The sequence below is a fragment of the Lissotriton helveticus genome, chromosome 2_2 (genome assembly GCF_964261635.1).
Source record: "Lissotriton helveticus chromosome 2_2, aLisHel1.1, whole genome shotgun sequence".
In the NCBI taxonomy this organism is placed as follows: Eukaryota; Metazoa; Chordata; class Amphibia; order Caudata; family Salamandridae; genus Lissotriton; species Lissotriton helveticus.
Genome location: NC_136060.1, coordinates 275,345,672 through 275,417,760, shown reverse-complemented (window position 1 = coordinate 275,417,760; position 72,089 = coordinate 275,345,672).

Genomic DNA, 72,089 nt, shown 5'->3' with positions numbered 1-72,089 from the left:
TTCCGGAATGTCAGTATCTCTTGCCGGTCCCATGGCTGGTAGACCCAGTTGTACACTACCCTTCCCTTCGCATCTTGGTTGTTTGCATCATCATGAGTCCCTGTACCTCGGGTAGGAACCCAGTAAGGGGCAGCCTCTCGTATCGGCATCATGGTGTTAGATTGCTCGGTTGGTGATTTGGTCACTACGGAGGTCGCGGATTTAGCTCCCGGCTCTCGTTCAGTGAGGTGGCGGAAAACCTCAAGCGTACGCGTAAGGAGGTCCGACACATCACATTCGCCCTCATCCCCGATATCGACCTTCCGGTACAGAGTCGTTAGGCTCCCGGGACCGTTGTCTCGATATCGGTCCTCGTATGCATTCAAGACATGATAACACAGTCGTACGGTAAAATGTCGTCTGTGACTCCCTGTATACGAGCTGAACATATCTGTGATGTACTCTTCATCATCCTTCCTTTCTACCAGTGTCCTTGCTATTTTATCGATCCCCGCTCGCTCATCTTTGCTTAGTCTGCTTGTTCTTGCAGGGCCAGCCCCTCGAGTCTCATGGTCGTCTAACGTTGTTGTTGATGCGGTTTTTAATACAAGGGGTTCGGCTGGCACAGAGGCCATTGGGGCCGAAGCTGTGGCGGTACCTTCGTTTGTACCTGGGGGTGGCGCGTGCTGCGCCAAGGGTTGGGAAGGGGCATATGGAGGGGGCATGTAGATGATAGGAGGACCTAACAGCAGATCCTCGTTGGCTCGTTGTTTCGAGGGTAAATCAGGGTAGAGCATGGAGGGAGTTCTAACCGGACACTGGCTTGGTGTTTCCATTTCTAGTTTCTGTTTAGCTTTCTCTCTTTCCTTTATCTCTTTTTCTAGTTTCTGGGCAGCTAGGTGGGCTGCCTTTCGCAGCTCTTTTTCCAACCTACTCTCAGTTTTCTTTTTACGTTGTTCAGTTTCTTTTCGCCACATGCCGAAACTGTCAAGCATAGTGGGTGTTGTCTTGTTTTTACCCAGGGCAGTTTCTAGCGTTTTTATTTTATCATCATCGAAGGATCCTATCAGGGGCCACTGACTTCCTTGACCCTTTTTCGTATATTTATGCCATAGTTTACTATAGGCTATAGCGGTCAATCCATGCTTCATGAACATGTCCTTATTAGGGGTGCCTTCCAGCGGGGCTGGATGGTCCATCTCTAATAAGCGGTCCGGGCTAAACAGGCTACTAATCAGTGGGGAGAAGACAGACATGACTGCTCGTAACGAGGGGCTAAAAAGTCAGCACTGCCTATCTTATCACTAGGTGCAAAGACTGGACAGAATATTTCTATTCTACGTTGTTTGCAGGCAGTGAATACCTCATGGATCAAAATAACAAAAGACCAATAAATATTCAATGGGGAGAATGAGTAGGTCCGCAAAGATCTGCGTTACCTACCCTTTTCACTATCTGCAAAAAGGGTGGTCTCTTCCCTGTTTGCAGACAGTGAATCTCCAGAAAACAATAGTTTTGCGAACAACAGTTCAGTTTCAAGTAATTATTGAGTGGGGGAGAAAAAAACAAGCACGGCTGCTGCCCTACCTATCCTCCACTGCTTGCAAAGAGAGAGCCCGTTGTTTCTCCGTTTGCAGACAGTGAATCTCCAAAATAAATAAAAAGAGCAATACTAGTATTTTTTTTTTTTTTTTTAAACAATCAAGCAATCAAGCAATCATTTCGCAACTTGTCGTGATTACACGACCTTACCCGGACCGCATGGACAGTTTCTTGTCTTCCGAATCCAGCGCCTGGTCGTCCTCTCTTCTCCGTTATCCTCGCGGCACTCCTGATGGTTCCCAGTCAGGACCGTAGATCACTCGAGAGAGGTCTGTTCGGAACCAGTGAAGTTCGGATGATCGGCTGTCAGACGAGGGTCTATCGGACAGACGCGTTCCCGATCGTTGCAGTCGTTCACTCTGTCGTTAGGACCTCTCCCACTGGATCCACGGGTCGCTGATGGGCCCCACGCTTGGGACGCCAATTGTAAACGGGTGGCACTACCAACCAGAATATAAGATCCTTAAGTATTGCCCGGCGGTGTCGCCTCTTGAACCCACAAAGAAGTTAAACTATTTAAGAGGCAGGCGCTGGAGACTGGAAGGCAGGAAACAAGGTTTTTATTCTCTCCGGAGGAGAACACAGCAAAACGGACAGTAGGTATCGTTCTGAGGTGCTCTACCTACATTTCTGAGGCCTGGCCTCTTATACACAAGTTAATCACTTTATTGCATGAAACACATTCTCGTTAATACTTTGATGTACGGAAAGACATCCTCGGAACCTCCCCTTCAGGCCCGTTCCCACACGTAGTTACAGTTGAAGTTCCCACCCCGGTCACAACAGGTGATGATCATCGCGCAGCTGGATATTCCGCCGATTCACGGAATGTGTGGGGTTCGATCGGATCTCGTAGGGTGGGGGCTTTGATTGACCCGAGGGTCCTTTAATGGGAGGAAGCTTCCTACTGTACTGGGGGCAATAAACGGTATCCGCAGAGTCAGGTGGTGGCCTGGGAACGAGGAAGACAAACGGGCACACGGGGGAAAAGGGGGTTTGTATCAAAGGACCTGGGACCATGAAAGGAATGAAAGGAGGTGTCGTGCTGGGAACAGGGTGGGATTCCGAGGCAGAGCTGCGCTGAAGAGGGGTTTATGACCCGAGGCATGTGAGGGCGAGGGGGTGGGGGTGCCTGCGAGGCTAGGAGAGGGAGAGAGACGCGCTGGCTATCAGCAAAAGGGCAGGGAAGCCATGGTGTTCAAAATGGCGGCTGTTTATGTGCGTTAAAGGGTTCGAGAAGAGCAAGAGGGCGCCGATAATGTTGACGGTTTCAGCCTAACTTTCAACAACCCTGCACCTTCCACTGGTAATACTGCCAGAGTGGCATGACTCCCAGTGAGGGGAAAACCAGTTCGAGAACTGGTTAGCAGAGGGAGTTCCTAATTTCTCTAGCTACACCTCAAGGGTGTGCCCAAAGTTCTGACCAGCAGAAAAAGGTTCTGCCATGTTGGATTTTGGCAGAGCAGGGCACTGTGGGATTGTTTAGGGCCAAAATTCTAGGAAATGATGTCAAGGTGGATAGGGTTGCCACTGGAAACTTCTTTATTGGACAGTGAGCTTCCCCCAACCACAAGCAAGTGCCAGGCTTAAGCATAACAGTAGCACCTCTGGTTACCTTCTTCAGAACACTCCTGGTCCTGAGGAAGGCAGAAGAAGGAGTTCACCTGCAGTAGTATTTGGACTTCAGAAACAGAACTTCACATGCTGTAACCTGTGGAGAGAAACCACAAGAGCTGGATATGCACCCACTTAAACCCAGGACAGAGGAGTGAACTTCAAGGCCTAGTTCGATAGCCTTCTGTTAATCTACAGGGACACACAAGCTGCAAGAAGTCCACCTTCCTAAAGAGCCGATATGGACTTGCCCTGGTTCCTGCTTGTGGTTTCCCCTGGAGTGGGTCCTGAGCCTTATAGGTTGTCCCTAATTCCCTAGGGCCTTAGAGTGAACTCCTCCTATCTAACCCTAAACATTGGGAATTGGAATCTTTCTCAAAAGAATCAAGGGCTACCACCGGAACTCCAGCCGACGTACAATTGCGGTAAGACTCAACATGCTGGTTTACCCAGCTGACTTCCAAAAATGTTTCTAAGTCAGAGGCCTTCATCAAGACAAACTCTGAGCAGCAACTCTGATGATGACACCTCACTGGGCCGTTCTTCACACTTTGCCTGCTGTGATTTTTCAGGCCTTTGGCATCAAGAACCTCGACCTTACTGCCAACAGTGAGGATTCCACTGAGTTCCTAGACTGCAGCCAGCAGCCATCAAAAAACTCCTCTTCAGATCCAGCTAGCACCCAAATCCACAAACAGCCTCATAGGCGAGGATTTTCTCCCAAACAAATAGTAAGTCAGAAGGCAACCTTTCCAACAGACCAAACTAAACCTGGTTCCTGTATCCGACCCACTCACCACAGTATCCAGCCTTAACGTTTGGCCTTGACTCGGTCAAGTGCGACAAGATACTTCTGATTGGTGCTTTGTGCTTTTTGGCTCTAGAAATACCTAAAACTTTGAAAATGTATATCTCCAGTTCCTACAGCCAATTTTCATCAGTTTGGTGTCTATTTGCTCATTAAAATTTTAATTGTGGAGTGTTTTCCACTTTTCCACTGTTTTGGCACTCAAATGCTTTACACCTTTCGCCTACATTAAGCCCCTCTACTCAGTGCTACAACTACCAGGGGCTGCGCTTAGGTATAAATGATTAGGACTTAATTGGACCTAGGGATGGGATTGTGCCATTATTACATGAAGAGGGCCACAATACACTTCAATAATCCACTTTCTCACAATAGAAAATAAAGAGAAAAAGACTGTAATAGAATAGTAGCAAAGACAACACCAATCACAAAACAAATAATTTGCATGTTTAAATCATGAAAATGGGGGACCACAGTTAAAACTCTTTTGAACTCATGCCATGTGCTGTGTTAAATTACCTTCTCCTGTTCATTGCTCTTCTCTGGTACAGTGATATTAGGTTTATAGCTTTACAATAAAACCTAGAGAAAACTCAGAAGTGAAAGCTCAGGCTTTCACACCCTGGGCTAAATAAAGTGGTGCAATGGAGCACATGTGCTGTGGTTTACAAGGAGGGCTGCATATAAAGATGTGTGGGGCTACACTAGATGATTGGCCCTAAAAGGACCTTGAGCTTTGAAGGTCATTTTAGCCCGAGAAAGGGAAACTTGAAAATGTTACCTGCACTTCCTGTCACAACTTGACATGCATAAGTAGACAATTGCTAATTACGCAAGTACACCAGTCATCAATTTACAGAATAATATTTCATTCAAAAGCACCAGGACCAAAAGTCTCAGAAAATTCACTTTTAAAGACATCAGCAAGTACTACAGGTTTTACTTTACTTCCCACAATCAAAGGAGTTTTGGCAGCATCATCTTAGCTACATTATCTTCAAAATGTTTTATCAGCTGTGATGAATGGCAATGCAAACACAGAAACAACTACTGTGCTTTCACAATATAATTGGGCCTGTTTATACAATGGCTGCCAAACTAGAGATGACACAAGATTTTAAAAATCAGAATACTTAACACATTTACTGATCACAGACTTGAAAAGCTGAAAGTGCACATTGCACACTTTAGATTCAGTGACACATGAAACTGAGACAAGTGTTGTAGAAGCACAGTGAATGTGTGCTTTAAAATGCAAGAAGAAAACATTCATACAAAGTAATACTTATACATATAAATGATTTGCATTTAGAAATTTCTTATGAACATGTTTAAGAACGTTTCCTCATTACATTTTGCTGTGGCCTAGTGTTTCTATTGCCTTTTATTTGAATACACCATTTAGAAAAGTTGGTGCAAACACCTGTAAAAACTTGCTACAATCTTAACTTCTCCCATAATATTACTAGAGATTCTATAGTTGATGAAAAGTGAAAATCATATATGAATGTTGAAAAACATTGTGGTGGTAGGGTGTTTCTAGCGTTAGCTATTTCCATGTAATAATGTTTGGCAAAAGTTCTAATATGCCTTATTTGAAATGATTTATTGCATTATATTTGATATTGATTTAGAGTTTATTTCATTTAAAATAATGAATGCCAAGTTACAGACTCTTTCCAAAATGCTTTTTCTCAAATGCTGACCTTTCCCCTGACCTAATACAATGGTTCGATTACAACTAGTAAAATGTTGCTTTATTTGTTCAGTACATGTATAACTTTTGACATTAGCTAAATGTTTCTTCAACTTTCACAGTGAAATATTCCTGTTTGAACTGGATTTCAGCTGTTGCTATGGATGGTTACTCTGCATTTCTTTTTCTCCCCGTTAGACCTCTGTGGACTTACAATTCTCTAGTTTCTCAGAACTAGAATGGGAAAGGATCTTACTGTTGCATATGACAGCCTTTCCATGGTGGTGTGATGCTACATCACTGGAACTTTGTTAGAGACTTTATAGCAGAAGAAACCCCAAGAAGGGGCAACTACACCATTCTGATTTTTCCTACTCTGACAAATGCCACACTTTTTCTTTTCCCTTTGTGAGAGGATCATATGCTGATCAATATTTTTTACATTTGGACTGTTTTGCTGAGGCTATAGTCAGTTCCTCATGGACTAAAACCTTCTTAGTTGAACCATTTCAGTTTTGTTTTCCTTTATTTCTCTTGTTTTATGCCAATGGACTCACTCTTAATGGACTTTAAATCTGAAACCTTTCCCCTGCATAAAAGGATTGATCTGTTAGACAACAAACTATACTTCTGCCTTAATGTTAGTGGGACTTTGTAATTCGGTCAACTGGATTTTAGAAATACCATCAGATAAAGCCTCGCCTAAATGTTGGGCGCTTTAATGCAAGCTGTAATATTCCTAACTGAAATTCTCAATGATTGCTTATTGCTATGGATTTTTAATCCTAATACAATAACCAAATTAATCAAATATCTGACTTATTCAATTATTGAGTCCTGTTCTTCCTTTTAAACTGTGCTATTTCACTGATGATTTAAATGAGTTGTAGGGAGACTCAGCAGGCTCTGTCAGAAAATTAAGTATTACTTCTTTTGTTTTGTGTTGCTGTTACTGAGCTTTTAGTCTACATAATTCTAGTCTGACTTAACTTCTTCAGGAGGTTGAGTCGTCCCGGTGCTACTCTTTATATGTACGGCATAGTCACGAAAGTGGTGCTTACATCTGATTTTAAAATTGTGAGTTAGCTGTCAAATAAGGGTTCTCATTGGATAGCTAATGTGGTATTTGCCCACCCTAATTTCCACCCCTCCTATCAACGGAGAAAGATTCATCAGAGGATCATTATCTCTGTGGTAAATGGGAATGCTGCAGATTGTCTAATAGTAAAGGACCCAGTACGGTTAAAGTAGTACGAGAGTAGGTATATATCAACAAAGATGTCCATGCGTGCGCTGTAAAACTAGCTATACCTAGAACACAGCCACACTTCGTAGCGATGGTACCTCTGAGCCAGAGACCCACCCACATCCCAATGAAGGAGACCACACTTATTTGTTTTGAAGAGTAAAGGACGCAAATGATGTAATTCACAGTGCCTGCATTAAAAAGGGAGTTGTACGCAAAGTTCAGCTTTGCACTATAGCACAAATGGGAACCAGCGATGTCTAGTATAGGATTTTTATTCAAGATATACCCTTGGGTACAAACTTCTATGTGAAAACATATGTAGACGGGTGCACCATGGAAGATGTATGTGTGCTTTCGTGTAAAGCACACATGTAGAACATGATATATCAATAGGCCCATTGCCTGCGCCTGCTTCCAATTATGGTAAAGGTTTGACACAATGCGACTGTTCCACCAATAACTTCATCCCATTGCATATAATGACTGGGGTTGGGCGCATCAGGGTACAAAATGACTTTGGCACTGCTCAAGGGTCAAATTTCTGCTCTAAAAATCATAAGTTCTAGAAAGGTAAATAGCCCTGTTATTTGTGAGATTTTTTATTGCACCAGTGTCTACGCAAGCCCACAACATCCGGACCCTAATATACTATTCAACACACACGAAAATAACAAATAAAAGACCTGTGTGTAATTTTAAATTACGATTGAGATTTAAGCAACTAAGGGTTCAACAAAGGTTTCCTAGTTCCTCAGTTGATAGAAGGCAAAAATGAAATCAGTGGCTTGGAAGATAAATGTCATATGTGAGCTGCAGTATCTCCTTACACCACTCAAATATAAGACAGCAATCTATGGCGGCCAGGAGCACCATTGTACTCTGACTGAGGTGTACATTAAAAGCACAGCAGTGGCACATGGTAGGGCAAATTCCTTTGTGTTTGAAATCGGTTTGTTGGTTGACTGGGGTGTGAGCTTTGGTCAAGCAATAGCCACAGTCCCTTGTTATGTAATGTTATGTAAAACAATTTATACCGCGCACGTACACTGAGACAGTTTCTTGGCGCTCAAAACAGACATAACAAACTGAGGCAGGGAGCTTTACTCAAAGGCCAGCTTAAAAAGGTGAGTTTTCAGGGTTTTACGAAACAAATCATAAGTGGGGCAGTGACGAAAGAACACAGGAAGGGAATTCCAAAGGGTGGAGCCAAGAAAGGAGAACCGGAGGCCACCGTGTTTTTTTCGGCGAATCGGTGGAATGCAAAGAAGATTGTCAGCAGATGATCGAAGGTTACGGGATGGAAGGTATCGCCTGAGTTTGGAGGAAATGAACTCGGGGGCGTGACTGTGAAGGGACTTGAATACGGTGCAGCCAAGTTTAAAGGAGCACCGTTTGGCCACAGGGAGCCAGTGAAGATTCATCAAGAGAGGGGAAACATGCTGGTGTTTAGGTTGACGATACACCAGGCGGGCCGCCTGGTTCTGGATAAGCTGAAGTTTTTGAAGCTGGTAGGCGGGGATACCCGCATACAAGATGTTAGAAAAGTCTAACCGGGAAATAACCAGGGCCAAGATGGTGAGAATGAGTGCCTCTCTGGTTAAGAATCTACAGATCTTGCGAATCCTGCGCAGCTGGAAAAAGCAGGATGATGTGACTGCAGAGATCTGAGATTTCATGGATAGATCCTCCGAGATTATCACTCCGAGACTTTTCACGGTACTGACTGGACGGGGGGGGGCGCCAAGGGAAGAAGGCCAAAAGCTGTCATTCCAGGGGTTAGTGGAGCCGCCCACCAGAACGAGTTCCGTTTTGGACGGATTCAGCTTAAGTTGGCTGTGAGCCATCCAATCAGAAATATGTAACATTGTAGTTTGAATGTTAAGACCGGAGGTAGGGGAAGTGTCCAGGGGAAAGATCAATTGCAGATCATCTGCATAATTGTAAATGGTGGCGGGGAGTGACGGAGGGACGCCAGAAGTGGTTGCATATATAAATTAAAGAGAAGCGGGGAGAGGGCTGAACCTTGGGGGACACCACAGGTGAGGGGAGAGAAAGGGGCGGAAAAAGTAGAAAGGTGAACAGCCTGGGAGCGGCCGTGTAAGAAAGAGCGAACCCACTCAAGGGCAGTCCCACGAATGCCGGCGTTGTTGACACGGTCGATCAAGATGGTGTGATCGACCGTGTCAAAAGCCGCCGACAGATCTAACAAGACAAGAGCCTGGGGGATGTTATTGTCGGCGCCAGTTCTAAGAGTGTCCATCACTGCGGCAATCACCATCTCTGTGGAATGTAGTGGGCGAAAGCCAGCCTGATGAGGATCCAAGAAAGAGGAAGTTTCCATAAAGGAGCTGAGGCACTTGGTAACATATGTCTCCAAGATCTTTCCCAAAAAGGGGAGGAGAGAGATGGGTCGGTAGTTACTCAGCACAAGAGGGTCTGCGCTAGGCTTCTTCAAGATGGGTAACACAATGGCCTGCTTAAAAGCCTCAGGAACAACCCCTGATGTCAGCGAAGAGTTGAGGAGAGCCCTTGCAAGGTGAACCCCAAAAAGTGACTTTAATAACCTGTGCTTAATCCTGGATAATTTGGTACAAAAAGCAGCCAGGCTTAACTTTAGAGGCAATGCGTAAAGTACTTATGCAACACACAAACAGTAATAAAGTGAAAATGTAACCCAAGAAAAATCCCAAAACAATTTAGAAAACTAGAGTTAATTGTAATAAAGTATTCGACACCAAAACGACAAAACTCCAATCAGTCCAACCAGAGTGATATATTTTTAAAGCTTTTAGTGAAAACTAGCGCCTAAAAGATCAAAGTGCCAACCACAGATATTTAGTCAAGCGAGACTGGGTCAAAGCCAAAAGTGAAGGCCAACAGCGATGGAGCGTGGTTCAGATGCAAGGAGTAGATTAGGCACGATCAGAGTGTACCCTCGGACTTGGAAACATTCTTAAACAAAATGCTCTTACAAGGTAAAGTTCAGTGGGGCAAAGCTGCAGGAGGTGTCCAAAAAGGGAGCGTCGCTGTCCAAAAGCCTTGGGCTGTAGTGGCGGTGAATATTTCCATGCCCGGGCTTATGCTCTTAAATGGAAGTCATAAATCCCCAGTAGGATAAGGTAGTGGGCTGTAGCCAAAGACAATTCCAAGAGGTCAAATACCCCTTTGGCGAAGGACCACTGAAACGGATTTGCTGCGGCACAGAAGAATGTAACCGGAGTAGTAATGAAGTAAATCCAACTGGTGATACACCTCGGGCAGATAGGCGAGCAGGTTAGTCTGGGTCTCCTCCTGGTTCTCGGAGCAGTTTTCAGCTAAACATTTTTGGACTTTGGCTATCTGAACACATTTAGCACCACCCACTTCCAAATGTCCAGGACCAGAGGTGCACCCCAGGACTGGAGGACTCACTCAGGCTGGGTCCAAGTGTGGGTTCAAGATGGAGGAAGCGTTTTGTGTCCCTACGGCTCTGAACAGGAGGTCAGCAAACTAGCACTTGTGAGTCACTCTGGGGGTCCTGGGACAGTTGAGGATCCTGTCCCTGTTCACAGACAGTAGGTGGTAGAGCAGTAGTACACACGGAGAGGTGTGGCGCCGCGGCCAGGGCGACTGACGCTGGAATCTGGGGACCACGGTTCGATCCCTGGCTCCGGCGGCAGGTTAGCCCAGCACCATGTGACTCTGGGCAATAGCTCGCTTAATCTTCCCAACGGTCCCCAGCGCCTAGAGACCCTTACGGGTGATTGTGCGCTTTACAAATGTGGACTTTACACAGGGCAGCAATCCAGCAGGTCAACGGTCTTATAGAGCAGCAGTCCAGCAGAGTGGCAGTCCTTCTAGCAGTACATCTGTCTTTCTTCCTGGCAAAGTATCCACATGTCTAGAAGTGTACTGTAGAGTTGCCATCCCATTTCTATAGCCTTGTGCCCTGGGTCTGGAATGTGGCAGAAGCTTCTAGACGGTGACTTTGAAATGCATGGAAATTCCTGCCTCCCCTGCCCTGGCTCCAAGGTGGCTGAAGTGAAACTGCAGGGTTGTTTGGCCCATTGTGTGAAGGCAGAGCACAGGCTATTCAATTGTATGTGGAACTGTGCTTAGCTGCATCCCCCACCCTGCCAGCAGATGAACCACAGAGGCACACCTAATCCCTCTACTGTGTGACTGACAGGGAGGAATTCACAAAGGCTAACTGACAGTTACACCTAGTAATGTGACCCAGGCCATGTTACAGGCACAAAAGGGATGAGGGCAGAAAAAGTTGCTAAATGTGGTGTGGCAACAAATGATGGACGGAATGCTAAATGAACTAAACAGTCACCCCCGGTGCCACTGGATTCCAGCTAGCTTGGCTGATGTGGCATGCTACCATGAAACTGGTTGCAGGAAGCTTGTTTCCAGCTCAGGAAGGACTCATCTTTGCAGTCGGGCTGGACTGTTCCGATGAGGATCAGGGTCAAGAATGATTTGCATATGACTAGGTCCATACTGGGGTGGAGTAGTGAGCAAAAGAGTTAAGGATTTAACCCCAGTCTCTTGACTGGAGGTGAATGATTGAATCATTCAGCATTCCGTCCATCATTTGTTGCTGCAGCACATTTTACCTTAAGTGGGATGGGTGCGCCCAGACGTTGGTCCCTTGCTCAATGTGCAACTGGATTCAAGCTAATCTGGCTGATGAGGGGTGGTACCCCAAAATCTGTCACAGGATGCTTGTTTCCAGTCCAGGGAGGACCCAGGATGGCAGTTCGGGCTGGACTGTTACCATGAGGAGCAGAGTTAAGACTGATTTGCATATGGATAGGTCCAAACTGGGGTGGTGTAGTGAGCAAAAGAATGATGGATTTAACCCAGATCTCTTGACTCGGGGTGAATGTTTGATTTATTCCGCATTCTGCCCATCATTTGTTGCTACAGCAACTTTCTAAATATGGCATTTTGAAACTGTGATACAAAAACAGACTTTGCCACTAAATAGGGCTTTTCATCACAATTCCAAAGATATCAAACATGAAATAGCCATCAGCTCCCATTTTGAAACGACAGCTCATTAAATGTAAAAAGGAATCTCCAATGTTATCCTACGGGAGGGGTAGGCCTCACACTAGTGAAAAATTAATTTGGGAGATTTTCACTACCAGGACATGTAAAATGTTAAAGTACATGTCCAGCCTTTTAATTACACAGCACCCTGCCCTAAGGGCTTCCTCTGGTCTACCTTAGGGGTGACTTACATATAATAAGAGGAGTTAAAGGCTTGATAATGGGATTTTAATGCCAAGTCGACATAGCAGTTTAAACCTGCCGTCTGGCTGCAGTGGCAGATATGGGACATGTTTTAAGGTGCTACTTAAGTAGGTGGCATAATAATTGCTGCATACCCACTAGCATCATTTAATTTACAGGCCTTGTGTATATATTATACTACTCTACAAGGGACTTACGTATAAATATAATATGCCAATTGGGTATGAGTCAATGTAACCAGGTCTTAGAGACGAAGCACAAGCACTTTAGCACTGGTTAGCAGTGGCTAAGTGCACAGAGTCCTAAGGACAACAAAAATAATTACACAAAAAATGGAGGAGGTGAGGCAAAGAGTTTGGGGAAAGACCACCCTAAGGCTGACAGGTCCAACACTTTGCAATGAAGGAAACCCTATTTTCCAATATATTACATATGTCACCACTAAAGTGTGCCTTGTAAGCCCATATGCATGGGTTCCTAATATATAAAAATATGTCACAGCATTATTGGGACTATTATGCCATCACAGTGAACAATTGCTTGAAAGCTGCTTTCACTGAGAAGGTAAAGCTGCACTTTATAAGAAATGGGATAAGATATCATTAAAATTATTATTTTATATCTTCACCTGTCAAAATGATACTGAAATGATTCAACATTTTTTTTTACTTACTCTAAAAATAAATCTAGTTAAATAGTAAAAATATATTTTTGATAACTTTAGTGAATTAAATTTGAGAAGGTGTAATTTGTTCTGCCTAAGAGAAAAAATGGTTTAGAACCAGTTTGAATTTCAACTCTACTCTAGAAATTCAACACACATTCCTGGCAGGGAGTTAATAACCTCCTTGAGGACAGTGGCTTATCCATTGGACCCAGAAAGGGCAGAGTATGGTTGGTCAACAGCTGGTCACTTAGCAGTCTGGGAAGGGGATAGAAGCAGGTGGCAGAGCAAAGGAAAGCATTGCCACTTCTTTTTTTGACTTAGCAATGCTTAATAAGACTGACATGAACTGCTCTCATTCACTTCCAGAGCCACCCTAAACTTTCCGGCTACAACCCCAGTAGGAGAAAAAACGAATTTAGGCCTTGACAGAGGGGTTACGCCTCAACAGTAAAGGGGAGTGGCTAGGAGCTAGAGCACCTCCAGATAGATGAAGGGGGACAATCATGTCTGATTTAGGACTCCTGAGAATATTTTCAGTGAGTTAAAGAAGAAATACTGAAAAACGAGGTAGATATACTGCAAGAGATTATTTAGATTTGGGTGTAGAAAATTCTCCAGTGTCAGGCTATAAGCAATTGGTAATTGGTTAAGGAGGGTGAGAGTTCCACTCAGGCAATAACCAGAATCCTTATCAGGGTGAATCACAAACATCATTAAATTTACTTTGCTTAACTCTCTGGTGGCTGGGCACAAAGCAGTCAAGCTTAACTTAGAGGCAATATGTAAAGTATTTATGCAGCACAAAAACAGAAATAAACGGAATACACAACACAATAAAATTCCCAAACCAATTTAGAGAAATGGATTGAATTTCAATCAATCATACCAGAATGGCAAAATTGCAATCAGTAGAACCGGAGATAATAAATGTTAGAGTTTAAGGTTCATATAGAGTCTGAAAAAAACAAAAGCACCACTCGCTGTTATCTTGTCATGTAGATGGGGAGGGAGGGGAGTCACAAGTTTAGGCCAACTGCGATGGAGCATGGCTCACATAAAAGGGCTAGGTTAGTCAAGCTGAAAAATGACCTTCTCAAAGTCCAGACTCGAAGAGTTGAGTTCCTAGTGGAGGAGACCGCAAGAGGCAGGGATATTGTTGTGAATGGTCATCACTGTAGTATAAAGTGGACTCCAGGTGGCGGTTCATATCCTCCTTGCTGGATTCCAGGTTCTCCTGAGTGAGTTTCTGGAAGCAGGCTGTTTGGTTGTGAATAGCCTAGCTGTAGCTGCTCCTAGCCCTCCTTCACGAAATTGACAGGCCCTCCAACAGGGTGCTCATACAGAAGTTCAAAGTGGGTGAAGATAACCTCTTTCTGCAGTACTTCCCTTTATGCAAACAAAAGACATGGCAGGAGGACGTCTCACTTACGCCTCATGAGTTCAGTTAGACCCATAATAATGCCGCTTAGGGATCAAATTAAAGTCTCAACCAACCGATTGGTTTGAGGGGTGGTAAGAAGTGGAGAACTTGTAGGTTACCCCACACTCCTTCCACATGGCCTTCATGTACCCTGACATGAAGTTGGCACCCTGGTCAGATACCACATCCTTGGGGAAACCCACACAGGCAAAGATCCCTATCAGTGCTCTGGCCATGGTGGGCGCCGTCACCGCCCTTAAAAAGATTACTTCCGGGAACCCCCAAAGAAACTGAGACCCTCCCCATTCAAAGAAAATCAGAGCCACTGGGTAGTGACTCTCACAATTGTCACCAGCAACAACTTGGTGGAACACATTATGAACTACCTGCTCAGACGACACCAGATGACAACTGACGGTTGTCATGCTGGATCCCATGTATCTGAGAGCCTCTGCACATTGATGGAAAATATCTCACTGTACTTCACCCGGGATTTCTACAGCACAACTTATCACCCGTAAGGTCTCCAGGCTCTGTGGGTGGGGGATTCCTGGCTAGCTGCTTCTGAGCTATTTGTAGAAGAGCCAGGTCTTCTGTCTCCTTATGAACTCCAGTAGAATAGGATCTGATAGCAGGGGAGGTCATTCCAGAGTTTGGGTGCAAGGTAGGAGAAGGGGCGACCCCCACTTGTGTGGATATGGAGGTAGTGGGCCAGGTGGAGGGATCAGGAGCGGAGTTGTCTCATGGGCTGGAGGAGGTTTGCTCTCTAGTTGAGGTAAACTGGGCCCTTGTTGTAGAGGGCTTTGTTGGTGTTGGTGAGGAGTTTGAAGTGGTCATGTGGGTTTGTCTTGGGAGGTCGTGGACGAGCCTTGTGACCACATTCTGCCTTGTTTGGAGCCTGGTATGGAGATGTGTGTTGATCCTACTTATAGGGCATATCAATGGTCCATGCGGCTGGTGATAAGAGCCTGGTGGATGGAGTTTCTGGTGCCTGTGGAGAGCTATTTGAAGATTTACTTCAGAATGCAGATGATGTGGTAGTACACTGAGACAACAGCATTCATCTGTCTTTTGTGGATAGGTTGCTGTCGAGAATAATGCCTACTTTTCTGAATGCTCTATGGGTTCGGGTGTGGGCCTAGTTTGGTGGGCCGCCAGGTCTGATTCCAGGGGGAGGCGGAGCTACCAAAGAGGAGCACCTCAGTTTTGTTGGTGTTCAGTTTAAGACACTTGCTCTGCCTCCAGCTTGTGACCTTGGTCATGCACCTGTGAAGGTATTTTTGTATTGGCGGGGGCTGAGAGGGACAGGATGAGTTGGGTGTCATTTGCGTAGGATAATGTTGTGGGATTTGACTAGGGTGGCAAGGAGGGCCTTGTAGTAGGTGAAGAGGGTAGGGCTGAGGGAGGAATCCTTGGGGGACTCCTCAGATTATGTTTTTGGATCTGAGGCGAAGGGTAGGAGGTACATGTTTTGGATTCTGCCTGTGAGAAAGGAGCAATCTATTTGAGGGATCCTCCTTGTATTCCCATCTGGAGGAGGCCTTGGAGGAGTGTGTGATGTGATAGAGTTGAAAGCCACTGAAAGGCCTTGGAGGATGTCGGCAGAAGTTTCACCTTTGTCCATCGGGGCTCTGATGTCATCCGTAGCTGCTATGAGGGCTGTTTCTGTGCTGTGTTTGGCACGGATGTTTGATTTTGAAGGGTCCAGGAGTTTGTTGGATTTGAAGTGGTTTGTCAATTGGATTTTAATCGCTTTTTCCATGACTTTCACTGGGAAGGCAAGAAACGCAATAGGTCAGGATTTTTTTAGGTCTGTTGGGTCTGCAGAAGGTCTTTTTAGATAATGTTTGACTTATTGGTTTTTCCATGTGGTGGGGAAGCAGCCCTCTGAGATGGGGGCAGTTAAAAATGTGTTCCTTGCTGATGGTGCTGGTTCCATTGTTGAATAATGGGTGAGGGCTGGGGTCCATTGGGGCTCCGGAGTGGATGGAGCTTATGAAGGTGGCAGGGGTATGCGTAGTGAGGGGGTCCAAAGTGGGGATGGTGTCTGGGGTATTGCCGTTGCTGGTGTATATTGTGCTGAGGGTGCCAAAAGGTAGTTGGCGGTCGAAGTGTTTGTTTATTGCTGCTATTTTATTGTGAAAAAAATCTGCAAGGGTGTAAGGGAAGTCCTGGGGAGGGGCTTATGGCATTTTCTGTTGCTATTGAGTTGGTAAAGTCTCTGACAATGCTGAAGGGTTCTTTGCTGTGACTGGAGCTGGCATTTAGGCATTTGTCGAGGGCCTCTTGCTTGGCATTCTTTAGTTGGGAGTGGTATTTGTTTGGGCATTTTTAAGTATTTCCATGTTGGAGGGGGTCTTGTTGGTGTTTCCAGTTTCTTACATTTGTGTTTGGGGTTGATGATTTCATCTGTGAACCAAGTTGCCCTGTGGGGTGGGTTGGGGGCTGGAGGGTTTGAGGTGAGTCTATTTTGGAGCAATGAGAGATTGTCAGGGCTTTGTCAGGGTTCAGAGAGGGGATGGTGGTGATGCATCTAGGGTGTGTGACTGATACCTTGCTATATCTCCTGTGGGGGGGTGCTGGGGAGGCTATTCCAGGGATTGGTGGTGGTGGAGATGTGGTAGTGAACTATGGATTGCTCAGACAAGGTTATTTGACTAGCATGCTGTAAGTGATTATTTTGCCACTGGTGAAAATTGGATCCAGTGTGGTTGCTACTATGTGTGTGTGGGGTATGATACAAGTTGGGAGAGGTCGAGATTCTTTAGGGTCTCAAGTAGGTTGGTGGTTTTGGGGTGAGGTGAAAAATGAGGTCTCCTAGGAAGAAGAAGTCTTCCGAATGGATGGCTCAAGGGCGATGAAGTCTGAGATGTCTTTGTAGAAAGAGGGGTGGGGCCAGGTGGTTGGTAGCCAAGGATGTGTTGTAGCGTGGATTTGTTGTAGGTGTTGATCTGAAAGTTAATGTGTTCCATGTTTGGAAAGGGAGTATCTGTGGTGGAAAAGCAGTTGATGTCTTCTTTTGAACGATGGCTAGTGTACCACCATGTTTGTTGGATTATTTTTTATCCACAGAGGAGAGCATTGCCAGTGACCTGCTCAATGGGACTGCGCTGCAGCCTCTATTAAGTAGGTTACCTCAGAGGAGGCGGGTGCTGGGCGTGGTGTGAGTGAGGCATGACGGGGGGAAGGGCTGCATGAGGGAGCGGGTAGCAGGGAAAAGAGTAAGAAACTGTGGAGGAAAAAGACCAATATAATATGGGGAATCTGAAAGGCAAACTGAAAATTTGAGGCAGGTGCACAGCTGTTTTTTTTTAGAACGATTTTTAGTCCATTGGAGGTGCTCCACAAGAGGCGTATGGCGTCCCTGGACGCCAGAATATGTCAGTAACACGTGTCTCTAACATGAATCTGAAAGGCAAGCATAAATTAAGGGAATCTGAAATTAAAAATACATGAATAGGGAATCTGAAAGAGAAAAATGTTAGGTGATCTGAGATGGAGAGTGGAAGTTTAGGAAATCTGAAATCTGAAATGGAAGTGAAAAACATTAGGGAATCTGAAAGACAAACCAGAAAGATTAGGGAATCTGAAAAGATATCACACAATTGTAGAGAAGCTGAGAGGAGAGAGCAGGGTAAGGGTAGACCAGAGCAAGTGGAGACTGAGTGGAGAGGGAGAGGAGCAAGAGAGTGACAGAAAGGTGAGAAGAGAGGGTGGGGAGAGAAGAAGGAAGGTCAGGAGGCAGAAATATGGACCAAATCCTAACAGGTAGCACAAGAGAGAGAGTGCTTGGACAGGGCAGAGCTGGCCTGGGACCGTGCTGTGGCCTCCATTAAGTAGGTTACCTGGTAGGGGGTGGGCGCTGGGTGTGGTGTGAGGGAGACATGAGAGGTGATCGGGCTACAGTGGAGGACTGGCTGGCAGGGGAAAGTGTGAGAATCTGTGTTAAAACACCAAAACAATAAAGGAAATCTGAAAAGCAAGCAGGAATTAAGGGAATCTGAAATGAAAAAGTACACAATTAGGGAATCTGAAAGAGAAAACCGTAAGGGAGTCTGAGATGAAGAGTAACAGTTTAGGGAATCTGAAATAGAAGTGAAACCATTAGGCAATCTGAAAGACGAAACCATGAGATTAGGGAATCTGAAAAGATAAAACATGATTGTCGAGAAGGTGAGGGGAGAGTGTGGGGTATGGGGAGAACAGAGCGAGTGGAGAGGGAGAGGAGCGAGAGTGGCAAAAAGGCGAGCTGAGAGGCCAAAGAGAGAAGAAGGTGGGTCAGGAGGCAGAAAAATGACACAAAATCACAACAGATGGCATGAGAGAGAGAGAGCTCAAAGGGAGAGAGATGGCCAGGGACCTGCACAATGGTAAGGTGCTGCGGTCTCCATTAAGTAGGTTAGCTGGCAGAGGAGGGGGTGCTGGGCGTGGTGTGAGGGAGGCAGGAGAGGGTATCGGCCTGCAAGGGGGACTGGGTGGCAGGGTAAAGTGTGCGCATCTGTGGAGGAAAAAGACAAAAACAATAAAGGGATTCTGAAAAGCAAGCAGGAATTAAGGGAATATGAAATGAAAAAGTACACAATTAGGGAATCTGAAAGAGCAAACCGTTAGGCAATCTGGGATGATGAGTAGAAGTTTAGGTAATCTGAAATGGAAGTGAAAACGTTAGGGAATCTGAAAGACAAAACCAATAGATTGGTGAATCTAACAAGAAAAAAATGATTGTAGAGAAGCTGAAGGGAGAGAGCGGGGTAAGACGAGAACAGAGCAAGAGAAAGTGGAGAGGAGCAAGATAGCAGCAGAAAGGGGAGCCAAGAGGGAGGAGAGAGAAGAAGGGAGGTCAGGAGGCAGAAAAATTGCTCTAAATCACAACAGGTGGCACAAGAGAGAGAGAGAGAGAGAGAGAGAGAGAGAGAGAGAGAGAGAGAGAGAGAGAGAGAGAGAGAGAGAGAGAGAGAGAGAGAACGCACAGGGGAGAATTGGACAGGAACCTGCTCCTAGTGTTGTCAAAGCAAAATCAAAGGGGATGATGGACGGAGTGTTGAACATTGCAAGCACTCAACACCAGTCAACTGATCTGGGTTTAATCCATCAGCATTCTTTAGCTCACCCCGCCACCCCAGTTCAGACATGGCCATATGCAAATCCGTCTGGCCCTGTGCCTCATTGGAACAGTCCAGCCCGAACTGCCAAGCCATGTCTTCCCTGGACTGGAAACAAGCATCCTGGGACCGGTTTCTGGCTAATCAGCCATCATCAGTCAGGCTAGCTTGAATCCAGTGGCAAAGTGAGCAAGGGACCTGGGCATACCCTGGGCCCTGTGCATACCTGGGCATACCCTGCCAACTGAGGGTGAACAAAGTAAAACCAAAGGGGATGATGGATGGAGTGTTGAACATTGCAAGCACTCACCCCCAGTCAACTGATTCTCTGCACTATCTCTCCGTCACCCAGAAACACAAAGGATAACCTCTATGCTCTCCCCCAAACTATCTGGAGAAATCTCCTCCCACAGTGATACACTAGCTATCCACAGTGACTGCCCACCGGTGGTCGGCTGTGTCCACATGGTACCCTTGGCATCTCCCAGGAAGTGCAGTTCCTGCTGACAATCAAAGCACTTCAGGGGTGCCTTCCCTACAGACCTACTGTCAGGGGACCATTTAATCTTCTCAGTAGGGCAGTGGGAGCCCTGACCTACAGAACTAGTTTTGGGCTCTTTAGAGAACTCTTTGCTTTTGTTTTTGTCCCCACCTTCTATGGATAAGGACCACGCCCACCCTTGTGATGATCCCCCCAGATACCTTCTTGTGGACCCTGGTGCTGACATAATGGTCCGCCTCCTTAGCATGTTTCCTAGGGTCAGGAAGCCTACTATTAACAAGGTGTTCACTGGAAAGTAAAGACTGAACATGTGCTCTTGAGTAATCAAATTATACAGCACCTAGTAATCCTTTCCCTCACTGCCCTTCACCCAACCATCCAATGCCTTGCACAAGCAATCAACACAATCCACCCAGATCTGTTGGGATAGCTTCTGACTGTCCCTGAACCTCTGTCTGTTCTTCTCCGCGGTTAAACCATTCTCCTTTATGGAGTGATACCTCATCCTGTCACTCACCTCTAGGGACGGTAGTCTGTCCCTTCCCTCACTAGGATATGCCTCCACAAACTAGCTTCCCAATCTTACCTTGAACATCTGTAAGGCAATGTCATAGCCTTAAACCACCTGTCTATGTCATCTCCCACCACAAAATCAGTCACCAGACCTTTGGACATGTGGACCCACCTGTCAAAGGGCACTGAAGAATTGCTGCCACCATCCCTGCTGAACTCAGCACACCTGGCCTCTCCATCTGCTTCAGACTCAGTTCATGAGCTAACATCAGTTTCCTCTCCTCCATGGCCACTCTTTTCTCCTCTAAGGCTGTCTCAGCCTTCATTATTTCCAATTTGAGCTTCGCCAGCTCCAACTTTCTCTTGTCCCTCCTGTCCTCCAGCTCCACTGGGGACAGGCCTCTGGATGATATACTGCTCCCTGCCCTGGGGTGGGGGGCACTACTCCTTGGAGGGTGATGACCTCCTGTCCCACAGACAGTCCAGATTCTCCAGTGACTACTGATCTATCTCCATTGTCTCCTCTTCCTCCTCTAGGGTACAGCTGCTGCATCATGAGCTTCTACCCAGGCCATCAACACCTTTTTCAGCTCCACCTTCCTGGAGAAGGCTTTGGTAGAAAGCTCAAATCCCCATTGCAGAAATCCTTGAGCTGGGCCACAGTGTCACTGGCCAGCTCATATCCATTTTTTGAAGGTGCATATGTAGCACCTCCAATCAAAGACATGGGTTTAGGAAAGAAGCAAAAATGACAATCAGGTAGAATAGAAAAATGATAAATGCCAATTAGGAACGGTAGGAAAAACAATGTCGAACAAGATGAATTGATTCGAATTGGTCTTAAGTATGGATTGGTAGTGTACACTAAGTTACTGTAAAGAGCTACACAAACACAAGTCCTATCCACACTGCTGATCACCAATGTTGGAAATTGGGTCTCTATTTGGCAGAGGTATGCACCCTGTCAAGCAGGGATTACAATCATAGTCAGGGTAAGTGAGATACACACCCTACGGTAACCTGTGCTCCCTCTCTGGTAGCTTATCAAAGAGCTGGCAGGCTCAACTTAAAAGGCAATGTGTAAAGTATTTGTGCAACACTTAACCCCATGCATGTGGGGCTGATTCCCCCGCTGTGCTGGGGTGGGGGGGCGCGTACAATGCCCAGGTGCTCATGACGAGCTCAGCTCGTCATGAGCCACGGTGCTTGTGTGCTTATGACGAGCTGAGCTCGTCATAACCACACCCGTTCCTGTAGAACGCTCGCACAGCAGAGAAATTAGCCTAGCATGCGAGTGTTCCAACGGTCATGACGAGCTCAGCTCGTCATGAGCACACGAGCACCGTGGCTCATGACGAGCTGAGTTTTGTCATGAGCGTCGAAGGTGTTAAAACAGTAAAATAGTAAAACACAACACAAAAATAATCCACAGTAGGTTAGCAAAAGAGAGCTCAATTAAAGAAGAAAAGAAGAACACAATGACAAAAATCCAATAAGTAGAACTGGAGTCATGATTTTACAAATATAGGGGCAGATTTACAAGAAAGTGACGCATCTTTCCCTGCGCCAACCTGAGAAACCCTTGTGACACCATGTAAATATGGCACACCATGGCGCAAGGGTTTACAGATGTGTCCGAAAGTCTGACGCATCTGCTGACGTAAAAGTCAAGCATTGCTGGAGTTGTGTCGCAAGTTGTGTGGCAAGCACGACGCAACTCCAGCAATGCAGAGGGAGGCCTATCCTCATTGTGCTGCATCACTCCTTACGCCTGCTTTAAACAGGCGTAAGAATTTAATGCAGGAATATCCTAGAAGTAGCACAGTGAAATCTTGTAGATTTCACTGCTTCACTTCTATGAGGCTTTTTTGCGCTGGAAAGCCCACCCTGCATACATTATACATGAAGCAGGTATAATGTGATGCAGAGCTTTACAACGTGACGCATCTCCCTAGATGGGTCATGTTGTAAATGGGCCGCATTTTTACGCTGCTGCTGCATCACAAAAAGTTACGCAACTGTGGCGCAAAAATGGCGCAATGGGCTTGTAAATCTCCCCATAGTGCTTAAAAGCATAAATCGCCAGTCTCAGACATCTGGTCATGCTTGATCAGGGGAAATCCAAACATTCAGGCTAACCACAGTGGAGCGCAGGTCGGATACAGGGACCAACCTTGTCCCACTGAAAAATCAACTTTGGATGGAGGATGTGTTGACGCCGAAGACCCCTTGCCAGGAGCAGAGGAGTCAATGCACTGTCGTTGATCCCTTTGAATTCAGGCAGTGTGTTAGGTCCAATCCGCGCAATTGGATATGCATAGTTGATGAACCCTTTACGATGAAGGCAATGAGTAACCATCGTGCGGCGCAGTCACCGATGCAATGTCTTTGTCCTCAGCGGCATTGGCAATGCATCGGCATTGATGGGAAAATGTGTTTCTTCTGACAAGTGTAACTGCATGGATTCTGCAGAAAACAGCCAGAAAACCAACTTCCGAGAGCCCAGGACTGGATTGGCATCACTTGGCAGAGCAAGACTCCTCACAGTTGGCAGACTCTAGAGGATGTAGCAGGGTTGTTGGAAGTCATTGATGTCAATGAGTTTTCAGAGCAGGAGGCAAGAAGCGAGAAATCCCTTGTAGTAACTTTGGTTCAGGGAATGTGAAGATGCAGGTTAATTTCTTCTCACTCCGAGGCAAGGAGGGCAGCAGGGCAGGCACAGCAGAGTAGGAGTCCAGCAAAGTCCAGAAGAGTCCAGAAGAGTGACAGTCCTTTCAGCAGCCCAGCAGTCTTTCTTCCTGGCAGAATGTCCTCAGGTTGAGAAGTGTACTGAGTTAGTGGTGTCTTGGGCCCTGAACTTAATCCTAGTTCTGCCTTTAAAGTAGGGGAGACTCGAAAGCGAGGACTTTAAAGTGCAGAAATTCCCTGCTCTTCCTGCCATGGCCTTAGACTCACTACAGGAGGATATGCAGCTCCTTGTATGGGGGCAAGCGCAGCCCATTCAGGCCCAATTGCCAGGTCCTCCCACCCATCCTGCCCAGGATGATTCATCAGGATTTTACTGGCACATCAGGATGTGGATGAACCATCAGGCACACCTAACCTACCTTAGTGTGCAACTGTTTAGAGGGAATGCACAAAGCCCAGCTGCAACCCACCCCAGAAGACAGGCAGAGGCACAAAATGGTTAAAGTAAGAAAATGCAAACTTTCTAAAAGTGGCATTTTCTGACTTGTAACTTAAAATCCAACTTTACCAGAGTACTAAAGCCAGCTAAAATGTAGTCAGCAAAACAGGAGGTGAGAAGGCAAAAAATCAGGGGGAACCAAGCCAAGATGCCAGGTCCATCATATTTAATTTTTGTCTCACAATGAGAAAAACCGACACATAGATAGCAGACCCACTCGGGTCTCCCAGTCCCAACTACCAAGTAAAGAATGCATTTATGGGGGGGCAGGGGGTGCTACACTCGAACACTCCCGGACGCTACACCCTTGATTACTTCAGTTGAGACAACCTTCCCTGCTGAGCGACCGGATCCCTTGGCCGTTTCCCTTGTCGATGCGGAAATCTATACCAAATTCGAACTCATAGGACGTGCCAACATCTAGGACAGGTAGTGGTGCAGACCCGGTAGGAACTTAGGTGCTCACCGACTAGACCGGTCTCTTTAGTTTAAGAAAGCATTCTCGTAAGAACGACAGACAAAGATTCTATTCCAATGCTTTATATAAGAATTGATAGCAGCAAATCATATAAATCCTAAGTACAAAGAACTCTGTACATTTCTAAATGAAATCTGGCACAGATTTGGGCTCTAATATACGGAATAAGGGGGGGCGGGGGGGGTCACTTTTACAAGCAAAATTGAGATGATACATTGTTAACATTGCCTGGGATAGTAAGAACGGTCCTTGATTCCGCGGAAATTTCACTGAGAAAATGTTCTGCTTCCTTAAGTAAAAGTAGATGAGTTTTGCTTAGTAACATGGGGACGGTGTAAGCACAAGCTAATGCTAGCACAAGCTCAAATCGTAGAGCTAGTTTTATTAACAGAAACTCAAAGCTCAAACCCTTCAGGTTCATTGTCACTGTGACATGAAGGAAGTTACAATTTAACTATTAGTTTAGATCTATGCGGTACAGGGAAAATTATTTTATGACCTTTTGTTGACACGTATACGATCAGAACAGTAGGAGATGTTGGTTTTGCCCCATTTAATCTTGGATAAGAAATAGCACCTGCACTGCTTTATAATGAATATTGAAGAATTGTAGCGATTTTTTATGATGAAAGTTTATGTGGACTCTAAAGTCGAGCAAATGTGATTTCAGTATTGAGTTATTATTGATGTTTGCCTGAGAGACAGGCTACGGATTTAACTTTCTGTCTCCTGTGTAATCGAGTTGCCTCCAGACAGCACTAGCTTTAACTGTCTGCATGAGTAGTGTGCTTGCGTTCATAATAAAAGTATCTGTTAATAGGTTCAGGCGAGTAATTAAACATGCTTGAATGCATGGCTTGCATTCTACATTTTAATTCTGGAATACACTCTGCAAACTGCTAAATAAAATGTTTCGTACACCTTCTCATAAATACTGTTTTTTTTATTTCTCAGCCTAATCATGTGCCGTTGCTGCCACCTACTGGAACCTGTAGGCTGGTAAAAAGTTACAAGAACTGCCAAAAACAAACCAGGTAACATTTTGAAGAGCATGATGGCGGAGAATGGACTGGATAGCTGCTTGTCACAAGAGTGGCGGGCGAGGGTCCCAGTGCGAAAATGGCATAGACAGTTGTGGTCCAGAACAATGTCCGTCTCATGAGCACTCATAAATGTCTCTAATCTATTGTCGTTTCTTATGCTCTAAAACAATGTCATCCGAATGTACATATTCTCGTGTGCCCTAAAGGGTTCCAGTGATCACTGGGCTCCTAAAATTCTATACACTTTCTCCCACTGGAAGATGTCAACCATTTTAATATACTGCCCTGGACGTACCCGTTGACCTTGTATGTTTGTTCCTTATTTGTATGGGATAGAGCGCGATTGTGCTCTTTCATTTCTAGGGGTGCATTATAATCATGGGTAGTTCGACCCACACATATTCTTTTGCCGTGTTAACATTTGGTTATTAGATCGTGTAATGTAATAACGTGTATAGCGAGGTGATAGGAATTGTATAACGATAAAGAATTTGACATTGTAATCATGTTCTATTTCATGACGGTCTTAATGTGATAAGTTTAATGTGTGACTAACGAGAGATAATATGTGTGCTATGTAAAGCATTAATTTAAATGTGCACAGTAATCATGTGTACGTGTGCTTAATGAAATTATTTGTGGTTTTTATGTTAGCTGAATTTTGTAGGCCTCATGTGTATTTCATTCTCCCCGTCGCTCTCTAGATGAGTTTGCTAGTAGATTTCATGTGTATGCAGAATATTTTCTTTCTCACGTTTCTGTTACAGGTGGGAAAATTCATCTTGTTGGTTAGAATAACGCTTTTGTTTAAGGAGCAAGGCTTAGAGAGGAGAAGATACATTTGAACAAACTATACTGATAGTGTGGGACAGTGTTTTTCTCACTGGAGAAGGCCTGGGATTCAAGGTTATTGAGCAAGAGCCTGGGAGCACCATTGCTGCATGGAAAGTTACCTACGAGGTGGTGTCTAGCTGGATGGGGTGACCGTGATGTGATAATGAGTGTGACCTATGATTGTGTTGGGATTAGGGACAGAGTCCGGGGACTTCGTCTGTGCCTTGAGAAAAGTGAGCATCTTAGAACGAGTTCTGTAGCTTTATGCTACTTGACCCATTCAACGTGAGTGTACTTCTTAGGAAGACTTCACATGCTGACACCTTTTCTGGAACTTACCTGGAAAATGCTTAGTAGGGATGTCACAATAGTGGTAGTGTAGGTACTAATGCTTTTTACTTATGAACCTCCAATGAAGAGAGCTATTGATGTTTGCATAGTTATCTTCTGCGTGCTGATTTTGGAATTGGTTGTTTTGTGCATGTTGCACCGCCTAAATTTCACTCGTAGATTTGGTTTTGTATTAGTGCCCATGCATTTTTACGCCCTTGTTTTGAGGTGTTTGTATGTTCAACTCTTTTTGGCTTTGTAATAAACTCACTTAATTTTGGATCCAGAGTCTGTGTGCCTTTAGTAACATGGGCGATTGTAATGGTAATGTATAATTGGCTAATGTTTTCTCTCCCCTCCACACTTTCAAGCAGGCAACAAAGAGTCATCAACCGGGGTTTCCAGAGTAAGTCTAGAACGTGGAACCCGGCTCCTTCAGTTGGTAGGAGAGTAGGATGGTTGCCTCTTAAAGTGAGGGGAGAATCTAGAAAATTCTAGAAAGATTTAGACCCATAGTACCTCAAAGAAAGAGAGCCCAATGATTGAGAATGGAGAACGATGGACTTTTCCAGAGACTGACAGAGATTGACAATGAGGCGAGAACAGCGGTGAACGGGGGAGTGAGTATGAATAGGGATGTGTTGTGGGATAGATTGCATGAATGATTTGATTGTGCGATGTCTTGCTGAGTTGGGATGAGAGTCGAGTGAATGTGGGTTCGGACCGTACACATGCGGTCGATAAGTTTTGTTTTGTTTTGATTATCGGGCTCAAGAGTAGCCTAAGATCCTGGGATATATTTGTGGTGTAGAAAACACTGATTTGTTGTAATTGTCTGGCCGTTTGCTTGTTGGAAAGTCGTGAGGCGCCATCTACAACCCACCTGAGACAGGGAACTTTGTGTTAGTGGATTTTCTAGAATCAGGTGGAAAGCCTTGTGCGCAGAGGTGGACTACAGCGATTCGCTTGGGCAGCGCAGGTTGAGGATCACGGTACATGAATGTTCTTGAGTGATTGGATTCTATCGATCTTTTAGTAAGCCAGACAATTACTTGTTTCTATGATTGCCAGAGTAAATTCGTAAGGTGAGATTGTTAAGGAGGGTGAACCACTGAGAGGGGAAAAAAGTGACATTCGAGTTTACCGCACTGCGATAGGTTGGTTGGTGTATCACCACGCTAGTATTGACTGGTTGTCATCAGGAAGTTGAAGCGAGGAAATATTGTTTTCTAAAGAATTCGGTTAAATCATGCGATGCTTTAAAGTATTATGAGATCTTTGCAGGGGAGATAGAGGAGTGATAACTTGAGTGGCTGAGGAAGCACCTCCCAAGGATACCCCCGCACATTACATGGCAAAGAATGTAGGTCTCTATACTATAGTCTGGTATCCCAATTGGCTCAAGATTACTGAAGAAGAGGGAAATTTTGTTTTTCCATGTTATGGTTCACTTCAATTGGAGCTGCTATATCAATTGAGGGGAGTGATGTCTTCATTACAGCCCCAACCACCTAGACCAACACAGTTTGAGGCTTAGATGCTTGGATGCAAATAGCTCAGGCGAAGAACAGGGAAAGATGTAAGGGCAGGATGAAAAAAGTGATGAAGGCATATCAGGATGCACGATGGGATGCACAGTTGAAGAGGTGGAGAGTAGACACCATTGAGGGAGAGAGATTGTACCGGCTATTAGTGAAGGAAGGAGACTCTCGGAACAGAAATGGAGATGATGAGAGTGACACCGATGACAGCTTGTTAGATAGATTGTTAGCAGAGCGTCCACCACCATATAATCCAAATTCAGAAGAAGGGAGACAAGAATTGGCAAATGCAGCAAGCACGGAAAGAATGGTAGTGCCACAGACAGGCTCTAGTGCGAGAGTAGTGGGAAAGATTTCAACAAGGAAAGAAGGAATAGGGATGCCGGCTCTTTGAAGTGAAGAGACGAGTGGAGTCCATACTGCTATACGGTTACCAAAAGTTCTTACGGTACTGGTCACCATTGGACATGTAGCTTCAGTATATGACCCAAATTTAGGGGAAAGCGGTTGTCAGCCCCAGACAGGGCTCGGAGAGAGGCTAAAGTCAGGAGGAAATGCAATGATTGATGGAAATGGGCCATTTTTGGTGCCTGTGGATGCTAGTGCTCCATTACCAGCAACCGTGGACCCTTTCTAGGGTGTGTTTTGGGTCTAGTACAATATGATAATTTTCACTGGCAGATTCACATTTAGGTTTGAGGATGAGGGAAGCTCCAGTTAGATGATCCATGGGAAGGATAGCAGAAGTAGGTACAGATCAGGGAGTTCCAGGAAATCAGCATGTCGCGCAGACTACAGAAGCAGGAAACCGCAAGAGGAATCAGAGTAGTGAAAGAGAAGGACAGAGTAGCATGTCGAGTCAGGGAACGATCAAGGCTGCAGTAAAGGCAAAATAGTTAGACGGGGTGAGGCTGAAAGCAGAGGCAGATGAGATAATTAGTGGGAGCTTACCTTTGGAAAGGATAGAACTTTATGAGCAGGATGAGCTGCTATTCGTGGTGAAGGATGTTACTCGTAAGGCAAGCAGAGACATGAGAAATTGACCCAGAAATATGATGTGGATCTGTCCAAAATAGAAATGTTGCAGGGAAGTCATAGGTTAAATTACAGTGACCTGGAATTTGAAGCTAAAAGGATCACAGGTTTGAAAACACATATACGAGAAGTGGTTATAGGGATACGTGCATGGAGCATGTGTGACAAGTGGCAAGAAAGATGGTCAAAGAAAAAGAGTGTCAGGAATGGGATAGGAGATACGCCACCTAGGGGAGGAGGGACAACAGGAGTAGAGGCTTACCATTGCAAGAGGTAATGAGCGGAGGGTATGTGCCTTGGAGCAGGGGTGATTTGGCAGCATTAACAAATGATTTTCTTCGGCTGAGGTAGAAACCTGACAAATGGTACAAACAAGTTGATCGCTTTGTAAAGATCTCAGAAGTATTGTGGATTGATTTGAACATGCTATTTGATATTGTGGTTCCTGGTGATTTGTGGTCTGCTTGCAATATCATTGTTGATTGGCCATCTGTTGAACCAGATAGAGATCCTACAACACATGGTCCTTCAACTTTGGTCATGAACACGTTTGAGCAGGTAATCGCATGGTTATAGTTTAAGATTGCCCTAAAAGATATTGATTGGGTTAAGATAGATCGAGTCACCAAGCAGACCAAATAGTCGGTACATGCTTATTATGAAAGGCTCCTGTAATCCTTTAAGCAGTACAGTGGGTTGGATACTCTAGAACCTAAGGATATGGGACAGTTTGTTTCCAAGCTTGTGTTGGGACTTTTTGTTAGAAATGGGGGCCTCTAGTTGGCAGAGGTAGGTACTTTAGTTCAAATAGGGACCCTTGCTTCTAGTCAAGGTAAGGGGGATACACTTCTAAAATAACCCCTGCTCATTCCCTTGGTAGCTTGGCGTGAGCAGACAGGCTTATCTCAGAGGCAGTGTGTATGGCATTTGTGAACACATAAAATAATACAGTGAAAACACTACAAATGGACGCCACACCAGTTTAGAAAAATAAGTAATCTTTATCTAAACCAAAACACGACCAAACAACAAAAATCCACAATACAGTAATAAAAATATGAATTTCAGATGGTAGAAGTTCAGTTCAAAGCAAATTGCAGATGCATCACCTTTCACACAAAGTACCTGGGATGCGTCATGCAAACAAGCAAAATGGGCTGCAGGGAGGGTGATACATTGGTTTCTTACACTCAGGAAGGTGATGCGTCACTTCCTTGCTCCGGGGGTGGTGATGCATCGGTTCCTTACTGCTGCGCAGGGGAGGTGAAGCATCGGTTCCTTACTGGAGAGGAGGTGATGCATCGGTTTCTTACTGCATGGGGAGGTGATGCATCAGTTTCTTACTGCGTCCCCCAAAGATGCAACAAACTTGGCACCTCGATGCGATGCGACGATCCGGGATGATGCGTGGGTTCTTCCAGCTTCCAGTGGAAAACAGTTTCTAGAAGTCCAAAACAACAGCAGGCACCTCTTTGCAAGTCAGAACTCCCAGCAAGGAAGTTCAGGGGAGCTGGTGGTGAAGTCTTTGTGTCCCTGAGACTTCAGAACTGGAGGCAAGCAAGTAGCCACTGCAAGCCAACCCCAGAGCGCAAACAGCACAAGGGCAGTATTCCTCCTCAGCTTCTCTGGCTCTGCTCCTTGGCAAATGTTCCTCTTGATTTCCCAGAAGTGTACTAAAGGTCTGGGGTCTGGACCCCTCTTTTTATACCCAAAATGCCTTTGTTCTCTGAAGGCAGAGAGTGTCTGTACCCAGCCAAAACCAGTTATGTGGGGCACTTTGCCAATGCACAACAACCTCCATTGTCAGTGTGAGCCCTGGCTCCAGACTCACCACAGGGGGCAGAGCCATCATTGTGGAAGGCAGGCACGGCCCTATTCAGGTGCTACTCCTCCCACCACTCCAAATGCAGACCAGGCCTATTCAGCCCAGCCCTGACTCATCAGGCTCTCTTGAGCCACTGCTTCTTCCCAGCCCCTGACACTCCAAAGCCAGACATGCAATACAGAAACCTACCAGAGGCATACTGGATTGCTAAGCAAGAAAATACCTACATTCTAAAAGTAGTATTTTCAAACACAGAATGTAAAAATCACCCTCACTAAAAGATGCATTTTAACATTCTGAGTTCAGGCATATCAAACTTTATTTTTCTACTTTGGGCCATATGTATCATACTTCCGTTTAGCGAATTCCAAATAGCGAATTTTAACGAATCGCTATTTGGAATTTGCAAAACGGTATGTATGTACAAAATCGCTTTTCAATAGCGATTCCTTAGCATTCCTAATTTGCGATTAGAAAATTGCTAATCGCAAATTACCCATTCATTTCCATGGGCCAGGAGGCCCATAGGAATGAAAGTGCAATTTGCGATTAGCAATTTGCTAATAGCAAATTAGGAATTTTTTCAAGGGTGCAGGGGTGTCTCAAGAACACCCTGCTGCACCCCTGAAAAAGACATTTGGGGGCATATGGCGCACATACATGCCCTAAGGGCATGTATGGGCGTCATATGGCACCTTTGTTTTTTTGTAAAAAAGCTTTTTGAAAAGAATTCGCAACTTACCACCAACTAGAAGTTGGTAGTAATTTGCGAATCCTTAATGGCAATTTTTGAATATTTTTTGTTTGATACATTGCATTTAAGGAATCGCAAAATTTGCGATTCCTTAAGTGCAATCGCAATTCCTTATTTTGCATCAAACATGTTTGATACATACCATTTATCTAATTAGCATTCGCAAAGGCCGCAATTCGCAGAATTTCAGCCTTTGCGAATGCTAATTAGCTTGATACATATGGCCCCTAGTTCCCAGGGGCAGATATGTTTATAAGATGTTATAAACAAACTCCCCATTCTATCCTATGGGAGCTGGTAGCCTTGATATAGTGAAAAACTAAATTTGCAGTAATTCACTATCAGGACATGCTACACACATCAGAGCATGTCCTACCTTCCACATACAATGCACCCTGCCCACAGAAGTACGTTGGGCCTACCTTAGGGGTGACTAACATGTAAGAGAAGGGAACGTTATGGACTGGCAAATGTGTGCACTTGCCAAGTCGACATGGCAGTCCCAGACTGCACACAGACTCTGCAATAGCAGACCAGAGTTACATTTTACAGGCTGCTTCTGTGGGTGGCATAATCAGTGCTGCAGCCCACTAGCAGTATTTAATTTAGCGGCCCTGGGAAAACACTGTGCATGGTACTAGGGGCTGACTAGTAAATCAAATATGCCAATCATGGAATCACTAATCCATAACCTCAATTTACACAGAGAGCATATGCACTTTAGCACTAATCAGCAGTGGTAGAGTGCCCAGAGTCATAAAACCAACAAAAACAGGTCTGAAACAATACAGGAAGAAGGCCAGCAGTTCAGGGATGACCCTGCAAAAAGTACCTAGTCCACCACTCTTGCTGGTCCAGATGAAGAATGTAGATATGGTAGATCAAGCACAGATGAGCGGAGGAACTTTGGGTCGAAACCAGGGAAATAGTCAAGGAGGAACCCAGAATGTGTCAACCCACACAGGACAGGGAAGAGGGAGAGGAATAGATCCCAAGACAGGAGTGGATGATGGTACGCTAAAGAAGACCACTGCTTGTCATTATTGTCCAAAATCAGGCATTGGAAGCGCGAGTGTCGCGCAAACCCAGCAAATCAGTTCCAGGATGAAGAGATAGTACAAACACCTGATGTTTTAAATATGGTGACAATACCTAGACCTGTCAATGGGGGGGGGTTTGAGTCAGCAAATAGGGGTACCCCAACCACCATGATTTTCACAGGGTTACCAAGCATATCATCAGATGCCCTTCATCGAAACTCTAGATGAGTTTGATCCAGACCCACAACAATGACGGTGCCTGAGGGGGGAGATAGAGTGTACCCTTGGAGCAGTCTTGCATGTAGACCGGAGGGGACTGTATGTGGATGCAGATGTAGACGGTCATCCCATTACATTCTTGATTGATACTGGTGCTACCTGTTCTACTGTGAGGTCCCCAGTAGTCCCAAACCTACCCCTCTTGGAACAATCGAACCAAGTTATAGGAGTCACTAATAGGAGGATGACAAATCCATTAGCAGATGAGATACCTGTGAGAATGAGAACATTTCAGGACTGACACCAGTTTGTGGGTGCGATTCGAGTCCAGTCTATTTGCTAGGACGTGATCTTTTGTTGAAGCTGAATTACACCATCTATTGCATGCCCAAAGGAGTAGAATTGCAGACTAATGATGATTACATTGCATTCAAACTAGCGAACCAGAATCTCTGCGTAGAGATGTTCCCTGTGCTAATGGTGGATGATCTGCCACATGACCTGAGAGACGCTGTCTTTCCAGTGATTTCGGAATTCATGGGAGAAGAGAAAGGACTGATTCAAAGAGTTGAGCCAGTTAAGATACAAATCAAGTCAAATGCCGAATTTCCAAGAACGCCAAAGTACAGTCTGAACCCGGAAACTGCAGCAGGAATTACACCTGTGATTGAGTTAATGATGGTGCAAGGTATTCTGAAAGAGATTATACAACCCCTGTGCAATTCACCTATAATGGGGTTGCAGAAACCGAGTGGCAAGTACAGGATTGTTCAGGATCTACGAAAGGCAAACTCAATTGTGATTCTATGTTGTCCTGTGGTACCGAATCCATCTGTGATCCTATTTCAAATCCTTTGTGAAGCAGAATGGTTTACTGTGATTGATCGGTGGCAAGCATTCTTTTCGATACCCTTACAAGAGGAAAGCCAATTTTTATTTGCTTTCTGGTTAGAGAAACATTTGTCAACATGGTGTTGTATCCCACAAGGGTATACTGAGAGTCCATCGATCTTTAATCAGATCCTGAAGAAGAACCTTGAGAGTCTAGTACTGCAGAAGACTTCAGTACTCGTGCCGTACATTGATAACCTTCAGATTGCCTTAGATACTGAGGAAGCCTGTAGAGTTGATACTGTTGCTCGGTCAAACCACCTGGCAGAAAATGGACTCAAGGTGTCCCCAAGCAAATTTCAATACTGCTTGCCTGAACCCAGTATTTAGGTCATCACATTGAGAAATGCAAGAGAAAGGTGTCACCAGACCGTACTGAGGCCATCATGAAAATGAATACACCTTCCACACAAAAGGAAGTCCGAATGTTCATGGGAATGGTTAGTTACTGCCGATAATGAATTTTTATTGAAGGTGAAGCCCTTACAGAGATTGACGTGAGTGATCCGGTACCATGGGATAACAGCTGTTTGGTCACCTTCTTGGAGCTGAGAGAAAGCCTATGCCACGCTCCGGCTACAGGAATGCCTGATAACAACAACGTTTTTTTGCTATTTTGCTGCAAGAAGGATTGTTATGCACTGTCTGTACTCACCCAGTCACATGGGAGTGACTGTTGACCAGTGGCCTATTTCTCAGCTACATTAAACCCTGTAGCTTCAGCATTGCCCAGATGTATCCGATTCGTTGCTGCAACTGGTGTCAGCATTGAAAGATGTGAAAGCATTTTGATGGGTCATCCTCTTATTGTCTATTTTCCGCACAAAGTTGATCTCCTGATGACAAGAACCAAAACACATTATAAAACAACAAGGGCACCCAAGTAAAGTCAACCAGGGACCTTGGGGATTAATTATTTTAAACAGCAGTGGTCCCTGGAGAAGTATGAGATAGGAAACCAGAAAAATGAATATAGACTCAATCAGTGCTATATTAGGTCGACATGTCCAGTCGGACAGAGGTCTAATATTTACTTATAAGTAGATAAGCAGTAGTTAAACATTAGTACATAAAATGGGACACAAGCCTGTGTCCTACTTAACCAATAAATTACAAAACAACACAACAGGGGGCTCAGACAAAGCTCGTTGTGTGTTACATATCAGTGTCAGAGAACAAAGCGCGAAGAACACCTTTAAAATATTAAATGCAACATTTTATACGTATAAGGTGTTTTAAAGTGTCGTCCGTGTTTCGATCCATTGGAGTGATGTATGGATCATCATCAGGACATGGAATATTTAAGCCTGGTTGAGTAGAGCCTTATTAACCGGTAATTCCGGGGGAGGGGATAGAACGGGGGTGGGGTCAATGGCGGCTTCGGGGATTAAAGGGTGAGTCGGTCACGATAAACTTGTGGGAGCCATGTGTGCGTGCTCTGGCGGCACGGTGGACAAATTACGGATGCAGCAGGCTGAATAGCGGGGTTCAGTGTCCGGCAGTAACACCGCTGAAAGGTCACCTGAAATGTGGTAATTGTACAGTGTGTCCCCTAACAATTGATTGTAAATAATTTGTGTTTGAGAATATTAAGAATGAACTGAAAACATTTACAGACTGTAATACAACCAATGGTGTACATGCAATTTTCTGTCCTTGCAACAAAATTTACATTGGGCAGACCACCCAGAAAATCAGTTTGCGAATCTCCCAATATCGCAGCAGAATCAGATGCAAGACACCTAATGCCCCCCTGGTGGAACATTTTTTAGAGAACGGACACTCTGAAGATGACTTCCGCTGGACAATTGTCACTGTGGTCAAACTACTGCCCAGAGGTGGTGATATTTCAAAATTACTAAACAAAGAAGAGTTAAAATGGATCCTGAAAACCAACAGCCTTAATACAGGACTGAACTGTCTCAAAGACTGGACTACACTCATCTGGAATGTTTCATTTTGTATATATGTAATTAACCGCAATGTCCTTTTAAGCTTGGTTCTTTTCTGGGTTCCTAGTCTTCTCCAATCTATATGCTGAATCACTGTTTCTTTTCATCTAATTTTTCCTATTCCAAGATGGCTCCCACTATCTAGGGCTCTTCCTGCCAAGAGAGTTGTGAGTCCCCTTTCTATTTCCCTTAACTAACCATCTGACCTCCTAGATCCAATCACATCAACCCCATGGCCCCACTTATACCTTGCTCAAACATGCTGGGTTCTCCCGCACTGCCGGACCCTGAACCCCGCTATTCAGCCTGCTGCCTCCGTAATTCGGTAAGTCTCAGCCCTCACTATAGGGATACAACGTGGCACTGCCCCTATTAGTGTCTAATTCTTGCCCCTTCTTCATTTCAGGCCACCATGCAGCCGGAGCACGAACACACGGCTCCCACAAGTCCATCGTGACCGACTCACCCTTTAATCCTCAGTGAGTTATATACTTTGGCCCTGAGCCGCCCGCCCCACATATCAGCAAAACCTAACCCTGTATTCCCTCTCCATTAGAAGCCGCCATTGACGCTGCCCCCGGTTCTATTCCCTCACCCGGAATTACCAGTAAGCTCGAACTTGCCATCCCCTTAGCGCTGCCACGACCCCTTCCTCTCTCCCCCCCGTGCCCATTGCACGCTGCATAATTGAACTACGCCGTTCGGCTCTCGAACAGTAATTGTCACAAACACGGCGTAACTATCGGACTAATTGATCGCAACCTTGCCGTAGTTGTATTTTTCCCTATGTTTCTGATAAAATGCTCAATTCATGTGTACAGCCAAGGGCAAGTTTATTAGGTGCAACATTCAACAGGAACATCCCCCTTACATAGTAATTAATAAAACATAAACAAGGCTTAATAACAAAGGAAAGCAAACCGATAAACAATAGAAGTGTCAATACATGACATAATCCCTGAACTTTCCAGGCAGATGTTTACGTCTTTTCTCTCCAAAATTAGTACTCAAGTTCAAGCTTGGAGAAGTAACCGTGGAATCACTTTTAGGTTCAGTGCACTTTGCCAACCTAGACATGTTCCAGGTACAGCCATTATCTAATGTTACAACATTCTTCCTTATTGAAACAATGATGAAAGGACCACTGAAATTGGAAGTACCTTTGTGACCATGCTTAGGTTTTTTCACCAACACACAATCACCTACATTCCACTTCCTTACTTTAACTGCCATCCTAGCATCATACCGTTGTTTGTACTTTTGCTGATACCTGGTTAATACATCCCTTCTCATCAAATCACCTTCCACACCATCTGCACTGTTCTTCTCTGGAAGCCAAGCCCGGTTGAGTTTGGAACTAGCCACTCTACCTCTCAAGGCCTCAAACTTCTGCATGATAGCATTAGGAACCGTGCGATGTGCCCACCACGTTTCTCTCAGCACACTGCCAAACGAAACTCTAGATTCCAAAGCTCGTTGGGCACAACTCCTCACAACCCTGTTCATCCTCTCTGTAAGACCATTGGCCTGGGGAGAGTATAGAGCTGTCTTTTGATGAACGATTCCAAGACCTTTAAGAAAAACGTCCATCTCATTGGAGGTAAATTGTACCCCGTTATCTGTAACTAAGTACTTGGGAACCCCCTCTGAAACAAACACATCTTTAAGAAACTCAGTCACAGCCTTAGAGTTAACCACACACATGCACTTTGAGACCACCCATTTTGAGGTATAATCCACCAAAATTATTACAAATCTCTCACGTGAAGGCATCAACTCAAAAGGACCAGCTATGTCAAGTCCCACTTTAGACCAAACTGCAGCAGGAACTTCCACAGGTGAAAGAGGAGATTGATTAGTGGTGCGTGATTTGTCATTGACAGCACATAAATGACAATCTTTAACAACTGACTCAACCATTCGGTCCATCCCAGGCCACCAATATCTTTCTCTGACGCGTTCTTTAGTGAGACTTCTTCCCAAATGACCCTCATGAGCCAAATTGACGATCCTTTCTCTCAAATCACCAGGTGGAACTACCACGTCACCTCTCATTAGGTTGTCTTGCCAAAAAGTAAGATCATCCCTTACCGTCCAGTACAACTTTAAATTACTATCAAGTTCTTCATAAGCAGGCCAACCTCTCGTTATGACACCCTTGAGAGATAAAACGACCTTGTCATTCTTGACATACGTCAACCATTCATCTCTAGACACAGACAATTCAATTACCCAATTCACACTCTCAACAACTTCCAAGGTATGCTCTCTTTCAATGGGTAAGCGCGACAAACAATCAGCAGGTTTATTGTTCTACCCAGGAATATATTGCACAACAAAATTAAATTCTTGTAACCCTTCACTCCATCTCTTCAACCTGGGAGTCATATGATCAATTTGATGACATGAAAATATCTGCACAAGAGGACGATGATCAGACTTCACAACAAACAGAATCCCTCACAGATAAAATATAAAATGATGAATTTCCCAAAATGCCCCCAAGGCTTCCCTTTCAATACAAGAATAATTCACTTCCCTAAGAGCCCTTAAAGCAAAAGCCACAACCATTTCCTCCCCATTCACCACTTGGGAGAGGACCGCCCAAGTCCCTTAAGACTGGCATCAGTTGTCAAAATGATTTTTAATTTAGAATCAAAGTGGCCCAAAGTTGACATTTTTCCAATTTCCAACTTTATAGTGTCAAAAGCCTTCTCACAATCCTTTGACCATGTAAAACGTACACCTTTTTTCAAAAGAGCTCTTATGGGTTCAACAATACTCGCAAAACCTCTGACAAACTTAGAGTAAAACTCTGCCATCCCCAAAAATGATTTAACTTGCTCCTTACATTCTAGAGCGGGGGCTTTCACAATACTCTCAGCAAGTTCCAACTTCGGTTGTATCCCACTCCCAGATATCACATGTCCAAGATAAGTAACCGATTCTAAACCAATATGACATTTCTCTTTTTTAACTGTCCCCTCTCTCCCAACTTATCCAACACAGACCTCAACACCCTTTCATGCTCACACGCATCCTTCCCATAAATCAAGATATCATCTTGGAAAAACATTACATTGCGTAGACTCCCAAGAACCATCTTCATCACCCTTTGAAAACAAGCCGCTGCTGAGGCTAACCCAAAAGGCATCCTTAAGAACTGGTAAGCTCCCAGAGGGGTAACAAAGGATGTTAGATGCCTTGAGTCTTTATGGAGCACAATTTGGTGATACGCCGATGAAAGGTCAAGCACACTGAAGATTTTTGCTCCCTTCAAAACGCTGATAGATTCCGAAATGTTAGGAAGCGGCTGGCAATCAACCCAGATCCATTCATTCAATCTGCATAAGTCCACACACATTCTCACCGACTTACCACCATCCTTGGGTGCCAAAACCACCAGAGCCAACCACTCAGAAGATTCGATCTCCTCAATCACCCCCAACTTCAACAACCTTTCAATCTCCAACTTCAAGGGTTCAACCATCATATTAGGTACCTTCCTGACCTTATGATTAATGGTTTGGCAGATTTCTTAAGAAACCCTTTTAAACATCCGAGTGTGTCTGAAAACACATTGGGATAATCATTAAAATATCTATTTGAGTCACACACCGTATCAATCGATGCAGAGCCAAGACCACCAACCAACTCTTCCATTAACATCACTTGATTTTGGGGATTCTTAGCACCTGGGTTGAGAACTATCCCCAAGTCATGTTGATGTCTCCAGCCAAGGAGCTACATAGAACTTTCCAGTAGTCTCCTTCCCTTTGAAAGTGATCTTAGCTACCACATAACCCAGGATGTCAATTTTTGACCCACCATAACTTACTGGAGCAATGTCTGGAGGTAAAAGTGACACATTCTCCAACCCCATGACCTCATCCCAAATTTTGTTACCTATCAGGGTAAATGGAGACCCTGAATCTGCCATGAGTTTAAAAACATTGTTATTCACGCCAACGTCACAGAAAGGCATACTGATCTGCTCCGAATCAATTCTTTCCTCACTCACTTCCACATTTGACACCACTACCGCACGAATAACATCAGAAACATCATCATTCACATCCTTTTTCCTAGATGACTTGCAAACACTAGCATAATGCCCCTTAACCCCACAATTATTACAAATGCTATCTCTTGCATAACAGTTCGGGAAGGGTGTGCAAAACTACCACATCTATAACAACGTATCCTCTGCTGAACAGACGAGCGCTGCTGGCGAACATCACGTTCTTTAGCTGGAGGAACCTCTCTACTAGAAGGAGGACGAGATTGACTGTCTGAAGCATTTTTCTGAGAGTGAGAGCTTTTCTGCACAAGTTCATTCTTAGCACTAACAGTCACCTTGGCAACCCCTTCGGGAAACTCTTCAATTATATCACTGTCCTCTAGCATGTGCACATTATCTTGGCTTTTCTTCTTGACTTCACTACTACTTTGATTACCATCCTCCCTAATTTTTCCTTATTTCCTTAACCCAAGAGGTGGTATTCTCCATGCCCTTCACAATGGCTAATGCTTCTGACAATGTGGGGCTTTTAGACAACAGTTTTTCCTGGACTCTTGAACTGTTCGTGCACCTCACTAGTTGGTCTCTCACTAGTGATTCAGATTAATCTCCAAAGTCGCATGTGCGTGCCAAAGTCTCAAGAGAAGCGATATACGTCCCAACAAGCTCAGTAGAACCTTTTACACATGTAAAGAACCTGTGTCGATCAAGGACAACATTGATCCTGGACCAAAGTAATGCTCCAACATGGTCATGGACATTTCATAGATGTCCACAGGTTCTCCTTCACCTCCACCAATCAGTATAAGGTCCATACTGTCATTTGTATTTCGACTTTCTACACCCAAATTGTGCAGCATGATCGCTTGTTTCCTAAATGCAGAACATTTTTCTCCCCCAATGGCCACCAAATAAGAATCGAATAAATTCCTCCATCTTTTCCAAGGAAGAATTGGTTCTCCTTCTTCTGAGAGAAATGGTGGGGGTTGCGACATACTAGAAGCTGAGGTAATTGTGTGCAAAAACAATAACAATAAAGAGAAAGAAAATCTAATTCAAAGTAATCAATTGTTCCTATCCTTGACGTGCAATCACCAACTCTTCTTTAATCAGGTTCCAAGAATAAAAAAAATAATCCTCACCGTGAGATTGTCCGAAGTTGATAAGTGCAAGGTATTGATGAGTCTGTCCGTCACTTGTAACGATAAACAAATGACAGGAAAAGTCTTCCAACCTAACCAAAATGGGCGCTACGTAATTCGGACGCTGCGTGCATAAGCGTCAGGTCAAAGTTAATACACGTTGTGCGCTGCGTGCGCACGCGTCAGGATATGACGTTCCAGCAAGCCTCGACAGGCAAGGACAGAACACTCCTGACGAAACCTTCTACAATGACCGGTACACACGCGGCTGAAGTTAAAACATGTAAAGACACGAGCGACACTGGCCAAACAAGTAAGTTTTGAAAGTTTTTGAAAACAAAGTTAAATGAGAGAAAATACATACACCGGTACTCTCATGTAGGTCTTCTCCAGTATTTCACGAGCAAATGTTTAAGTGCCTCATAAAGTTTGTTGTACTCGCTACAAAGTCCTTCCACATAGTAAAGTCGAAAATGCATATGAAACCAGTCCGAATAAATCTTGCCAAGATTATAGTCTCCTTGTTCCGAAATCGGTAGACTTCTAATTTTGAAAGTTTCAGTTAAAAAATTATTAAAATCAAATGTATTCCAAAATATCCACAATAAGATAGATACAATCCCCAGAAGAATTGATGGTTGAAAATGCTTGTCCCCAATCAAGCCTTTTACTTCGTCGCCAGTGATAAAATGCTCAATTCATCTGTATAGCCAAGAGCAAGTTTATTAGATGCAACCATCAACAGGAACAGCTCTGCAACTGACAGTCTTTGCATTGGAATGTTACATCTCATATTATGATGTAATGCACTCAATATTCTACAAAGGAGATAGCTAATCAAAACCGTTTCTACTGTGCTACCTCACTGTTCGTAACAACGTAGCTAGCATGCATAAGTTGGAAATATCTTGTTTTGTTAAGAATGTACGTCTCATTGCGGGCTCCTTCTAATTATACCACGCCGCTCGGCCTCCTATTACTGTATGTCACCTTATCATGTCATACCTATGTTTCAACTCGACCACAATCGTGACGTGCTTATAATCACTACCATTGTTCTGATCTAATGGTTATGCTTGATCACTTTGCATAAGTTCAAGTTGATAACGTATGTTTAGACTGTACTGGTCCTCATCGCCTATTCCTGATCTTGCTGTTGGTTATGCTTAATTACTATGCATAAGTTTGAAATGATCACGTATGTTTGGAGTTCACTGGTTTTCATCTCCCAAACCTGCTTAATGACATTGATACTGCACACAACTCTGCACGTCCGTTAACTGCTTATTGGCACTGACACCTTGCATAGACCATCATAGACCATCATACTGCATCACGTTATCCCAAAATCTGGATGTTAACAAGCGCCACGATAAGCCCCATGCATAATCATTGAACCTTTGTAGCGCAATTGCTCCCACCTTGCACAGATACACAACTTGTCTCGTCCCTACTATACACTAAGCACTGTATTGCCCGCCTTGATCCACCTAGTGCCATTACACGGGCGTAAAATCCGTTTCGCGGGCAAATTTGTGGATTTTTGACGATTTCGCGATCCGCAAATTGCGCGAAATTGCCCAATAATCCGCAAATTCGCAAGCTACGAATTATTTTGCTTGGTCGCGCTTGAAAAATACAATATCGCGTGCGCGGCTTTGACTCTGAGCCTGCCGAGTTGTTTTTCTCTCGGTTTTGCGTGTGCTGCGCCATTTTCGATCTTCCTGCTTGATCGCGCAAGAGTTTTTCAAACGCAATTACGTCATCGCGGCTTGCCATCTTGCACGGCGAGAGTTTAACAATGCGAGTACGTCATGAATGCCAGCGACGGCGCACAGCTGACTTCCGGCGGGAGGTTTGAACATCTTGCGTTCCCGAAATTGCAAAAATTGCAATTCTGCACAAGAAATCCACCGCAGGAAGCATAAACCTTGTGAAAATGATGATTTTGATCTGAATAACTCCTCAGATTGACATTTGGCTGCACTTTTTGCTGCAGGAGTCCATTTTTTGGGGTGGGGTGGGAGGAAGGAAGTGACCCAGAGTCTCCAACTTCCTGTTCCTGTCCAGCAGGCTCCTCCCAGTGCTTTGTACATGTCCTGGTCACTTTTCATTTGGCTGTGTAGCTGTAAGGATTACTTTTTCTTGCTGCTGGTGGATTTTTGTATTTGAGGACTTTTTGGACTTTTAGAGTTTGGATCACTTTTGGACTTGAGATTTTACAAGTAAGTTGGTGTTGTTTGTTTGGGGCATTGCAGTTGAGGCAACTCCAGTTCTAAAACTTTTTTCACAACTTTAACAAAATATATAATGTGGTGGGTAGCTAGCCACAGTATCCAGTAGGCCCAGGGTTAGTCATGGGTGCATGATACAACTGTTTCTCTGATTTTTTTTAACTTAATTCTCATTTATGTCATGGAATTTTAGCTCACTGTTATATGTTGTTTTTTTTTTTATTTTGGGGTGCCTGTAAAGCCTCCCTAGCCAGTAGGCCCAGGGATAGCTAATGAGTGGTGCATAGACCAAGTCTGTCTGTGGGGTGTCTTGAATGTAAACATCATTGAGGGCATGGATGGCATTGGATTGTGGTGATTTGTGTGTGTTTTTCGATTTTTTGGGGTGTTGATGGGGCATGGATATGTGGGTGGGGGTCATTTTGAGGACTGGTACATGCAGGGCCTGGCCATGTGGTGGGGCTCAAGGGGCCATTTTGAAGCCAGGCAGTGTGCTTTGTGCCATAGGCCTGCATCCAATGTGCCTTGCTTTCATCCATTATGCCCAGGGTTACTCAGTGGTGCATGGGCCTAGTCTTTCTGTGGGGTGTCTTGACTGTAAACATCATTGAGGGCATGGATGGCATTGGATTGTGGTGATTTTTGTGTGTTTTTTGATTTTTTTGGGGTGTTGATGGGGCATGGCCATGTGGGTGGGGGCCATTTTGAGGACTGGTACAGGCAGGGCCTGGCCATGTGGTGGGGCTCAAGGGGCCATTTTGAAGCCAGGCAGTGCGCTTTGTGCCATAGGCCTGCATCCAATGTGCCTTGCTTTCATCCACTATGCCCAGGGTTACTCAGTGGTGCATGGGCCTAGTCTTTCTGTGGGGTGTCTTGAATGTAAACATCATTGAGGGCATGGATGGCATTGGATTGTGGTGATTTTTGTGTGTTTTTCGATTTTTTGGGGTGTTGATGGGGCATGGCCATGTGGGTGGGGGCCATTTTGAGGACTGGTACAGGCAGGGCCTGGCCATGTGGTGGGGCTCAAGGGGCCATTTTGAAGCCAGGCAGTGCGCTTTGTGCCATAGGCCTGCATTCAATGTGCCTTGCTTTCATCAATTATGCCCAGGGTTACTCAGTGGTGCATGGGCCTAGTCTTTCTGTGGGGTGTCTTGAATGTAAACATCATTGAGGGCATGGATGGCATTGGATTGTGGTGATTTTTGTGTGTTTTTCGATTTTTTGGGGTGTTGATGGGGCATGGACATGTGGATGGGGGTCATTTTGAGAACTGGTACATGCAGGGCCTGGCCATGTGGTGGGGCTCAAGGGGCCATTTTGAAGCCAGGCAGTGTGTTTTGTGCCATAGGCCTGCATCCAATGTGCCTTGCTTTCATCCACTATGCCCAGGGTTACTCAGTGGTGCATGGGCCTAGTCTTTCTGTGGGGTGTCTTGAATGTAAACATCATTGAGGGCATGGATGGCATTAAATTGTAGTGATTTTTGTGTGTTTTTCGATTTTTTGGGGTGTTGATGGGGCATGGCCATGTGGGTGGGGGCCATTTTGAGGACTGGTACAGGCAGGGCCTGGCCATGTGGTGGGGCTCAAGGGGCCATTTTGAATGCAGGCAGTGTGCTCAGGCCTGCACCCAGTTTGCCTTGCTTTCAACCATTATGCCCAGGGGTACTCAGTGGTGCATGGGCCTAGTCTTTCTGTGGGGTGTCTTGAATTTAAACATCATTGAGGGCATGGATGGCATGGGATTGTGGTGATTTATATGTTTTTTTTAACTTTTTGGTGTGTATAACTGATGTTCCTCTGTCTTCCATTGCTTTTAGGTGCACAAGAGAACTACCAGTGCCAGGAAGAAGTCCTGCAGCGGTGTGTGCAGCACAACGTCACGCGACGTCACGTGTGCCCACAGACAAGACAACTCTGCAACTCGTGCAACTGCGGCCTGCTGTTCTGACATCTGAAGAAGATGGGCCCAAAGAAAGGTGGCAGTAGCGCCTCCACGAAGAAAGTTGCCAGTGCCACTGCCAGTAAGAAGGAGCAGAAGAAGCAAGTGGCACCACCTACCAAGGAGACTGGTGTGCCCACCGACACCTATTTTGGGAGAAAAAAAAACTACGCCTGCAGCAGCAGCGGTGTCCGCCGGGGACCAAGCTGGAAGCAGCACCTCCGTTTCATTGGGCTCAGTGCCACCACGCCAAGTTAGGTCCAAGACCATAAGTGCTGCTGCGGTAGCCACTTTGGTTGTTCAATCACCATCGATGTTGGCTCATCACAAGAAAGTACCATCCAATCAACGCCGGGTGTAACTCAGCTGACGAGTGTTCAAAAACCACAGCTGCAACGACAACCACAAGTGCAACTAGTACAAGCGCAAGTACATGGGCAAGGAGAGGCGCAAGTACATGGGCAAGGAGAGGCGCAAGTACATGGGCAAGGAGAGGCGCAAGTACATGGGCAAGGAGAGGCGCAAGTACATGGGCAAGGAGAGGCGCAAGTACATGCACAAGGAGAGGCGCAAGTAGAGGTGCATGGAGAGGTGCTACTACTAGAGGTTCATGGAGCGGCACAACTGCCTACAACGCTTGTTCCTCCAGAAGTAGGGGCACATCAGGAAATTGATATTCAAGTGGAGGTATCATCCGAGGAAGCCACTCCTCCTGAGGTTGATACATTGTCTCCCAGATCCCCAGCAAGAAAAAGGTCAAGGAGGGCTGCTACTACTACTACTACTACTACTACTACAAGTTCTTCTTCAAGCTCCCTTCATTTTGATGACCTTGATCTTGATTGGAACCCAGCAATGCAGTCTGACAGTGCGGCACGCCATGAGCCGACAAAGGTAGCTAAGCCTAAAAGGAAGGTGGTTCCCGCAAAGCTTCGACTTATGGGTGAGGACGACGAACAAGAAGTGGTGTCTTATGCTGCTGATGAACAGTCTGATGATGACCCAGTCATCACAGACGTCACTCCCGCCACAGCGGGCATGCAGCAGACAAACATTTTAACCCTAGCCCGAATGGCTGCTGAGCGGGATGATGGCGGCGTGGCACTGGTACCACCACCAACGCAGTTAACTACAACACCAACACGACCTACAGCTTCCATATTTTCTCGTCAGAAGGGCCGGCAGGGACCTCAATCCATCTCGACCTCCATTACCTCAAGTAGTGGTGCTGTAAGTGAACAACAGAAACAAATTCAGCCACGCCCATCCTCCACTTCATTTGGCATTGAAAGTCAAAGTAGCACCTCCACCACCAGCAGACATCTCCAGTCCCCAGTTTGAGACTTCTTAACTGTTAGCAAAAAGGCGGAAAACATGGTCGTTTGTTCGATTTGTAAAGCATGCGTTAGTCGGGGTAAGCTTGGTACCAACTATGGTACCGGAGGCCAGAGAGGTCATCTCAAGCAACACCACACTATCATTTGGGAAGCACACATGAGGAAGATCGAGGAAGGCAAAACAAAAACAAATCCAAATGTATCCCTTGATATTTCATCTGATGATGATGAGAGGTTGATCGTGCAGGGGGGAAGTGAAGTAGCGACAGACATTTTTTCTGGTACACCCAGTACCCCTGGCAGCAGCACTGCAGTGGTAGCGCCCTCACCCTCTACCCCTGCAAACATGTATGAGGCACACTAAGAGTCTGGGACAGACACCAATGCAAAAAACTAAATCAATGAGCCTAACTGGTGTGAAGTCTGCATCATCATCATCACGTAAAATGGTCCAGCCCACCATTAGCGGAATGTTCTGGTCGGATGCGCCATTTGAACGCAACCACCCAACGGTGCGTCTGTATAACGCAAAGCTGGCTAAAATCCTAGCGCTGGACCTTCTCCCTTTCTCTTTCGTGGAAGGGGTGGGTTTTCGTGAATTGGTGGCAACAGTCTGCCCTAAATGGAAGGTTCCTAGCCGGTCCTATTTTGCAAGGGTTGCTGTTGCAGCACTACATCAACATGTGCTGGAGGTGATTGGCGCAGCTATTCTGAAGAGTGCTGTTCACACTGTCCACATGACAACAGACATGTGGACCAGTTGCCAAGCCCTTGATTACATGTGCATCACTGCACACTGGGTCTCTTTTGCAGGGGTCGAAAAACAGTTAAAACACAAAGATGTTGACACGGAGGTAGTTTTTAAAGCTACTCGCAAACATGCAACAGTAGGCATGTTTGCCATGGGGAAATCTCACACTTCACCTAACCTTTTGGAGGAGTTCGACAGGAAGGTCAATGAATGGCTGCATCCAAGAAATCGCACAGTTGGTTATGTTTCCACGGATAATGGCAGTAATATAGTTAAGGTCATGGAGCTAGGTGGCTATTTCAGAGTGCCGTGTTTGGCGCACAGTATTAACATCGTGGTGCAAGCCTTTTTGAAAACAGAAGCGCCAGTCGCCGAATTACTGACCATCTGCCGAAGAATCTGCTCACATTTCAACCATTCTTTTAAGGCCCGGAAGCAGCTGAGGAGCCTTCAATATGAACGTAAACTGCCAGTCAAAGGACTAATCCAGGAGGTGGCAGCACGTTGGAACTCAGCCTTTTACATGCTTGAGCGTCTGTCTGAGCAGTGGGAGGTAGTACATGAATATGTCTTTAAACTGGGTTCTAATCATAAAGACATGGGGCTAGAGTTGGAGGAATGGAAGCTAATTGCAAGCCTGACAGACATGCTTCGTCCTTTTGAGCTCTTCACACGTGCAGTCAGCAGGGAGGACTGTTCTTTGAGCAAAGCTATCCCATTGTTGCGCATGCTAGAGCACCAACTGAAGGAGGGGATTTCAACGTTCCGAGATGATGGTGAAAAGTAGGAAGCATATGATTTGGCGGAGAAGTTATTAAGGCACCTACTTGACAATGAAAGGCTTAAAAAGATACATACAGAACAACATTACATTTGTGCCACTATTCTTGATCTACGGTACAAACAGGCAGTGGCTAGCAAAGCATTCATTCCTTTTGATGAAGCAGATGTTTCAAAGTACAAACATTGGCTAGCTGTGTCAGCCACTCGGTTCGAAAGAGAGCGGCAGAACCTTCAAGGAGGCAGCACAAGTACAACTGAATCCGCAGGCCATCCGGCGTCAAGTTCCACTTTTCAATCCGTGGCCGAAGGGAGTCACTTTCCCTCACAGCCGTTAACGACACCAGCAACCATATCATCATCCTCCTCATCTGCACCAGGCCGCCCAAAAATATTGTCGGAAGGGGATTGGCTATCTCAGCATGGGTTAGCTCGGTCCACTGATGAAAAGGTCTCATATGGTGCGCAAAGTGGATCAACCCTGGAGAACCTTGAGTCGGTGGTGCAGGCCTATCTGGATGACCCAAAAGAGGTCTGTCATAATGAGAACCCATTGGAATATTGGCATACGAAAAGCTCTGTATGGCGACTGATCACCAACCTGGCTCTAAATTATTTGTCTTGCCCACTCGCAAGTGTGTCTTCTGAACATGTTTTCAGTGCTGCTGGTGCCATTGTTACTTCAAAAAGGACTTGCCTTTTGTCCAAAAATGTGGAGAGGTTAACAATAATCAAGATGAATCAGCACTTCATACCACCCGATTACAAAATACGTGAATGCACGCAGGATGAAGAGGACACCGACTTAGGTGACGCCAACGGAAGTTCTTCTCGGTCACCAGACCTACTCCCGTCTCAATTTGTAGGCCTGGAGGACAAGCTCTGCTTCCCTGACACCGAGGACTGAAAATGACTTCCTTTTTTTCCGTACTTATTCACTTTTATTCCTGCGTGTCTTTCTTTGTTTTGCTACTTTTACCAAGTCCATCATCAGCACTGTCTTCATCTTATTTTCCTTATTGATTTGAAGGGGCCGCAGTCTGCATTCAGATGTTCACAAGTTCACAACTCAATCATGCTCCTCTATCCTCCTCCTCCAGACTCCCGCTATCCATTTCCCTCAAGGCAGATGGATGGATTATGGAGAAAAAACAAACTTTGTCTTCGTAGACGAGTCCCCTCAAGTGGGACTGAAATAACTGACTGACTACATGCTTGCTGATTGTTGACAGACCTACTTCTGAAATTTACAGGAGAGGCTGCCCTGTGGGCCCTCACTTTCCGAAGAAGATGCGGACAAAAAGTAGAACAGGTAATGAATAATGAGAAGATGGCATGCAGTGGACAGCAATGGCTGTCTGTCTCTGTTGAAACCAATTGCTGTTTGTTTTTTGTGAACAGCGCAATTTTCCATGTTTTGAATATCCCAGTATTGCAGGTTTTTGGGGGTTTCTTTGGGGGTGTTCTAGATTTGCGGTGCTGGGTCGGGGGGTCTGGGAGCACTGCTGGCACAGTCTAATGTCTAATGTTGATCGCATTTGGTTTTCAGGAAATCCATGGTGGAAAAGGGGAGTTAAGGCCTAGCTGCACAGCGCATTTGGACTGAATTCCAGGTTGGCCCGAAATTTGCCAAGTCTCACTTTTTAAGGTTTTGCTTTTTGGCTGTTTGGGGGTCTTATACTTGTTTCCGCCTGGGTTGACGGGTCCGGGGGCATTGCTGGGAATGTCTAATACCGGATAAAAGTGTTTTGGAGAAAATCGGAGGTGAAAACGTTTTTGCGTTTTTGCTCACTTGCTTGTCTTTGGGGTGCTGTTTGGGGGGGTTCCTGGTGTTTGGGGGTGGGTTTTGGGGTCTGGGAGCACTGCTGGCACAGTCTAATGTTGATTGCATTTGTTTTTCAGGAAATCCATGGTGGAAAACGGGAGTTATGGCCTAGCTGCGCAGCGCGCTTGGAGTGATTTTGAAATGAGGCCTAAATATTTCTAAGTGTGAGCTTTTCCGGTTTTGCTTTTTGCCTGTTTGGGGGTCTTCTACTTTTTTTCGCCTGGGTTGACAGGTCTGGGGGCATTGCTAGGAAGGTCTAATACCGGATAAAAGTGTTTTGGATAAAATACGTGGCTAAAAAGGTTTTCACTTTTTAGCGTTTTTGCTCACTTTAGTGTTTTCGGGGGCCTGTTTGGGGGGGTTCCTGGTGTTTGGGGGTGGGTTTTGGGGTCTTGGAGCAACGCTGGGTATGGATACTTTTGATTGCAAGAGGTTTGAAGCAAATCCATGGTGGCAAAGGGGAGTTAGGGCCTAGGTTGACGGGTCTGGGGGCATTGCTGGGAATGTCTAATACCGGATAAAAGTGTTTTGGAGAAAATGGGAGGTTGCGTTTTTGCTCACTTGCTTGTCTTTGGGGTGCTGTTTGGGGGGGTTCCTGGTGTTTGGGGGTGGGGTTTGGGGTATGGGAGCACTGCTGGCACAGTCTAATGTTGATTGCATTTGTTTTTCAGGAAATCCATGGTGGAAAACGGGAGTTATGGCCTAGCTGCACAGCGCGTTTGGACAGAATTGAAAGAAGGCCGAAAATATTCTAAGTATGAGATTTTCCATTTTTGCTTTTTGCCTGTTTGGGGGTGTTCTGCTTTTTTGCGGGTGGGTTGGCGGGTCTTGGGGCATTGCTGGGAAGGTCTAATACCGGATAAAAGTGGTTTGGAGAAAATCCATGCTGAAAAGCGTTTTGGCACTTTTTTAACTTAGGGCTTGTTAGGGTTAGCAGCAGTATTGCATGTGTTTGAGGGTGTTCTAGATTTTTGCAACTGGGTTCTGGGGTCTTAGAGCACTCGTGGGAATGTGTCATTTTGGTTGCAAGTGGTTTGAAGAAAATCCATGGTGGGAAAGGGGGGATTTGGCCTAGTTAAAGAAAGCGTTTGCCACTATTCTTAACTTAGGGCTCGTTAGGGTTAGCAGTATTGTATTGCATGTGTTTGGGTGGGGGTTCTAGATTTTTACGACTGGGTGGGGTCTTGGAACACTTGTTGGAATGTTGATTGCAAGTGGTTTGAAGAAAATCCATGGTGGGAAAGGGCGGTTTTGGGCATACTTTCTGAGAGCGTTTTGGCACGATTTGAAATTAGGCCTCTGCGAGGTAGCAGCAGTATTCTGCACGTTTTTGGGAGGGTAATGTGGGGTGTTCTAGATTTTGGGGATTGTCATCTCTGAAAGTGACAGTATAATTTTTGCACTACACAGCGTGCCTTATATATTTTTTTCTCCGAGGTGTCTTTAACACTTACTGTTGTGTTTTTCCATCATCAATTACTGGCAGGCTTTTACCCTGTGCCATCGATGTACTACTCAGGCTTACAATTAGCGATCCGCAAATCCGCATCAGGCAGGCAGTGGACAGTCAGTGTGTCTGGTCACCAAGATTGATCGACGGAGCATCCGATGGAATGAAGGAGTACCGCAAATAAGAGGAATGGCTGGATGCATCAACTTCACAAATTCAAAGGGACAACTACAAAAAACAGTAACAGTATCCAAAATTCTCCTTATCTTTTAAATGATATTCTTGTGAACTTGAACTTACTTCTACGAGTGTGGCTCTGTTGGTTTGTTTGATCTCTGCTTCAAATTCATCGCTCCAGCTATTTTATACGTCTTTGCTATGTTTAAGACTAATTTAATGTTCTAAGTGTTTATTCTCTGAGGGCAGAGAGGCAAGTGAAATTGCGTAATGACTGCAGCCCTGTACTGTCAACTTGTTCCTTCGTAGTTACTAGTAAGTTGCAGTAAGTAGTAGTACTACTTTTCAGTAAGCTAACCATCCATTTAGTAAACAACTTCTGGCATGCAGTAGTGCACTTCCTTTATGTCCCGTTAAAGATTTATCAATATCTTCAAATCCAAAGATTTGTTTCTCTTCATTTGTTGTTTGACTGTCCATGCTGTGTTTTTTTTCCTCTCTACCAAACTTTCCCAAAAAAACCCATTCCCATCCAATTTTCAAACCCTAACCCTCTTCCCCCAGGCTGTGTGGTATTTCATTGAGGTGTGACTGACAACAACAATAAATTCCACACACTTGCTGTGGAGGATAAGGTCAAAGCAACCAGAAGTTCATGTGCGCCATCGTGGATTGATAAGAACATCCGCCTCCTACACGACGTGAACAATCTAATGCTTAATGCTTACCTTACGTTGGCACTGCTTAGGCTACAATTTAGGGCACTGTTCTGTACCGTACTATCAATTGTACTGTTTCTAATGCTACGCTCAGGCCACTCAATGTTTAATTTCCTCTATTTTTATATGGTGATACTGCAAGTGACCACTACTGCTACCAGCAACAATGATATTGCATCCGTCGAGGGGCTACCTCGATTCTCAAACACGAGTCACAGGTAAGATAAGCATTTTGGAGAGGTAGAATAATGGGCTAGGACTGGGAGGAGAGCAGAGATTGCCAGTACTACTAGAAAAGTACTAGTAGGGCTACTGAATTCACTAACTCGGTTACTGGCACTTTGGTACATTTCAGGACTAGATGTTTCATTCATGCTGGTAAGTTGGAAGAAACCAAACGTACAGTAACCACTGCCCACCCCCACACAAAATAATATGAACGCGTATACTATGTTTTGGTATGAAAAATAATTATTAAGAAATATATTGAGGTAGTCAAAAAATGAAATAAATTAACCCAACTCACCCCCCTACCTAACCCCAACCAATGTCCAAAAGTCCAAAAGTCCCCTTTCCCAAACACCCAATTCCCACCCCCCCAACAGTCTTTAAAAAAGGGGCAAGGGACAGTCACTTCCTCCGGTGGCGTAGTTTGGCAAGCTGTTGCTTCATTTCCCGCTGCTCTTTGCGGAGGTCCCGGAGCTGGCGCTGATGTTTTCGGCCAACCGCTCCAGGTAGTCCACTCTTTTGCGAAGTCGGCGCACACGAATGATCCAGGATCTGGGGGGGGGGCGCTGATGTTGTTGCTGCTGTGTGGCGGCGGCGGGAGGCTGTCGGTTCACGGCTCGTTTGGCTGGAAGCTTCTGGCTGGTGGACCCGGGGGCAGTGGAGGAGGATGTAGATGTTGATGTCTCCTCATGCTCCCGAGCCCACAACCACCGATACTCGGCACAAATAGCCTCCAGCTTACGGGCCCTGGCCCGGACAGCCATCTCCTTACGGGTGAGCTTTTTGGGAGTAGCATCTATGAAGAAAGAAAGAAAAATACGGTAGCCAATAGTTTTTAACATAAAGTCAAAATAATTCAATGGAAGGTTGACACTCAGTAACACCAGCAAGTAGCAAACACAGTATAACATTTTGGCATGTATCTTTCCGCCGTCTTTGTAAGCCTGTGACACTGTGAGTTTCAGGAATTCCACTAGCAGCACTATAGGTGGACTCACTACTACATACATAGTCAGAGAGTACTAAAAAAAGGCCTTTTTTACTTTTTTTCTCTTGTTTTGCAAAAGAAATTACTGGTACGTGAACTTGTGGTACCCGCCATAATGGCAGCTCACTCAGCTTTCACCCAAGAAATACAGACACAGGCCATGATGATGCAGACTCGCAGTACTTTAAGCAGTACATGCAGGTGGGGATAGGAATGTCTTACTTTTCTGTAGGGGTGGCACTGCCACTGGCCATACTTCATCCACTCAGCGTCTGCTCTACTACATCATACACCTCTGCTATCGACGAGGAGGATAAAGAAGATAACATCCAGGCTTCCAAAGTACGTCTATGATTCTTCTTAATGTCTCAAATGTACCAAAATTTCTTTTTGTCAACAACCAACTAACACCCTTTTCATTATATTTTGGAAACCGCCGTCTTCTTTCTTATGTTGAATTGCATTCAACAAAACCATTCTTTACAGTCATAAATAAATATTAAGACTCGCTCGTCCTTCGTTTCACCCTTCTTTAACTTTTCGTTCTTCACATCCCTAAACTACATCTGATATGACTTGGCTTCACAATAAAAATTTGCCAGCTGAGTTGAAGTGAAATAGAGGGGGCCATTGGTTACCAGAGAAGTACCGCCGCTAATGCTATTAAAAGTCAAGGTTGACTGTCTTCTCCATGAAAGCCCAAAAAGTAGTTCTAAATTAGTAAATGTTCTTGACAGTACAGTGTACTTATACTAGTGTACTTTGTACTACTGTACAGTACATCATACACTCCTTTGCGAGCCTACTCAAAAAAATTTCAATAAGTAAGGAGTATAATAACTTACCACCGCCCGCTGCCGCTGAGTCTTCCCTCCCAGCTCCTCCTGTTGGCGCCGCCGCATCCAGAGAGGACCCCTCCGCACTGCTGGCCCCGGCACTGGTGGTCATCTGTGCCGCATCAGATGTTGTGAGTGTGACGTCTAGGAAAAACATGTCATATTTTCAGATGCCATACACAACCCCCTATTTTGTCTCGTAATGGAAGAAAATGTTACATAACACATTTTTTATTACTGGGATTGAAAAAAAGTTACGGTTTTGGGGAGGGTGTTAACATTTTATATGCTTATTCCATTAATTGCTACACTTCTTCTTATGACAACTGATTAATGCTTGCTTATCGTGCACCATTTTTCTCATTACAGAAAGAAGATTCCATTGCCCTTCTGCCAGACTATTCACCAAATTCTACTGAGTCATCACCAGCAGTACTTTAAGTACTTTAAAGAAGGTGGGGGCTCCCGTGCAGTTATTCTAATAATTTCATGTGTCTGTTAACTATTATTAAGTTTGAGTCATACTAATTTCATTCATGGGAATGTTGTTTAAACTTTAACATCATCTTCATCCATCAGAATACTACGCTATTCAAAATAAAAAAATAATGTTTTCATTTCTTCATTGAAAATAAAACTTTAAAACTAACAAACACTGTGTGGTTTTTGTTTACGAGTGAGTGAGAAGAAAGGTTTGAACTACTGCACTTGGCAGTCATGTTTTAGTGACTCAGCTAGGCCAGGACTTGGAGGTAGTCTTCTTCTGTTCTTCTGGGTCGTAAAATCATTGGTCAGATATTCTAGTCTAGATAGTCGGTCAGGGGATTGGGGGTTCAACTTTTGTTCGGACTGAGGTATGTCGAAAGTCGAACTGCACCTTTCATCAACAATGTCCTATTTATATTGTCCATACTTCTTTGTGTGCAGAATAGTCCCTGAAACACTAGCGGTATGGGATGTGCTCCTCTCAAATCAAAAAGGCAACTGCTACCTTTTACTTGGTGTAAACAATGACATTTTGTTGTTGGAAATTGTCAAAGCACTTACATTAAGAAGACTGGAATAGACAGCAAGGGCAACCCAGAGGACTGCACTCAGTGCCTAGAGCTATTGCTGTATCAGAGTTTTGTTTCACACCGTTTGCCGAATGGGCAAGCTTAGCTACCTACAAAGACCGACTCATAATTGTAAATAGTAGTAGCACAGAGAGTGATGGTAGAGGCAGGATAAGAATGTAGAAAGTAGTCTACATTAGAAGAAGATCAAAGACTATTTTGTAAAACATAGAATTATTAGGAACCAGTTTGTAATGAATAGGAGCTGTAAAAGTTAGGGAAGTATAAGTATTAATATAACAATAGAACAACTTACTGGGGCCAGCAGAAGAGCCTGCAAGGGACTGAGCCTCTCCACCTCCTTCTGCCACCGGAGTCTCTGTCGCCGCCGGCGCCTTGCCCCAGGGAGGTCCTGGTGATCATGAAATAAAGAAACACAACATGGATGATTGTTTTTTGGGAAATATTTGTTTTCTTTGTACTCAATATAAAATTATGTCGGGGGGAAACAAATTAACATCAATTACATCTGATCTGGTCAACTAGGAGGATAGTAGTACAGTATTGCAGGATTCGCAGACCGTCCAATAGGAAAGTTATATAATTCACTAACTACATCAACAACAAAAAGGTTCTAGTACGACTGCCATCACTCAGCAGCATGAGACGTCGCGTGACAGACACAGTCCGTCATCATGATTGCAGACCACTAACAAATGTCCCATAACAAGTAATAAATAATATACTCAACGTATCAATCCACCACTATCTCTTCAAAGTGGCAGCAGCAGGAGTACAAAGAAGGACTAGACTTGAGTCTACTGTCTCTAGCATTACGCAGTAATGCTCTCAAATGACTAAAAAGTTGCAAACAAGTAAGCATAGTAGCAACGCCAATAACCAGGCGAGCACCTGGAATGACAGAAGCTATTTAAACATTAATTTACCTGCAATGTAATCGAATCAGCAGCATTCGTACTCTTCAGGAAAAAAATAGATTAGCAATATAACAGAGCAGAAGGAAAAAAAGTAGTTATTAAATAGCTACTCACCAAGGCCAGGGATCTCCACACCGAGCAGGTCGAGAATGTCATGCTCCCGGTCCAAGATGTCACTCCACCGGTGCGTCACTTGCTGGTAGGTGCGCCGGACCCCAGACTCCTTATACATGCACAGTCATACCTTCTCCAACAGCTGGCGACGCTCCCGGAGGCCGTAACCGGAAGCAATCCGCCCACCTGCTGCCACGGTCTTAGGGAGGTGGACTTGGACAAAAACCATCAAGGCGGCCACCTCCACCACAGAGAAGATCTCCCTGGCCTGGAATTCCTCCCCCCTCAAACGCCCGCAAGGGAGCCGGGTACAGGGTGCTGGGCCCTTCCCCTTGCTCTTGTCGCCTTCCTTAGCCATGGTCCTGGGCACAAGAAGAAGGAAAGAAGAATAGGTGTGAAAAAAAATAAGAGAGAGAGCGAAAGAAATAAAGTAGGTAATAAAGTAACAAAAAGTTAAAAAAACCACAAAATATAGATGTAGGAAATTGAAGAGAGAGATAATAAGCAAAAAAAAAAAAAAAACAGTTCAGAAAAACATAGGATTACAAAGATGTAGGATGGATAGAAAGGTAGCATGCCCAAAACCATAGTAGTGAATGAAAAACAAGATGGCCGCGCCCATAGAGGACCGCGTGGGTAAGTTCGCGCGAAATTTCCCCCGCGAGCACGCAAAATTGCCCACGAACACGTAATCGTGTGCCGCATACGACGCGAGCATGCAACTAGCGCCCGGAGACGGAAACACGTCACGCAAACAAGATGGCCGCGCCCATACACGACCGCATAGGCAACCTCGGGGTTGGTGCGCTGCAAGCGGTCCGCGAATAAGCAAAAAACCACGCGAACACGCAAAAAAAAGAAATCAGCAAATTCGCACGAATTTGCGGATTGCAAGTTCGATTTTGCACGAATTCGCGCCCCGCGAATCTCGCGAAATGGCAGAAAAACAAATTTTGGAAAACTGAAAGCACTTAGCAGGTGCAAAAGTTCTAGCTAATTTGTAACCATTCCCTGTAGAGCTTCCTGAGGGGCCCCTCCAGAGTTCAGTTGCCTACTTGCAACTATTCTCTGACCCTGCTCTGACCCTCAAAGCAGGGTCAGAGAATAGTTACAAGTATGGCACAATGCTCCTGTAAAAAAAATAACTGCAACAGGAAGCACTTACAGCTAAGGAAGCAGGTGCCAGACTTGAAGCACAAATTCAGTGACACATTAACCAGCCCCACATTTATTCATCTCAGTTGAGGCTGGGCAGGTGTGCTTTCCCCCCATAATCTACAGTGGTGAACAAGAGGGTGGTAGTGGTGAACCAGAGGGTGGCACTGGTGAACCAGCGGGTGATGTGATGAACCAGAGGGTGGCAGTGATGAACCAGAGGGGGATAGTGATGATCCAGAGGGTGGCAGTGGTGAATCAGAGGGTGCTGTGATGAACCAGAGGGTGGCAGTGGTGAGTGCTGAACCAGAGGGTGGCAGGAGGGGAGAAACAGAGGGTGCTGTGATGAACCAGACGGTGGCAGTAGTGAGTGCTGAACCTGAGGGTGGCAGGGGTGAACCAGAGGGTGGCAGTGATGAACCAGAGGGTGGCAGTGGTGAACCACAGGGTGCTGAGATGAACCGGAGGGTGGCAGTGGTGAACCAGAGGGTGGCAGTGGTGAACCAGAGGGTGGCAGTGGTGAACCGGAGGGTGGCAGTGGTGAACCAGAGGGTGGCAGTGGTGAACCAGAGGGTGGCAGTGATGAACCAGAGGGTGGCAGTGATGATCCTGAGGGTGGCAGTAGTGAGTGCTGAACCTGAAGGTGGCAGGGGTGAACCAGAGGGTGGCAGTGGTGAACCAGAGGGTGATGTGATGAACCAGAGGGTGGCAGTGATGAACCAGAGGGGGACAGTGATGATCCAGAGGGTGGCAGTGGTGAACCAGAGGGTGCTGTGATGAACCAGAGGGTGGCAGTGGTGAGTGCTGAACCAGAGGGTGGCAGCAGGGGTGAACCAGAGGGTGCTGTGATGAACCAGACGGTGGCAGTAGTGAGTGCTGAACCTGAGGGTGGCAGGGGTGAACCAGAGGGTGGCAGGGGTGAACCAGAGGGTGGCACTGGTGAACCAGAGGGTGATGTGATGGAACCAGAGGGTGGCAGTGATGAACCAGAGGGGAACAGTGATGATCCAGAGGGTGGCAGTGGTGAACCAGAGGGTGCTGTGATGAACCAGAGGGTGGCAGTGGTGAGTGCTGAACCAGAGGGTGGCAGCAGGGGTGAACCAGAGGGTGCTGTGATGAACCAGACGGTGGCAGTAGTGAGTGCTGAACCTGAGGGTGGCAGGGGTGAACCAGAGGGTGGCAGGGGTGAACCAGAGGGTGGCACTGGTGAACCAGAGGGTGATGTGATGGAACCAGAGGGTGGCAGTGATGAACCAGAGGGGAACAGTGATGATCCAGAGGGTGGCAGTGGTGAACCAGAGGGTGCTGTGATGAACCAGAGGGTGGCAGTGGTGAGTGCTGAACCAGAGGGTGGCAGCAGGGGTGAACCAGAGGGTGCTGTGATGAACCAGACGGTGGCAGTAGTGAGTGCTGAACCTGAGGGTGGCAGGGGTGAACCAGAGGGTGGCAGTGGTGAACCAGAGGGTAGCAGTGGTGAACCACAGGGTGCTGAGATGAACCAGAGGGTGGCAGTGGTGAACTAGAGGGTGGCAGTGATGAACCAGAGGGTGGCAGTGATGATCCTGAGGGTGGCAGTGGCGAACCAGAGGGTGGCAGTAATGAACCAGAGGGTGGCAGGGATGAACCAGAGGGTGGCAGTGGTGAACAAGAGGGTGGTAGTGGTGAACCAGAGGGTGACAGTGGTGAACCAGGGTGCTGTGATGAACCAGAGGGTGGCAGTGGTGAGTGCTGAACCAGAGGGTGGCAGCAGGGGTGAACCAGAGGGTGCTGTGATAAACCAGAGGGTGGCAGTAGTGAGTGCTGAACCTGAGGGTGGCAGGGGTGAACCAGAGGGTGTCAGTGGTGAACCAGAGGGTGGCAGTGGTGAACCAGAGGGTGGCAGGGGTGAACCAGAGGGTGTCAGTGGTGAACCAGAGGGTGGCAGTGGTGAACCAGAGGGTGCTGTGATGAACCAGAGGGTGGCAGTAGTGAGTGCTGAACCAGAGGGTGGCAGCAGGGATGAACCAAAGGGTGCTGTGATGAACCAGAGGGTGGCAGTAGTGAGTGCTGAACCTGAGGGTGGCAGGGGTGAACCAGAGGGTGGCAGTGATGAACCAGAGGTGGCAGTGGTGAACCAGAGGGTGTCAGTGGTGAACCAGAGGGTGGCAGTGGTGAACCAGAGGGTGCTGTGATGAACCAGAGGGTGGCAGTGATGAACCAGAGGGTGGCAGTGATGAACCAGAGGGTGCTGTGCCCATACACGACCGGATGGGTAACTTCGCCATGCAAGCGGCCTGCGAACACGCAAAAAGCCCCGCGAACACGCAAAAAGTCCCGCGAACACGCGAAAACCCAAATATTCGCAATTTCGCACGAATTCGCGAATTATGCGGATTGCGAATTCGCTTTCGCACGATTTCACGGACCGCGATTTCGCTGATTTCGCCCATACTTAATTCTAATGATATCTTCGCCTTCTTTTCCCCCCCTCTTTTAACACCTTGACACTGCACCTTTTCAATAGAGGATTATAGATGCGTTGTCACCACCTAAACACCAGTATAAATGCGGTCCAGTGGAATCCGTATTCCTTCATTACCTTTTTGTGTATTTTCCTTCCCCTTTTGCTTCCACCTATTGTGTTGTCCCGGGTTAATAAGGCTCTACTCAACTGGCTAAAATATTCCATGTCCTGATGATGATCCATACATTACTCCAATGGATCGAAACGCCGTCGACACTTTAAAACACCTTATACACATAAAATTCTGCATTTAATATTATGAAGGTGTTCTTCGCGCTTTGTTCTCTGACACTGCTAATTGATTCCATGTAAAAAACCACAAGCTTTGCCTGAGCCCCCTGTTGTGTTGTTTTGTTTTGTAATTTATTGGTTAAGTAGGACACAGGCTTGTGTCCCATTTTATGTACTAATGTTAAACTACTGCTTATCTACTTATAAGTAAATATTAGACCTCTGTCCACTGGACATGTCGACCTAATATAAAAAAAAGTTTAAAAAAGTCCCGCACTGCCGGACACTGAACCCCGCTATTCAGCCTGCTGCATCCGTAATTCGGCCACCGTGCCGCTGGAGCACGCACACACGGCTCCCACAAGTCCATCGTGACCGACTCACCCTTTAAACCCCGAAGCCGCCATTGACACCGCCCCCAGTTCTATTCCCTCCCCCGGAATTAACGGTTATTAAGGCTCTACTCAACAGGCTTAAATATTCCATGTCCTGGTGATGATCCATACATTACTCCAATGGATCGAAATGCCGTGGACACTTTAAAACACCTTATAGGCATTACATTCAGCATTTAATATTGTAAAGTTGTTCTTCGTGATTTGTTCTCTGACACTGCTAATTGGTTCCATGTAACAAACCACGAGCTTGGCCTGAGCCCCCTTGTTGTGTTGTTTTGTTTTGTAATTTATTGGTTAAGTAGGACACAGGCGTGTGTCCCATTTTATGTACTAATGTTTAACTACTGCTTATCTACTTATAACTAAATATTAGACCTCGGTCCGGCTGGACATGTCGACCTAATATAGCACTGATTGAGTGTATATTCATTTTTCTGATTTCCTATCTCAAACTTTTTTTTTTTTTAATTTTCAAAATCCTTTATTGAATAATAAAGACTCATCAGGCACAATACACCGTGCAGCACCATCGCACATAGCAACAAGATACATTACAAGTCATGTATTAAATTACAATCAGGTTACATTCACAGCAACATGGTAGATCAGGAAAGTAATGACACAGCATCACAGTATTAGGGTCTCAGCCCCCAGAGGAGGAAGCACACATGAAAAAGCGTTATTAGTGGGGATTCTGAAGCAACAGGGGTGCTGGTGGAAATTGAAGGGGTGGGGGCAGTCACTGACCAACACCAGTGGCCGCCGGGACCCAAGGCCAGCGGGGAGCGCGGGAGAGGAAGCGCCGCTTGAGTGGAAATGGGAGAGGAGGTAGGAAACAGTGGGGCCCAAATGTCAACAGGGCGGGATCTGGCAGGCATTAAGTCCCAGGAGAGTCTGGCACCGAGAGGCGTCCCCAGCCAACTCTCAACCTTAGGAGCAGGTCGCCACCCCCAACACGTGGCCACTCTACCCCTGGCAAGCATCAGTAGCATCGAGATTAGGCGGCGAGAGGCATCAGGGCAAAACTGCTAATTGATTCCATGTAAAATACCACGAGCTTTGCCTCAGCCCCCTGCTGTGTTGTTTTGTTTTGTAATTTATTGGTTAAGTAGGACACAGGCTTGTGTCCCATTTTATGTACTAATGTTTAACTACTGCTTATCTACTTATAACTAAATATTAGACCTCGGTCCGGCTGGACATGCCGACCTAATATAGCACTGATTGAGTGTATATTCATTTTTCTGGTTTCCTATCTCATACTTTTTTTTGTTTTTTAAATTTTCAAAATCCTTTATTGAATAATAAAGACTCATCAGGCACAATACACCGTGCAGCACCATCGCACATAGCAACAAGATACATTACAAGTCATGTATTAAATTACAATCAGGTTACATTCACAGCAACATGGTAGATCAGGAATGTAAAGACACAGCATCACAGTATTAGGGTCTCAGCCCCCAGAGGAGGAAGCACACATAAAAAAGCCTTATTAGTGGGGATTCTGAAGCAACAGGGGTGCTGTTGGAAATTGAAGGGGTGGGGACAGTCACTGACCAACACCAGTGGCCGCCGGGACCCAAGGCCAGCGGGGAGCGCGGGAGAGGAAGCGCCGCTAGAGTGGGAATGGGAGAGGAGGTAGGAAAACAGTGGGGCCCAAATATCAACAGGGCGGGATCTGGCAGGCATTAAGTCCCAGGAGAGTCTGGCACCGAGAGGCGTCCCCAGCCAACTCTCAACCTTAGGAGCAGGTCGCCACCCCCAACACTTGGCCACTCTACCCCTGGCAAGTATCAGTAGCATCGAGATTAGGCGGCGAGAGGCATCAGGGCAAAACTGCTAATTGATTCCATGTAAAAAACCACGAGCTTTGCCTGAGCCCCCTGTTGTGTTGTTTTGTTTTGTAATTTATTGGTTAAGTAGGACACAGGCTTGTGTCCCATTTTATGTACTAATGTTTAACTACTGCTTATCTACTTATAAGTAAATATTAGACCTCTGTCCACTGTACATGTCGACCTAATCTAAAAAAAATGTTAAAAAAAGTCCCTCACTGCCGGACACTGAACCCCGCTATTCAGCCTGCTGCATCCGTAATTCGGCCACCGTGCCGCCGGAGCACGCACACACGGCTCCCACAAGTCCATCGTGACCGACTCACCCTTTAAACCCCGAAGCCGCCATTGACGCCGCCCCCGGTTCTATTCCCTCCCCCAGAATTACCAGTTAATAAGGCTCCACTCAACAGGCTTAAATATTCCATGTCCTGGTGATGATCCATACATTACTCCAATGGATCAAAATGCCGTGGACACTTTAAAACACCTTATAGGCATAACATTCAGCATTTAATATTGTAAAGGTGTTCTTCGCGATTTGTTCTCTGACACTGCTAATTGGTTCCATGTAACAAACCACGAGCTTGGCCTGAGCCCCCTGTTGTGTTGTTTTGTTTTATAATTTATTGGTTAAGTAGGACACAGGCTTGTGTCCCATTTTATGTACTAATGTTTAACTACTGCTTATCTACTTATAACTAAATATTAGACCTCGGTCCGGCTGGACATGTCGACCTAAGATAGCACTGATTGAGTCTATATTCATTTTTCTGGTTTCCTATCTCATTCTTTTTTTAGTTTTTAAAATTTTCAAAATCCTTTATTGAATAATAAAGACTCATCAGGCACAATACACCGTGCAGCACCATCGCACATAGCAACAAGATACATTACAAGTCATGTATTACATTACAATCAGGTTACATTCACAGCAACATGGTAGATCAGGAATGTAAAGACACAGCATCACAGTATTAGGGTCTCAGCCCCCAGAGGAGGAAGTACACATGAAAAAGCGTTATTGGGGATTCTGAAGCAACAGGGGTGCTGGTGGAAATTGAAGGGGTGGGGCAGTCACTGACCAACACCGGTGGCCGCCGGGGACCCAAGGCCAGCTGGGGGCGCAGGAAAGGAAGCTCCGCTAGGGTGGGAATGGGAGAGGAGGTAGGAAAACAGTGGGGCCCAAATGTCAACAGGGCGGGATCTGGCAGGCATTAAGTCCCAGGAGAGTCTGGCACCGAGAGGCGTCCCCAGCCAACTCTCAACCTTAGGAGCAGGTCGCCACCCCAACACGTGGCCACTCTACCCCTGGCAAGTACCAGTAGCATCGAGATTAGGCGGCGAGAGGCATCAGTGCAAAACTTGACAAAGCCTAGGAGGCACAGGGGAGGGTCAGGTTGCACGGCAGCGCCAGTGATGTCTGAGATGGTAGAGCACACCGCCAGCCAGAACTCGGAAACCTTAGGGCAGAGCCATGCCAAGTGGGCAAAGTCCGCGGCAGGGGCAGCATCGCGCAAACAGTTATCCCCAGGGAAAGTCCAAGCTGATGGAGCTGCACAGGGGTGCGGTACAACCTGTGCAAGTACTTGAAGTGGATCAGGCGGAGCTGATAATTCGGGGACAGCTTTTTGGTTTGATTACAGCAATAAAGGCAGTCGGCCTCCGATATGTCCGCACCCAGGTCTGCACTCCACGCCTCCCGCGCTCGATCAGAGGAGATATGGGTTGACGCCAGGAAGAAAGCGTAAAGCTTGGTAACTAACTTTGTGGTTCTGAAAAATCTGGATTCATATTCTAGTATTGGACTCGAGAATAAAAACTTCGTCGAAATAGGACGAATTTGGTATCAAAAGACCGAGAATGACGAGTACATCAAGTACATGTATTTTCGGCGTATTCAAGTGACGATTTCACCTCGAAATCGTCATTTACCTTCTAAACCCTTAGCTACATGTTGCCCTTTTCATAGGCCTTAATCCAGTTGAATTTGATTCCACAAGGACACATACTCCTTAATCGACTTCTCCCTGACCCCAGTACAAGTTAGAACCATTGCCCCAGGCCGAACTCGTTAGGTCAGTTCCCTTCCAGTGGCCGAGCAAGATAGCATCTAGGCTCAACCAGCCATAAAACCATTTCAGCGCGCACACCTGCCATATCTCGCTCACATCTTTCTCCACTCCTTTTCTTCACTTACTTTATGATGGGGAGGTGACCATTTTTATTAGGGGTCCAGCGATATCTGATGAAATGTTGGGCCTTGCCGGATGATTTGTTATGAGCAGCACGACGTGAAATATGTACATGTCATCATGACTCTGCTTTTCTTTTGTAATCAGTAACCATAAATGAAATACCACAAATCCAAGGAATGTTTTGCCCAAGGCTGAATATTATGTATAAGAAGAGAAGCCTAACTTCGTGAAAGTGTGCAGTCTCCTGAATATACTCGTATCGTACTTCTAGGACCCTGTCACCTTGGTTGCAGCCAATAAACTAATCTTTGACTTCACCTGGAAGACTCCGAGTTTCTGTAGGTCTGACTCAGGAGAACCCGAGGTCTCTGGGTGTTGATCCCCTGGCACCGCTGGGTTACCGGTTCTGTGCCGGTTCTTAAAAACCCAGTACCTCAGTTGGCGCCCAGCGTTTGGGGCGATTCCAGTGGTACCAATCAGCCTGAAGATCGTGAGGAGCTTCGTGTGAAAATTCCGGAGGAGGGCCCACCACCTCATCGACCCCTGCATGTCGACGTGGTCCGAAGGTCTTTACTGCGAGGTTCCCCGCTTCCCGACGGCTACAAGGACTGCTGCCCTGGCTATCGCCCTGATGTTGGACCCTTGAAATTTTCGGTAGAGCGAAACGCTGAGACGAGTCTTCTGGTGAAGCCATCAATATTTTCAGTTAAGTATAAGTGGAGCGTCTCCCAGTCCTTAGTTGGACTTACTTTGTGGTATCTTGGAGATACAAAAGGTTTTTATTGGTTCTTGCAAGCACCATAACCGAAGGACTCGTGTATTCACGAGAAATATCGTAATCGATAAATCCTTTGAAGTTTTGGAACTAGACTAGAGAGCGAGGATGCCTAGTCTTAGACTTGGAAAGGGGGCGTGGCTTAAGCGCCGACCGGGATGGCTGCGTGAGCGAGTTGCTCCGCGCCAAGTCCCGTACTTTCTCCTGCAAACCTGAGCCCCGGGTCACCTGACGGCGGACATTGAGGTCCTGGAGGGTCACTGACAAAGTGGGCTGCGCCCGGATCCCGACTGGCCCCTGGTCGCCGAGTGTGGGCTGACCTGGAGACTGGCCCGGTCTGGCCGGACCAAGACGGCAAGATGGCGGCGCCGAATAAATGAAAGCGCCGAGGGCTGCGCTGTGAGGAGGCGCGAGACTGGAGAAAGGTGCCTAGAGGGCTGCTCCGAGGCGGTGAGCCGGGAGGCGGACTGCAGGTGCGGGCCGGAGCAGCAGCGGAGACCGGAGCGGCGAGCGGAGGTGGGTGGCGCCCCTCCCCCACCTGATTTCCCGGCCAGCTGGAGAGCTGGGCCCCGGCTTGCGCTGGGCGGGCAGAGGCGCGGCTGGTGCGGAGGGCCGCCGGGCCGTTGAGACGGCCGCAGCAGAGGCAGCAGAGACGCAGCGGGAGGCAAGGAGTACCGGAGTGCTGCAGTGGGAGCTGCCCGTAGCACCAGGGCGTCCCGCGGGGCGGATTGACCGAGTGGCGGCTGGCGGACTGATCGCCGGTGCAGGGCCCGCCCGGTGGCCGGCAGGGGTGCGCTGGGCCTGCGCACTGATATTTCGGCTCCAACGAGTGCTGGAGCAGCGGTGGCCTGAATTCTGCGGCCCAGTTCGGGACATTGTGCATTGCTCCGAGTGAGCCTACGCTGGGCGCCAGGGGATGAGAACGCTACCCGGCGGGGAATAGCAGGATCTGCAGTGGGGCCTGGGGCGAGCTCCCGCTATCAGTCCAGTGTTTGCCAGGGGAGTGCTCTCTTGCGCCAGTGGCTGCCTGTCCCTACTTGAAGAGTCTGGGTGACGCTGCCCGCCGATCGCGGCCGGCCCTCTCCTGGCGCGGGGAGTGGGCTGAAGATCGCAGGCTCGGCGGGGACGGCGGGTTGGGACGGAGCCCATTCTGGTGCGGCTGGCTGGACCTGCCCGGGGACGTGGACTTCCGGCTGCCCGCCATCACGGGAGGGCGAGTGCTCCCTGGACCTGGGGCGCCCTGTGATTGTTGAGGGGCCTGCACCTCTGGACTGGAAGCTACCGGCTGGGAGTGGTGGAAGGGAAGCTGGCCCCGCGTGGTCAGGTTTGGCCTGGACATTGGAGAGTAACGCTCCTTCGGATATACCATTAGACGTCACAGGGCGAGCCTAGGACCGAACCGTCCGGAGGGACCGCCACCATAGGCTGTCTTCAGTGGGAACTGCTTGCTCAAGATGGCCGCGCAGGGAAATGGCGTTGTGGCGCCGCCTGAGCGTGGAAGCAAGGGATCTGAGGACGTGGAGGGCGATATCACGGTAGGGCCGTCACCACAGGAACAACGGCTAAATCTCCGCCTTGATGCTATCTTGGCCGCGATTACTGCCACAAAGGACGAACTACACCAGGACATAGCACAGGTGGCGACGGGGCTTGGCCTACTGAGAGCGGACCACGCCAAGCTCTCGGACAGAGTGAAAAACAACGAACAATGCTCCAGGAGCTGAAACCGGCAGTGGTTACCGCGGAACATAAACTTGAGGACGTTCTTCATAGATTGGCGATCCTGGAGCGGCGAGCTGAGGACGCGGAAGGACGTAATCGATGGAACAACGTGCGGGTGGTGGGGCTTCCAGAGAAGATTGAGAAAGGTGACGCAGTGTCCTACATGGAGGACTGGTTTCGAACAGTGGTGGCACCGGAAGGCCTGTCCCCCTTCTTCTCGCTGGAAAGGGCGCAACGGGTGCCTGCCAAGCCACCCCTGGAGGGCAGACCACCCCGACCGATGGTGGTCAAACTGCTGCACTTCAAAGATCGGGATCTGCTGATCCAGCGGGCGAGATCCCTGGGGCCCTTCCAGGTGGATAACAGTAAGGTGACGATTTTTCCGGATTACACGCAGGAAGTGCAGAGGGGCAGAGCTTCCTTCCTGTCGGTGAAGAAGGAGCTAAGAGAAGAAGGAATCCAATACTCCTTGCTTTTTCCGGCCAAGCTACGGGTCATAGTTGATGACAGGACTCATTTTTTCCAAACGCCCGATGAAGCATGGTCCTGGCTGGAACTGTATCGTGCGGGGACTGATCGTGCGCACAGGCCTACCAGGGATCGACAGCAGCCGGTCAGGGTCAGGAAGTCCCAACGTATCCGCTCCAGGAATAGGCGCCAGCGAGCTGAACGGGAGGCACAAATGCTGGCCGATAGACAGAGTGCGTTGGAGGCCACGGCTAGCATTACGGGGTCACAGCAAGAGGACGCTTCCAGAGGCTCCCACCTACACAGCAGCGGCGGATTACCATCGGACAAGGGTAGTTAGAGGTGTTTTGAGTAAAGAAGACACTGCAGGTCAAGAATTTGGTGACTTTGCAATGGGTGTTCTGCCGTTCTGGGAAGCCATGGCTAACAGCAGAAACATAAGGCAATTGACAAGGGTAGTTGAATCCACCGTGATTGAAACTGCTGGTGCCCTTAGTAACCTGACTGCTGAGCTCCAGTCGGATCGACTTATGACCCTTCAGAACCGGGTCGCTTTGGATGTAATACTTGCGGACCGAGGTGGAGTATGCAAATTGATCCAGTCCAGTTGTTGCATTTTCATCCCAGATAATGCTCCAACAGTGTACAAAGCCATCTCCAAACTGCATAAGATTTCCGAATCTATTCATGTGGATAAAGGAGATTGGTCGTTAATGGGATGGTTCTGGGAACTAATATCTGCCTGGGGATAGAAAATTCTGATGGTCATTGGGATGGTCTTAGCCATTCTTTTCCTGTTCTGTCTATGCATACAGTGTGCTCCTGCAATATGTGGCCTCTGCGCTACATTATGTGTAAGGAAGCCTGTGTCAAGACATGAGCTCAGCACTAGAATGATGTTGCAGCAACATCTCAATGACTTTAGGAATATAGATCTGGACTCAGATTAACATGAGGATAGATTAATTGCCTATGTAAGGGCAAAAGGAGGGTCTGTGGTTTTGAAAAATCTGGATTCATATTCTAGTACTGGACTCGAGAATAAAAACTTCGTCGAAATAGGACGAATTTGGTATCAAAAGACCGAGAATGACGAGTACATCAAGTACATGTATTTTCGGCGTATTCAACTGACGATTTCACCTCGAAATCGTCATTTACCTTCTAAACCCTTAGCTACATGTTGCCCTTTTCATAGGCCTTAATCCAGTTGAATTTGATTCCACAAGGACACATACTCCTTAATCGACTTCTCCCTGACCCCAGTACAAGTTAGAACCATTGCCCCAGGCCGAACTCGTTAGGTCAGTTCCCTCCCAGTGGCCGAGCAAGATAGCATCTAGGCTCAACCAGCCATAAAACCATTTCAGCGCGCACACCTGCCATATCTCGCTCACATCTTTCTCCACTCCTTTTCTTCACTTACTTTATGATGGGGAGGTGACCATTTTTATTAGGGGTCCAGCGATATCTGATGAAATGTTGGGCCTTGCCGGATGATTTGTTATGAGCAGCACGACGTGAAATATGTACATGTCATCATGACTCTGCTTTTCTTTTGTAATCAGTAACCATAAATGAAATACCACGAATCCAAGGAATGTTTTGCCCAAGGCTGAATATTATGTATAAGAAGAGAAGCCTAACTTCGTGAAAGTGTGCAGTCTCCTGAATATACTCGTATCGTACTTCTAGGACCCTGTCACCTTGGTTGCAGCCAATAAACTAATCTTTGACTTCACCTGGAAGACTCCGAGTTTCTGTAGGTCTGACTCAGGAGAACCCGAGGTCGCTGGGTGTTGATCCCCTGGCACCGCTGGGTTACTGGTTCTGTGCCGGTTCTTAAAAACCCAGTACCTCAACTTGTGTGGCGAGGAGGAGGAGTATATGAAGTCCAGAGCTAGAAGGGTAGGTGGGGGCCGAGGGAAGGTAAGGTGCCGTTTCGGGCAAGTGGCGCACAGCTGACAGAATAGCAGGGTATCTTGCAGCCCGGAGAGTCGGGAAGAGAGTAAAAGGAGCCCTCTAGAGATCCGCCACGGTCCTGAGGCCCGAGCGCGCCGCATGTCGGGACATGCTGGACAACTGAAGCGCGGGGAAATTGGGTGATTTACAATTGGCATGGTGTTCGCGGAGAGAAGGGAGAGGTCATAGTTGTTAAATATTGGAGGGATTTGTTAGCAGGAGCTGAAAGCCATTCTGTATTTCTGGCAGCCATCTTGTTTGACATGTGCTGCCATGTGCTCGCCATGTGCTCTGTCCTCCCTCAGTGTTGACTGCTCTTGTAATCTGCCTAGAAACTAACTATATTTAGCATCTCCCACCTTCGCACATGCTATGTTGAGCTTGCAGATGTCCTTGCTACTGTTTCTAGTCTGTAAATGTCAGGATGTGTTCACCAGAATTAGCAACTGTTAGCTCCTCCCACTTTGTTGAGCAAGCAGATCTTGCATGTCCATATTAGTCATTTTGCATGCTTTCATGAGCCAGGACTGCCCCTTGGTCTTATGCTGACTATGTAACCCTAAGCATATATAAGGCCCCAGTTTTCTGTACTCCTGAGGCTGCCTTATTCAGTTGCTAAGGCTTCTGTGTGATGTAGTCTCCCTCATTTGAGATTAATAAATATGTTCTTTTTATATTTCAGCTTCTGTGCCAATTTCTTCTTTGTTGGTTTAAAAAGACCAAGTATCAGTGGGACCCCTGAGAAGGTTTCTATTTTCTACAAATGGCGCTCCAACGTGGACCTCATCAGAGAAGTGGCTATCTAAGGAGTGATCTTGTCAGGAGACAGAAATCTACTGTGGGGGACAAGACAGGACTCTATTAAGGAGGTACTCTGTGCACGGAGATTCTGGGGATTCTCTATCTCTGCAGCCAAGTATATTTCTGATCTTCCTGATTTTGATCCTCCACATGATGTCACTCCTGACTGAGAACCGTTTTGGCTTGAGTATTCTTAAAAAGACCGTTAGGTCATTCAGAACTTGGCAGTTAGAATTTGGACAACCATTTGTTTGGTAAGAGTCGTTCTGCGGCACTTGCTGTTGGTTTTGATGGGTTTTGATGCCTTGGATTGGTAAGGTAGTTTAGTAACGCTTACTGTGGCTTTGGAATTTTGGAATTTGTGTTGGACAACTTTGGATTTGTATGGGATAGGTATACGAATTGTAATTTGTGTAGGCAGGTAATGAGGAGATTTTTTTTCAGTTTGACTTTGTTTGAACGGCGCAACGTACGAAGAGTACCTTAAGCACTACTTTGATTATAATATTTGCATATTCTGCAATATTTTTGGCATGTCTGTTTCAAGCACACATCGAAGAATGTGTTGCTTTTTGGAGGTACCATAGTGAGATGTGAAGTGAATTAGCCGGCTCCCCTGAGGGACTAGCTAAAAAGGTTTAGGTATAAAAACATATTTCTTCCTTGGTGACTTATCCCCAGGGAATTAAAATATGACAATAATACAAACAAGGATCCTTTTCTGTGCACGTTTATAAATGGAGCTATGCAGAGCGATTTTTTGGTGTTCTGCCAGACAAAGCTAGTGAATTGAGTGTATTTTGGCTTCTTGGAAATAAAACAGTTTGTTGGGCTGTTTTTTTTGCAGCCTTTTGGAATACTATTGAGAAGCGCTTCTTGTAAATATGACTTACAACTAGTATTCACAAATGGTTTGGTTTGAGAACAGTCTGTGGGTTGTTCTTTGTTTCTGTCTTAAGTGTTGATCTGTGGGTTAAATGTGTGTTTAAATGTCTAAGTGGTTCGTGGTTTTACATTACACTTCTGTGAGTAAATAATGATTGTGCTCTTTGTGTAAGGATTGCTAGCCTTAAGCGCGCTGTATTGTGTGTCCTGAGTGTTTTACCCCCTTCTGTATATGTCTGGAATGAGCTCAATATGTGTTTGTGTTTTCTTGCTGTCATCAGTCTGTTATGCAAAATGTCATTTTATTAACACTAAATAAAAATTAAATAAAACTCCAGAAATTAACCATATGCTAAATAATTATATGTTACTATTTAATTTATAGAGTAAGCAACTATGCACATGTACAAACTGCTAATGCTTAAAAGATAAAATTAGAATTCACATTCAATAGGAATAAAATAGGCCTCAAAAACGAAATTGTGTGTTTTTGTAATAAATAAACAATTATAAAACATTTTCCTTAGATACATTGTATTAGATATTAACAGGCAAACACATCATCTGAGTAAATTGGATGATGTTGAACTAAAACACATATTATAGAACATGCATTGAAATGCCTCAGTTTTAAATAGACAGTCACCGTGCTTCCATTTCAACACTAAAAAAGCTTTACAACAGCTGTGTTTTAACTGCCGCTTAGCAGCATCTGTTGTTTTGATTGTAGGCCACGGAGAGACAGGAATGTTGACTCAGCCAGGATGTTGTCAGTTAAACACGGGGTAAAATCCTGCATTTCAGACTGCTGTTTTAAAAAGTTTTAAAAAAAAGGTTTATTATTTTGAATAACAGGAAAACATTTAACGTAAGGATTTCCTTTCTTAAAGCCTTTTTTATACGCATATTCGTGGTTCTGATGTTAAATAATTGTCCTTTTCAAAAGTGGCGCAAAATGTTTCATGTTTCAAGTTAGGCTTCTGTGCTTAGGCTTGTGAATGAATGCGTCTAAATATGATAGGCAAGGGATGCAGCTTGCTTTTCATGTGGAATTATCAAAAATGATTGGTTTTATTAAAAAAATAATAA